This window comes from Diachasma alloeum, unplaced genomic scaffold (assembly GCF_001412515.2).
Source record: "Diachasma alloeum isolate Michigan unplaced genomic scaffold, Dall2.0 Dall_scaffold_00197, whole genome shotgun sequence".
Lineage (NCBI taxonomy): Eukaryota > Metazoa > Arthropoda > Insecta > Hymenoptera > Braconidae > Diachasma > Diachasma alloeum.
Genome location: NW_021680362.1, coordinates 1,686,822 through 1,756,473, shown reverse-complemented (window position 1 = coordinate 1,756,473; position 69,652 = coordinate 1,686,822). Strand labels below are relative to the sequence as shown.

The 69,652-nt window shown below is 34.6% G+C and overlaps 8 protein-coding genes across 19 annotated transcripts in view; 4 read left to right on the top strand and 4 right to left on the bottom strand.

Annotated features, from left to right (window-relative positions):
* LOC107048792 (renin receptor) overlaps nt 1–4,333 on the bottom strand; it is a 6,747-nt gene extending 2,414 nt beyond the window's left edge. For 2 of the 4 annotated variants that reach the window (XM_015272186.1, XM_015272188.1), the window contains exons 1-5: nt 4,182–4,333; nt 3,892–4,019; nt 3,385–3,615; nt 1,665–2,075; nt 598–654 (exon numbers count right to left, since the gene is read on the bottom strand). In XM_015272186.1, the coding sequence (XP_015127672.1) occupies nt 598–654; nt 1,665–2,075; nt 3,385–3,615; nt 3,892–4,019; nt 4,182–4,224 (870 nt within the window). In that variant the 5' untranslated portion in view covers nt 4,225–4,333. The remainder of the gene's footprint in view (nt 1–597; nt 655–1,664; nt 2,076–3,384; nt 3,616–3,891; nt 4,020–4,181) is intronic. The other 2 variants (XM_015272187.1, XM_015272189.1) reach the window with 1 other exon arrangement.
* A 476-nt stretch (nt 4,334–4,809) lies between these two features.
* LOC107048814 (bifunctional peptidase and (3S)-lysyl hydroxylase JMJD7) lies at nt 4,810–10,901 on the bottom strand. Of its 2 annotated transcripts, XM_029126839.1 has the most exons (5): nt 10,709–10,901; nt 10,335–10,611; nt 7,344–7,829; nt 6,381–6,597; nt 4,810–5,234 (listed from the first exon to the last, which is right to left on the bottom strand). In XM_029126839.1, exons 2-5 carry the CDS (start codon nt 10,486–10,488, stop codon nt 5,045–5,047), a joined length of 1,047 nt encoding a protein of 348 aa, XP_028982672.1. In that variant the 5' UTR covers nt 10,489–10,611; nt 10,709–10,901; the 3' UTR covers nt 4,810–5,044. The 2 variants fall into 2 exon arrangements, with proteins under 2 accessions (XP_028982672.1, XP_015127721.2); XM_015272235.2 differs by lacking the exon at nt 10,709–10,901 and having other exon boundaries at nt 10,335–10,621.
* On the top strand, nt 10,306–12,061 carry LOC107048815 (small integral membrane protein 8). Of its 3 annotated transcripts, XM_015272237.1 has the most exons (4): nt 10,306–10,362; nt 10,501–10,547; nt 10,756–10,906; nt 11,799–12,061. In XM_015272237.1, exons 3-4 carry the CDS (start codon nt 10,781–10,783, stop codon nt 11,955–11,957), a joined length of 285 nt encoding a protein of 94 aa, XP_015127723.1. In that variant the 5' UTR covers nt 10,306–10,362; nt 10,501–10,547; nt 10,756–10,780; the 3' UTR covers nt 11,958–12,061. The 3 variants fall into 3 exon arrangements, with proteins under 3 accessions (XP_015127723.1, XP_015127722.1, XP_015127724.1); XM_015272236.2 differs by having other exon boundaries at nt 10,306–10,547; XM_015272238.2 differs by having other exon boundaries at nt 10,306–10,549; nt 10,760–10,906.
* Nucleotides 12,062–13,694: 1,633 nt separating this feature from the next.
* Nucleotides 13,695–18,613, bottom strand: LOC107048813 (aspartate aminotransferase, cytoplasmic). The gene is made up of 7 exons (XM_015272233.2): nt 18,405–18,613; nt 18,044–18,163; nt 16,771–17,061; nt 16,433–16,689; nt 15,715–15,992; nt 14,987–15,129; nt 13,695–14,167 (listed from the first exon to the last, which is right to left on the bottom strand). Exons 2-7 carry the CDS (start codon nt 18,156–18,158, stop codon nt 14,013–14,015), a joined length of 1,239 nt encoding a protein of 412 aa, XP_015127719.1. The 5' UTR covers nt 18,159–18,163; nt 18,405–18,613; the 3' UTR covers nt 13,695–14,012.
* A 15,213-nt stretch (nt 18,614–33,826) lies between these two features.
* On the top strand, nt 33,827–47,957 carry LOC107048771 (thyroid peroxidase). Its single transcript, XM_015272132.1, has 5 exons — nt 33,827–33,899; nt 38,486–38,570; nt 39,737–39,909; nt 42,996–46,666; nt 47,697–47,957. Exons 4-5 carry the CDS (start codon nt 43,328–43,330, stop codon nt 47,955–47,957), a joined length of 3,600 nt encoding a protein of 1,199 aa, XP_015127618.1. The 5' UTR covers nt 33,827–33,899; nt 38,486–38,570; nt 39,737–39,909; nt 42,996–43,327.
* A 2,055-nt stretch (nt 47,958–50,012) lies between these two features.
* LOC107048800 (serine-threonine kinase receptor-associated protein) lies at nt 50,013–64,725 on the bottom strand. Of its 4 annotated transcripts, none has more exons than XM_015272210.2 (6): nt 64,639–64,725; nt 53,583–53,683; nt 52,334–52,632; nt 51,151–51,380; nt 50,939–51,075; nt 50,013–50,460 (listed from the first exon to the last, which is right to left on the bottom strand). In XM_015272210.2, exons 3-6 carry the CDS (start codon nt 52,619–52,621, stop codon nt 50,249–50,251), a joined length of 867 nt encoding a protein of 288 aa, XP_015127696.1. In that variant the 5' UTR covers nt 52,622–52,632; nt 53,583–53,683; nt 64,639–64,725; the 3' UTR covers nt 50,013–50,248. The 4 variants fall into 4 exon arrangements, with proteins under 4 accessions (XP_015127696.1, XP_015127695.1, XP_015127694.1 ...); XM_015272209.2 differs by having other exon boundaries at nt 53,583–53,717; nt 64,639–64,689; XM_015272208.2 differs by lacking the exon at nt 64,639–64,725 and adding an exon at nt 58,119–58,190 and having other exon boundaries at nt 53,583–53,717.
* LOC107048801 lies at nt 56,114–60,148 on the top strand. 2 transcript variants are annotated; one of them, XM_015272212.1, is made up of 5 exons: nt 56,114–56,320; nt 56,369–56,564; nt 56,780–56,850; nt 58,182–58,422; nt 59,262–60,148. In XM_015272212.1, exons 2-5 carry the CDS (start codon nt 56,504–56,506, stop codon nt 59,483–59,485), a joined length of 597 nt encoding a protein of 198 aa, XP_015127698.1. In that variant the 5' UTR covers nt 56,114–56,320; nt 56,369–56,503; the 3' UTR covers nt 59,486–60,148. The 2 variants fall into 2 exon arrangements, with proteins under 2 accessions (XP_015127698.1, XP_015127697.1); XM_015272211.1 differs by having other exon boundaries at nt 56,114–56,564.
* On the top strand, nt 64,716–68,943 carry LOC107048799 (cytosolic endo-beta-N-acetylglucosaminidase). 2 transcript variants are annotated; one of them, XM_015272206.2, is made up of 7 exons: nt 64,716–65,210; nt 65,600–66,052; nt 66,427–66,598; nt 67,058–67,271; nt 67,949–68,162; nt 68,234–68,428; nt 68,557–68,943. In XM_015272206.2, the coding sequence occupies exons 1-7, from the start codon at nt 64,978–64,980 to the stop codon at nt 68,687–68,689; spliced, it is 1,614 nt and encodes a 537-aa protein (XP_015127692.1). In that variant the 5' UTR covers nt 64,716–64,977; the 3' UTR covers nt 68,690–68,943. The 2 variants fall into 2 exon arrangements, with proteins under 2 accessions (XP_015127692.1, XP_015127690.1); XM_015272204.2 differs by having other exon boundaries at nt 64,717–65,210; nt 67,058–67,276; nt 67,852–68,162.
* Nucleotides 68,944–69,652: the final 709 nt, after the last annotated feature.

Below are 69,652 nucleotides of genomic sequence, written 5' to 3'. Positions count from 1 at the left end.
TAAAATGGTTTTTTCGAGGAGTAACGGGGCCGTTTATGTACATGTTTCAACCTCAACAAGGGCGTTACTAGGTAAACTCGGTGCAGTTTAAGCATGCAGCACTTCAACTAGTTCTCTGGATTTTTAGACTAAACACTTTAGGTATGAGAAAATTCAATAGGAAATGTAACGCATTTGCTAAGATATCTTATTGAATTTCTATTGGAATTTTTCTTCAATTTCATCGGCGTTCAATTGTAATTTTATTTTTTTTGTGCATCAAATATTAATTTTTTTACATCAATTATTCGAATTTTTCTTAAATTTCGTCGAAGTTCAATTGTAATTTGATTTTTGCATCAAATGTTGATTTTTCACGTAGATTATCGGGCTGAAATGTTATCGGGCTGTTTTTTAAAAATCCGTTTTAAAAAAATATAAAATTGATGACCAATTAAAGTACTTAACAAATCACGACGCAATTCCGTAATTTCCAATGGAAAGGCAATAGAATTTTCCAGCAAATTCGATGGGTTCTATTTCTCATTATCGATTTACTAGACTTTGAATTGAATTTTTTCATACGCGTTTCTGCGCTACTTTGGTTTATTAGTGTACCTTGTCGATTTTATTCAAAGTATCGGTGAAGTTTTGGGCAGCTGCGTCCAAATTTTCCTATCGATTTGTTCAGGAGTTGAGGGAAGTGCAATTAATTTTAATTATTATTAGTACATCTTACTTCTACTTATTCTTGGGATCATTCCTTGCAAATTATGGGAGATTTCTCACCGATAAATTACCTCGATAAGGAAAGATTCTAGAGGAAAATGTGAAAAAGATCTTTTCTGTAAGAAATTATCACATGGCATTTCCTCCTAAAAAACTTATTAAAAAATCCATTATTCACAATTTCATAAGATAATTTTTTCAATGAGAAAGTACAATATTTTTGTTAATTATGCAATTATCTAACGAGTGATTCCACATTAATATTGAAACCCAAAACATTGAAAAAATAAAATTTCCTGAAAAAAACTCTTTTATAATTTCTCCTGAAACCACTCATTAACAGTTGATCATTAAATAACAAATAACAAATTAACGGGATTGTTTCATCATTCATTCTCATCTTATTTTCGTTAATGATGAAATTAATTAATTACAATTCAATTCCAAAAAGTAGTTTCACAGAATGAAATTTCCGAGAAAAAAGTCCCCTTCACATTTTCTCCGGAAACCACTCATTATTTATTGACAATTGAATAAAAAATAATAAAATAACGAAATAAAGTTCAAGTCCAAAAAGTAATTTCAAAGAATCCAATTTCCTGCAAAAAAAGTCCTTTTCACATTTTCTTCTGAAACCACTCATTAATTATTGAAAATTGAATAAAAAATGGCCAATTTCCGAAATAATTTCGCATTCGCCTCTTATTTTCGTTAATTACGAAATTAATTAATTGAATTTAATTTCAAAGAGTAATTTCAAAAAATGAAATTGCCTACAAAAAAGTCCCTTTCACATTTTCTTCTGAAACCCCTCATTAACTATTGATTATTAAATAAAAAATGACAAATTAACGAGACAATTTCGCATTCTCATCTCCCCCCTGGCCTCCTCGATCATCCGCAATGAATGAAGTAAAAATATATTGTCAAAGCAATAAATAATCCTAAAAACTTACGAGTTCTCCTGCTTTCTCTTCCCTCCGCACACGTGACTCCACAGACCTGGTGTTGCGCAGTTTATTGGCATCATTAGTGAAGACTGCGACGACGACCTGGCCGTTGTAGATGTCGGTGAAGGCGTTGGAGACGTCGTTGACAGCGTCGTTGAGGAGCTTGAGGGCCTCCTTGGTGGCCTCTGAGTCCTTCCCGTGGAGGTCCATCACTGGTCGAAGCCCGGAAACCACGAACCAGTAGACGTCTGGCTTGGAGTTGGCAGTGACGGTCGAGGGAATCTTCTGGGCAATAGCTCGGAGCAGCTGGAGCTCCTCGATGAATTTCTGGTCTTCCTCGTTGCTGAGGCTAAGGTGCTTCAGGGAGGACGCGTCCACCGGGTTTGGCTTGAGTTCCCCGAGGGCGGATTGACCCAACTGTTAGGAAGATTAATCAAAAGGAGATGATTAGAGGAGAGCATTTTTTGTGGAGAATTTTATTCTTTTTTTTCTCTCAGGTTTTCAAGTATTCGGAGAATTAAGTTGTGTAGAATTTTCAAATGAATTGATAAATTTAGTTGGGAGAGGAAGATTTAAATAAACTAATGAAGAACATTGTTTTGAAGAAGAATCTTTGTTTTAGAAGAAACGACTCCTGAACTCCGTCGTGAATGTGTAAACTAGGATAAGGACATTTTTTCGAAAATACGTTTTTTGGGTAAATCACTTTCCACCAATGATTGGGACACGATTTGGCTTTGGGAAAAAATTTCTGCAAAAATTCAGTTATCCTAGTTTAGCTATTCATAACAGAAATGTTTCTGTAGAGCTGATATTTTATTAAATTTGTAGAAAATGATTTGAATAGACGCCTGAGTGGAAGGAGAAGAGTTCAAATTAATTCTGAACTGCTCATGTTAATATCTTCACAAGGAAGAGTTTTAAAAAAATGCTTCAAGTATCATTTGAAATATCAGTCTGTAAATTTCGAAAATTTTTGAAAAACATTCACAAAATCCACTAATAAATACTCACAATCTTTATTTTAAAAGAAACGATTTCTGAAATATTTCTGTAGAGCTAATATTTTACAAAATATTTGGAACATGATTTGAATCGAATCGTGAGTGGACGGAGACGAGTTGAAATTAATTCTGAAATGCTCATGTGAATATCTTTACAAGGAAGAGTTAAAAAAATGCTTCAAGTATAATTTAAAATATCAGTCTGTAAATTTCGAAAAATTTTGAAAAACATTCACAAAATCCACTAATAAATAGGGGAGGATGGGGTAAAATGGACACCTTTGATATTTAAAGAAATATTTATAACTCAGAGACAGATTCATCAATGGAAATCAGTTTAGGCTCAACACAAAGGGAAAGAATCCTTCTTTTTATTGAAAAATAAAAAAAAAACATGTCACCAACAATTCAACCTGTCATTAAAATTTAAAAAAGTCAAAAGTATCCATTTTACCCCATTCTCTCCTACTCACAATCTTTATTATAGAAGAAACGACTTCTGAAATATTTCCGCAGAGCTAATATTTTACTAAATATTTGAAAAATGATTTGAATCGAATCTTAAGTGGAAAAACATGAGTTCAAATTAATTCTGAAATGCTCATGTGAATATCTTTACAAGGAAGAGTTTAAGAGAAACGCTTCAAATATCATTTCAAACAAGTCTGCACTTGTTGAAATTTTTTTAAAAACACCCACAAAATTCATTAATAAATACTCACAGCATCAAGACCATCACCAACGCAGATCCTAACGAGAGTATTATTATTATCTCGTTCCTCCAGACGACGAGAGACAGCCTGCCAAGTGGTTTCCTCCACTTCGTCGACATTCAGAGGGAAATGTTTACCCCTGGGTGACTTCACAGACTCCACTCCCTCAATAGCAATGCTCACGAGTGCCTCTGGTAGGGCGAAAGGATCTCTGATTGTGACTCCATCCCACGGTTGAGTCTGCAGAGAGCAGAAAGATATTAAAGATAATAAACTAATTTTATAAAAGACAGATTAAATAAAAGAGAGGGAAATAAGATGATCTTCAATCGTCAATAGCTCAGGATTGGCAGAGTGGAATTCAATATATTTTTATTTATTTTGAAGGTATTTTTGCAGGCTTCAAAATGAGATGTGACTCTTCCAAATCGAATCTTTGAGTCATGAGATATTGAGGATTTAAGAAGATCCATGTTGTCCACCCTCTCCTAATAATAATTTTCAAGTTTTATTTACTAATTTGGGTGTGTATCCAAGAACAACAGTGAAAACTTCCTTCAGGAAGCTCTGGTTGATGATCTGCGACCCCTCGAATTGAACACTAGCAGGATTATTAAGAATGATGAGCTCTCCATCGGCCAGAACTGTAGATCACCCCAAAAACAATGGACCATAAATATCCATCAATATTTAGACGATAAACTAATTATTATCGCCACACCCACTCATTCAAAAGTGGATGAGCAGATCCTGGAGCACCCAGGGGTTGAATTCGTGGAGAATTGAGGAAACTGTTGGGAACTCACCTGTGCCGATGGCGAAAACCGCGAGGAATATGATCTTTAACATTTTTTCACTACTGTAAAGGCGAATTCACTTGAATAAAGGGTTTTATTTCAGAGCTCTATCCTAACCCAGTGATTTCCGAATTCTGAAACCACCGAACCGATCATATGACGTGAATTAGTACCTGAGACGATGGTAGAGGCGTAGTCACGAGGTTTCGAAGGCGGGAGAAACCTTTATGGCGAACGTTTTTCGAAAAAAAAATTGCCCACGTGTGAACCAATTCGTTTTGATTTTTTTATAGTATTTTGTTAGTTACTATGTTATTATCAGAATTTTCCCATTAGTGTATTATTTTTTAAAGTGTATGGTTTTTGTATTTTTATAATTTTATTCGTTACTAAAAATGTATGAATTATGAAGGAATAAAATATTTTTAAATATTCATGAGGGAAAATACTTTATTATATCTTTTCACAGTCAATTTTACATTGCCATTTTCAATTTATTTTTAATTTAATTCATCACTTGAATTTTGAATTTATGGAGTTGTATGCACAAGACATATCAACTTGTGAACATTTCGTTTTTATTTTTTATATTATTTTTGAAATTACTGTTATTATCAGACGTATCCAATTACTGAATTATTTTTAAAGTGTTCTTAGGATTGTTGTATTTTTATAATTTTACTCGTTACCAAAGATATATGAGTTATGAAGGAATAAAATATTTTTCAACATTCATGATGGAATTAATTTATTACGTGTTTTCCCAGTCAATGCTACATTGCCATTTTCAATTTAATTTGTAAACATCACTCGATAATTTTGTAAAACCAATTCTCTCTCATTTATTCCATGATTACGTAGATAATTCTAAGTCATTGCGTGAGAAATTCCAGACCCTTGAAGTACACATATTTGATGTCATACTCCATATCGTACCAGAAGTTGATGGCTATGCAGGCTTGAGACTGCCGGACGTGGTGGAACCAGAGGGAGGGCAGGTAGAGGATGTCCCCCGCTTGAACTGATACTTTCATTGTAATTGCATTTTTATACTTTGGGTACCTGAAAAATTGTTTAAAATTAACGGGTGTACTATCCTGTGTGTATTATCTTTCGAATGTTATCTGTATTTTTTTTATCTTTCGTAATCGAAAATTGTCAATTGAGTGGTACATCATATAGAAATTGCCAAAAATTATGATAGAATGATAAAAAAAATAAACAAAATTCTGAACTTTTTCAAAGAGCGTTTTTAATTGAGATTCAGAATGAGTTGAAAAAAGTGGAAATTACAAATATCTGATTTGCTGTGGCAAATTATCTGTTAGCTGTCATTTTCCATGGTGGATAACAAAACACTAACTCCTCATGGGAAGTGACAGCTAGGTATCTCAATTTTCAAAACAGTTTTATGTAGTCATCTGCCTTTTTTATGTGATAAAAGTGTGATTAAAAAATTCTCCAAAATATTACAACTTTTTTCACAGAGCCTTTTCCGTAATAAATGTCTCTGTGCAGTTTGGGAAAAGATTTACGAAATCAGTCTTCCTCCTGCATGATATTGGGTGACAGGTCACCATTTGTCACCGTAAATCAGATACATTTTTCAATTTCTTGTTATTCAACTTATTACGAATATAAATTCAGTAGCGAAGCGGTAAACCGGGTTAAGTCGTTTTTTACTATTGCCTAGTTTTTGACGAATATCTCGGAATCTAAAAGAGATAGAACGATTTTTGTCATGACCTTTTTTGTAGAGCCAAGAGAGCGTTATAAAAAAAGTCATGAGAAAAATTTTGCTATCTCTCTTAGATTCCGAGATATTCAGCAAAAACTGGCTAATAGTCAAAATCGACTTAACTCGGTTTACCGCTTCACTACTGAATTAAAAATACTCTTTGAAAAAATTAAGAATTTCTTCTCCTTTTTTTTGATTATTCATTCAGAATTTTCCAAAACTTCTGCATGATGCAGGACTCAATTGACAATTTCAGATGACGAAANTACTCTTTGAAAAAATTAAGAATTTCTTCTCCTTTTTTTTGATTATTCATTCAGAATTTTCCAAAACTTCTGCATGATGCAGGACTCAATTGACAATTTCAGATGACGAAAGATGAAAAAAAACATCGAGATAACGTTCGAAAGATAGTACACCCGGGACTTAATTCATCATTCCAGAGAAATTCCAAACGAATAAAAATTTACTTCGTGTAATCTGGTTTCAGCGGATCAATAGCTATCCAGGGTAACAATTCCCCATCATCACAAAGGGATTCAATTTTCCAAGAGGAGTCCTTCCTTCGATAAATAGCTGAGGGGTACTTTCCGTATGGAATCCAAGGTAAATCTGTCGGCGGATGTAAAATAAACTCTTTCTCTCCGGAAACAACGCAGTAAATATTCTCATATGGATCTTTATGCACTGAAATAAAAATCAAATTTATATAATACAATTTTTGCTTCCGAAGCGAAGCGCTCTATAATTCAAAATACATCGTCATAAAAATTCTATTCTGAAGAATTGGGAAATTCGGTAGCAAATTCTATTGGATTTCTATTGGTGTTTTCATTATATTTTTGTTAATGGAATATATGATATAGAAAAAATCAAAAGAATTTGGTTTTTCTATGAAACTTATTCTGTTTAGATATTCTCTACAAAGAATACTTCGGAGTTTTATTCAATTTTTTAATGAAAAGAGAGGAAAAATAAAGTGGCAAAAAATTAGAAAATTTCTCTCCAGGAATTCCTACAGAAAACAACTCAATAAAAAAGTTCCATTGAAATGTTGAGCAAAAACTTTAATTTCAAAAAATCTTTTTCAAGTATTTACTCGACGTAATGGCTCGTTGATCTCTCATCCAGAAATTTATCGCATCGGGATATATTCCAAAAGCCTCAGCAATCCACTTAGACTCGGAATATATTCTATGGAAAACATCAAAAGAATTTGGTTTTTCTATGAAACTTATTCTGTTTAGATATTCTCTACAAAAAATACCTCGGAGTTTTATTCAATTGTTTAATGAAAAGAGAAGAAAAATAAAGTGGCAAAAAATTAGAAAATTTCTCTCCAGGAATTCCTACAGAAAACATCTCAATAAAAAAGTACCATTGAAATGTTGAGCAAAAACTTTAATTTCTAAAAATCTTTTTCAAGTATTTACTGGACGTAATGGCTCGTTGATCTCCCATCCAGAAATTTATCGCATCGGGATCTTTTCCAAAAGCCTCAGAAATCCACTTCGGCTCCTCGACGTCCCTCCACAGCTCGTGGAACTCCTCTTGAAAATTGGAATTCTGCTTCTGAATGTACAATACTTCGTCGTCCCTCGGAGTCGTCAATCCATCGAGGAACTCCGACATCGTCATTTCCCGCTCCTCAGGCATGACGAAGTATTCTCTGTTGTCTTCTTCATCGGTGGCAATTGCGTCGGCATATCCACTCGGAGTGACCGCCACTGTGATTTTTTTGCCGGGCATTTTCCTCCGGAAGTGATCAATGCTCCACTTGCCCATTGCTGGCCAGTTCGACACTCCGTTCTTTATCAATAGGGGCAGGTTTTTTGATACGTATTTTTGGTGGAATTGCAGGGGAGTTAATGACTCCTGTTTGGCGTCTATGGTGTCGATTTCTTCTTTTAGATAGAGCTCTGGAGAATTTTTTTTTATTTTTTATAAATTCGAGTGGTTTAACCATGTATTACACCTTTCTCACCAAAATTCACGTTTTTTGAATTTTTCTGGTAAATTGTTAATCGGATTAACGTGAAAAAATATACCGTTTTTGCGTTTTATCATTACTTAATGCCACGCACGAAAAAAGTTAATAGAAAAACCAATGGAATTCGTTAGAAAATTCTATTCAATTTTTATTCAACTTTCTATTAGTTTTTGGCTGATTCTATTGACATGCTCAATAGAAAAAGTCAACAGAATTCGATGTTTCTATACAACTTATTTTTTTTATATATTTTCTGTAGAATTTGCTCGACTCAAATTTTCCAAGTTTTTTGCATTCTATTTTTCTTTTCTTCTCATCAAGAAAATCAAACGAAAAAACTTGAGCCGAAGAAATTCTATAGAAAATATCTCAATAGAATAAGTTATACAGAAAAATTGAATTCTATTGACTTTTTCTACTGAATATTTTCTATTGAACATTTTAATAGAATCGGTCAAAAACTAATAGAAATTCAATAGAATTTTCTAACGAATTCGATAGATTTTGCTATTAAATTTTTTCCTCCGTGGGCTCACGAAATTTTATGATCGTGCAATCATTTTCCTGCATTTTTGCTTTTTCTAAAACTTTTCACAAAACTAGAAATTTAGGAAATTCACAAAATTGTAGAAAAAATGCAGGGAAATGATTGTACTACCATGAAACTTCGTGAGTCTCTCAATAATGATAAAACGCAAAAACTGTATATTATTTCGCGTTAATCCGATCAATAATTTGCCAGAAAAATAAAAAACAACGTGAATTTTGGCCGAATGGGTGTAGTACATCCTTAAGGGAGTGTGGCTACACTTTAGTTGAGTCGTTGAGTATCACGAGGAAAAATGAATTCAAAATGCAAAAAAAAATCATTCGTCATTCGTAGTTTTTCCCACGAATTCTAACTTTGATGAGTGTGAGAAATTAATACATCAAATTATTTCGTCAATTAGTTTTTTACGTTTTTTTTAGTTACGCAGAAACACCAATTATTTATTACAAAAGTTTGATACTGATGATAATTTTCGAATTGTGAATAGAATTCAGCAGTGAAGTGGTAAATGGAGATAAGTCGACATCTCCCAGTTGAGTTTTTGGAGAATATTTCCGAATCTAAGGGAGATAGCGAAATTTTCGTAATTACATTTGTTGTAGCACTCAATCGGCCCCCCAAAAAAGGTTATAACAAGAATTTTGCTATTTCCCTTAGATTCCGAGATATTGATTGACAACTCGTCAATAGTCAAAATTGACTTATCTCCTTTTACCACTTCGCTACTGAATTTTTATTTATTTTTTTCTGCTTTTTCGAGGTTTTTCCTAGATTTTAATCGTCTCCCTGACCTCAAGAAGTTCATTTTCTCATAAGACTGTGTTATTTTTGCACTTATAGATTAATCATTATTAATAATAGTAGACTGACGATTAAGCACAACTCAACTTAGCCGATTTTTACTATTGGCCAGTTTTCAATGAATATCTCGGAATGTAAGGAAGATAGAAAAATTGGCCAATACCTTTTTTGTAGCCGTCAATTCGCTCTACAAAAAAGGTTATTACGAAAATTTAGTTATCTCTCTTGTATTCCGAGATATTCCTCAAAAACTCACCTGAGGCCTAAATTCACTTAAACAGTTTCACCGCTTCACTATTGAATTCTGTTTTGAAATATTTATAACTAATAAATATTTCAGTCATCAAATATGAATATATTAAAATTCGTCTACTTCTCATTCGTCTACTTTTTATGTAGCAATTAAATCTAATTTGAAATTCACTAATTCCTAATAAAATTGTATATTTGAAAATAGTCGACGAAAACTTCTCCAAATAAACTTCAGTTCGTATTCATTAAAATACTCGAATAGAAGAATAAAATAAGAATTGATTCCCATTTTACAAACACAAATAAATGAACAGTCTTTACCAATAAAAAAAAATATTGAAAAAATTTAAAATTGCAGGGGAGGTTGGGATGAAATGGACACTTTTAACTTTTTTTAAAATGTTAATGACGGGTTGAGATGTTGATGAAATTTAATCATTTTTTTTTTCAATACAAACAACAATTCTTCCCCTCTGTGATGAGCTTAAACTGATCTTAATTAATAAATTTGTTTCTGAGTTATGAATAATTTTTAAAAAGTCTAAAGTGTCCATTTTACCCCACCCGCCCCTATATTTGAACATCGCGATTCAAGAATATACAATTTTTGAAAATGGTCGCTGAAAATTTCCCAAAAAATAAACTTCAGTTCTTAGTCACTGAAATACTCCAATAGAAAAATAAAATACTAATTAATTTCCATTTTACAAACACGAATAAATGAATGCTCCAATAAAAAAAAACATCAACTTAGAGTGACTATTTCAAATTGTCTTCCACTTGATTCTCATGGAATAGATAGAGCTCCTCTATGTTATTGATATAACGAACCTCTCGCCTCCTGAGATATAACGCTACAGTAATTGTCGATAAGATCCTCGGCCGTTCGCTCCATTTTATAAATCAAATCCCAAATTAACGAATTGAGATAAAAATATCCAACAATCACTGAGCACTCATTAAAAAATCGTTCAACTACTGACATTTGCTTTCGCAGGCACAACCACGTGGCTCCATTGGCGGGATGGACTCCAATTTCTTCCAAGGTATTTATTTATATTATGTATACCTTCGTCAAATAGCTCAACTCACATCATCAAACAATTCTCTGAAATTTCAATTCATCACTCACGATGAACCAAAAAACTACTCCAAAATTATTTTAAAACTCAGAAGAAATTCTCTGACACTTTTTATGCTCTTACCATGAGCACATAACCTCAATGAAAATTAACACATAATAATTTCCCTTTCAGAATTGAATCCGGAAGGGTAGAATGGCTGATAAGACCGACTCCTCGTCCAGCCAGAAAAATTCAAATGGAGCGCCTGGGGATGGCATCCGCTCCCTCAGGAGCACGATGCTCTTCAGAGCTGTCAACTATGAACTCTATGTGAAACCAGTAATATCAATCCACTAAAAATCAACTTCACCCATTAATTTACTGAATTAAAGTTAAGTTCAGTGGCGAAGTGGTAAAACGGGTCAAGTCAACACACATGACAAAATTCAATAGAAAACTTCTGTAGGAATTCTACACGAAATCTACAGGAATTCTATAAGATGTCTATTAGAATTCTATTGAAAACTTCTATTTGTTTCTTGCGCTGATTCTATTGAATATTTAATAAGAAAAAGTCAATAGATTTTGAATTTCTGTTGGAACTTTGCTCTTGAGATTTTTTTTATTAGAATTATTGGGCACAAATTTTCTAAGTTTTTTCCCCTGGATTTTGTTTTATTTTGTACTACAGAATTCAAGTGGAAAAAACTTAGAAAATTGATGCCCAAGCATTCTTATGAAAAAAATCTCAAGAGAAAATTCCAAACAGAAATTCAAAATTTCTTTTTTTTTCATTAGAATTTCAATATAATTCCTATAGAATTCCAACAGAATTTTCTAGCGAATTCGCTGGGTTTTCTATTGAATTTTTTTGTGCGTGAATTTCGGCTATTGGTCAGTTTTCACTGAATTCAAGTTATGTTTCTACTACCTTGAAGTAGTACGAATAAACTCCAGTTGAGCCATTGAGTGTAACGCGGAAAAATAAATTCACAAAGCCCAAAAAAAATCATTAATCATTGACTATTGTTCAGTTTTCAATGAATATCTCGGAATCTAAAGCAAACAGCAAAATTTTTGTCACGACCTTTATTGTAGCTCTCAATTCGATCTATAAAAAAGGTCACTACAAAAATTTCGCCATCTCCTGTAGATTCTGAGATATTCCTCGAAAAATTAGCCATTTCCACTATTGAGAAAGAAAATCGTCAATGTCAATTTTCATTTTCAGAATATAGTTATAATGGCATTGGGTCTGGCTGCAATTGCAGGATGTTCTGGCTACATCCTTTATATGCGATCGAAATATGAGGACATGGGGTTCTACACTGCTCTCGAAACCGATGGCAAAGAGACGTTCAAAAAGAAAGAGTCGAAATGGAATACATGAATTATTAAATCATTCATTATCTTCATGTGTACATACGCCTGATGGAATCACAGATTAATTCTGAGATTTCTGTAATTTATGAGGTATAATAAAATATTAAATAGTTGGAGAGAAATTGATGATGTTTTTTTTCATTAAAATATTCTTTTCCATTATTTTTCACAAAATGCACACAATAAAATACACAACATAAAATAAAATTTTTATTTTCTAGAATTTATAATTATATTATTTTATTGAATTCTTCTTCAGTGAATTTTGGTTCATCTAATTTAACACTCGATCAACTCAAGAAAGAGCAGAAGCTACAGAGGGTGCATATCCCCTGCTGTTTTTCCTATTTTGTCAGTTTATTAAAATAAAATATTCTCAACGTAAAATAATATTTCATTTCAACCCTCAGAACATTCGGCATAAGCTGCCAGGAGGTGCAATAAAAGAATCTCAAGATTAAACGAAATGATTTTATTTCACTATGGTAACATACTCCACCAAAATAATGATGTCAAACATTGAATTCACCTATGAACTAGTTGTACAATCCTAATTGTCATCGACAATTTGTTCATTCTTCTAAATGCAATCTCTAGTATTCACAGATAGGCTAAACAAAATTTCATTACTGGTGACTTGACATTGCCTTCACATGCTACTTTCTTTGGCACACGTATTACAAGGTTTAATTCACATTTATAAAATCATTGGTCATTCTACTGATTTAGTACATCTGCTAACAACGTTTTGTACTCATTATTGTGATACGTTTTCTGGAGAAATTCAGAGAGAATTTTCTGATTGATGATCTCTCTTGGACAGATAGTTATCAATGACACGTGTATTAATTTCCTAAGTTTGACCCTGCGTTTTGCATTTTACCTATTCTTTAGTATTCTAGGTAATCTGTCACGCACGAAAAAATTTAATAGAAAAACTTGAAATGTTCAGTAGAAAATATTGAACAGAAAAGGTCAACAGAATTCGGTTTCTCTATACATAACTTATTTTCGTCAGATATCTTCTATAGAATTTCCTCAACTCAAATTTTCTAATTGTATTTTTTTTTTAATTCTATTGCTTTCGAATGAAAGTATTGTAATTGTTCTATTTTTAGATTTTCTAATTTTACTTGGAATTTATGTAGAATGATTTGAAACGTAAAAATACCAAGTTTGACCACCTTGTGTGTATGTGATAATCTCCGCCTGGTTTTCCTTTTCTTCTCATCAAGAAAATCCAACAAAAAAACTTGGAAAATTTGAGCCGAGGAAATTCTGCAGAAAATATCTCAGTAAAATAAGTTGTATATAAAAATCGAATTAAAAAATTTTTTTTTATAGAAATTTATAGAACATTTGCAATAGAAATGATTTTATAGAAAAAATAATAGAATCTCGACTTTTTCTATTCAGACATTGGGAGCTTGGGATAAAATGGACACTTTTGACTTTTTTAAAAATGTTAATGACAGGTTGAAATGGTGATGAAATTTAATAATTTTTTTTTCAATGCAAAGAACAATTCTTGCCCTTTGTTATGAGCCTAAATTGAGCTCCATTAGTAAATTTGAGAATTTTCTGAGTTATGAGTAATTAAAAAAAAGTCTAAAGTGTCCATTCTACCCCATCCTCCCCTATAGAAATTCCCTGACATGAATTTTCCAAGTTTTTTTCCACTATTTTTCGTCTTTTTTTATTAAAAAAATCAAACAAAACTTCGGAAAATTTGAGCCGAGGAATTTCCAGCGGAAATATCAATAGAATAAATTGCATCGAAAATCGAATTCTACTCATTTTTTTCTATACATTATTTATTCTTTAATTTCCCATAGATTATTCAATCTTCATTGAATATTTCCATTGAAAAAAATGCACAGCCAAAAAAAGTTGAATAGAAATCCAATCGAATTTTAAAGCTGATTGCCCAAATTTTTCTATGAAAAGTTTTCGTACGTGCGAGTCCTCGAGAGCACGGAGATAGCCATATAAAACTACTCAACGTACGTATAAACTTGTCGAATTTCAAACAATATTATTGATTCCTCATGTGAGATTATCATTAATTATTCTCATTGTCTGGTAGTGAGACGATTGTTTCGTGGAATGCATTCGCCACGTACTCCATATTACGATCGTTGAGGCCGCACATGTTTATGCGTCCACTTCGAGCCATGTAAATGTGGTAGTGGTTCCTCAGATGTTCCACTTGGATTTCTGGAAAACGGGAAATAATTAAGTTATTAAATGAGAGTTCATTGAATGAGGAACATGTCAGAAAAAAAATGATAGAAAAACCCGAAGGTTTCTTTGAAAGTTCCAGTAAATTGCTTCTGGAAATTTGTGAGAGCTCTATTAGTTTTTTAGCATTCTATCGAAAATTTCAAGGTGAATGTGACTAGATCGTCCCTGTTTCTATCACCATTCACTTCTCGTCAGATCGCACGTTCTAATCATTCTGACAGTTTCATGAATTCATCAAGAGTAAAATGTCATAGGATTAAGGAACGGTGATTTATTAGAGGAGAAAATAAAAAACACCCATTAATATCAATTGAAAGTAAATCGAATTCTTGAGTTTTTTTTCTGTGGGAATTCGTAAGCGTAGATTTCCCTAATTTAAATTATTTTTTATGCTTTAGTAATTTATCAAGGGTAAAATGCCATTGGATTAATTATTTTAGCTGATTTTAGAATAGAAAAATACCACTGATATCAATTAGTGAGTTAATGGATTAATGAATTCATTAATGAATTAATCAAACCTTAAGCGATAAATTGAGTAATTAAAAATTGAATTATTTCTTTATGATTTTTTTCTATGAATTAAAAAAATGAGGAAATTCGGGCAGAAGAATTTCAACAGAAAAAATGTCAGGGGAATAAGTAATACAGAAAAATCAACATCTATCCATTTTTATCTTTTAAACTATTGAAAAATCCACGACAAAGTCTCGTAATTATCAATGCAATTTCTCAGAGAAAGCGTTGAATTTTTCTGTTAAATTTTTTCAAGATATGAAAGTGGGGGTTTACCTGTCAGCCCAGTGTATGAAAACATTCCGATCTGTTTTGTTATGTGCTCCCATGTTCCTGGAGTTCCAAGCTTGATAAGTCTCTCGTATAATCCTTGTCTCATCTTGATTATTCTGTTAGCCATTATGCGAATATGATCTTTCCTTTAAACCAAAAAGGAATTAATTGATAGCAATCAGTGATATAATACATAAAAATAGAAATCAAATTAGATATGTAAATTCGAAGAGAAAATTAAATTTAAATTAAATAAATTTGTTTAATTTGAAAATTTCATTAATTAATTAATTAATCATTCCTAATTAATAATCAATTGATAATTCGAGGAGAAACTTAATTTTTAGATTTCATATTTCGTACTTTCAACTAGGAATTAACAAATTAACGATTCCTAATTGATAATCGATCTATCATTCAAAATTCTATGAATCGAAATCAGTAGCGAAGCGGTAAACCGGTTTAAGTCGATTTTGACTATTGTCCAGTTTTCGACGAATATCTCGGAATCTAACAGAGATAGAAAAATGTTTATTATGACCTTTTTTGTAGAGCCAATTAAGGGTTATAAAAAAGGTCATGAGAAAAAATTTGCGATCTCTCTTAGATTCCAAGATATCCATCAAATACTGACCAAAAGTCAAAATTGACTTAACCCGGTTTACCGCTTCGCTACTGAAATCATGTCATCCCATTGGATCAATGAAATAAAGTGGAATAAATTTGATTACCATTCTTCATAGAGGTCTGCATTCCCCAGAACAGAAGCCACAATTCGTGCCCCATGATTAGGTGGATTGCTGTACATCCCTCGAACGATAAGAGTCAACTGAGATTTAACTTGAGCTATCTCCTTCGCGTTGTTCATCACCACCGCCAAATTTCCAGCTCGTTCGTTGTAGAGGCCGAAATTCTTGGCGAAACTCTGGGCCCCGAGGAACTCAATACCACGCTCTGCAAAGAGGCGTACTGCGTAGGCATCACGATCCAAATCACCACTTGCAAATCCCTGAGAATACGAAAATTCGATGGACTTTCATTTTACGGAGATTCCCTCGATGAAATGTCAAAGAAAAATGCCAAGATGATACGTCACGATGACATGGACAATTTCTTTTCTTTATATAAAAAACAAGTAGAAAATTTCTCTTGTATTGGATATAGTCGAGTTATTTTTGCCAATAAATTAGCAATATGCTGCCGAACTTGAAAAAAAAAAGATTCAATTACATTCATTAGCGAACAATTAAAGAAAAACTTAAATTTGAACGATTGCAAAGCTAAAAATAGTAAAATAATAAATCCTTTGCCTTCTCCTTTTTACAAACAAAAAACATGAATAAATGAATAATTTTTAGTAATTGTTAAACCATAAATCAGAATTCTCCCAAATAATTGAATAGATTCGATAAAAAAGTGTAATAAGTTGGTAAAATAACCACATCTTACTTGATAAGCACTATCAAAGAACGTGAAAAGTTTCTTCCGCTCAATAACATCAGCTATTTTCTCCCACTGCTCAGCAGTTGGATCACAGCCCGTGGGGTTGTGAGCACAAGCGTGGAGAATGATGACAGAATTCTCGGGAGCATTGCTGAGGTCCTCGAGCATCCCCTCGATGTCCACACTGCGGTTCACTGGATCCCAGTACCTGTACTCACAGCCCTTCTTGAATCCCGCATTCGTGAAGATCAGTTTATGATTCTCTACCAAAAACAAAGGATTCATCACAATCTTTGTTATTGCAGCTGTAGCAATTGCTTGCTGTTGGTGGAAATTTTATTCACCCCAGGTTGGTTTGCTGTAGTAAAACGTGTCATAACGGAGAATTCGGGAGAGGAACTCGGCGCCAACGCGAAGAGCCCCAGTTCCCGACAGCGATTGCACACCGAAGGCTCTTCCCTGGATAATCGCTTGAGAATTCTTCCCCAGGAGCATCTCAACGGCGTTCTGGCTGAGGGCGTCCAGGCCGAGGACAGGAAGATATTCGTGATTCTGGAGTTCATCTTCTGCGAGATTTCTCTCAACTTTCTTCACCACTGGCAGAACCCAGGGCTTTCCCTCGTTCGTACGATATGCTGAATACAAGATAATGCATTTCTGAGTTCTAATCCGTGCGCCACCGAGTTTTTTCATTTGTGAATTGTTAATTCAGTAGTGAAGTGGTCAAACTATTTAAGTCAATTCCAGTCTAGAGCCAGTTTTTAACAAAAATTCCATGATAAAGTTGCATAATCTTTAATAGAATTGACACAAAAACCAATGGCATTAGTCGAATTTTAACAGAACTGCGAGAGAATTCTTCTACATTTTCAATAAAAATTCAATAGAATAAATAATAAATGATAAATTTTTTCGTATTAAAAAAAAATATGCACGAAAGACAATAAATAATAATGCTTTGCGTCCTATCACAAAACAGAAGGATAAAACCTTGGAAAAATTATGAAGAGGAGTTCCAATAGAGAAATCTCAACAGAATAAGTATCACAGAAAAACCGGACTCTTTTAATTTTTTCCTATTGAATATTCTCTGCAAAAAACTACAATAATTTCGTAAAGAATGCACTATCATTTTCTGCTCAATTGTTTTTCTCAGCAAATTCAATAAATAAGACATTTCCATAAAGATTATCTATCCTCAAGAACAGATAAGAGCGATCCGAGTGCAACAGCAATAAAAAAATAGATTCCATATCAAAGACACAATTGCTCGCCAATATAAAATACCACTCTTTCAAATTCAATAGTGAAAACAGGCTGTATCTACAACGGTGTATACAACGCTGGAGATTACTAGCGCACCCCATTGCATCATCAGTCATGTGATTTACATAACACACTCGCGTTATTTTCATCGAGTGTTGAATAAGGTCAATTTCATCGGGAAAAATTAGAGTTATTTTTCAGCTGGGGAAAAATTCAGGCGCAAACTCAACAGACACCCCAATTGCATTCATCTTCATTAATTGGGAAATCTCTCAATTTCTAAATTGACATTTAACATAAAATATGGGAAGATGAATGCAATATTTGTATTTTTTTTAAATAGAAACTTACCACCGATTGTTAAATTGACTTTCTTCTCGAAGTTGTCTTCCAAGAATTTTTTATTCAGGGCGAAAATTTCAATGGGCGGACCCATTTCAATTCCGGAGAATCTTGTAGCCGACATTTTTACTGAAATTAGGAAGTAATTCTAATCATACTTTCATTCAAATTAGAAAATATTCCGGTAAATGTTGTAATAATTTCTGTAATAATTATTCTGCTTGTCCTTTCTTAATATTTACTTCGCCGATATGTTCTCCAAAATCACGAAGAAGACCTCAAAATTATTAGAAAAAAATTGAACTATTCCCGAGTAATATTAATGAGAATTCAGTAATTAGATTTGAATAATGAATTATTGTATCCTTACTTCCTTGGTATTGCCCACAGCGGAGAATGCAACGGTGTTGTAGGTGAAAGTGAGTGCGCTTTTTCCTATTCACACTCTATAGGATTTTTAATAGACCCTTCGACACCCCACGTTCCTGGAACATCGAGTGGAAATAGTTGGAATGGAACAACCTTGTGACAAATGAACGATTATCACAACGCTAGTCAGTTCATCAGCTGTCCAGTCGCCAGATCTCTTCTTTTTTATCTCTTCCTTGCACATGGGCGCTGCCATGACAGGCATTCAAGGGGGATCCACAATCTTCGGTGGTGGACGAGGCGCCAATTGTCATAAATAATTGAAAAAGTTGACAATTTCAATTATTTTTTTATGAATGACGTGGAGGACTCCTTCACAGGCGCTTTCTCTAAGAAATTCTATTGGAGGTGTTTTATAATTGTATTGAAAACTCTGAGTTTTTTTTATATAGAATATTCTGTTGATAGTCTTTCTATAATACTTGGGAATTTTCATCTTTTTTTTCTCTCAAATTTTGCCTTTTTTCTCTCGAAGATCCTGTCCTTAAGAAATTCTATTGGAGTTCTCTTATAATTGTATTGAAAACTCTATGAGTTTTTTTATACAAAATATTCTCTTGATATTCTCTCTATAAAATACTTGGTAATTTTCATCTTTTTTTCTCTCAAATTTTGCCTTTTTTCTCTCGAAGATCCTGTCCTTAAGAAATTCTATTGGAGTTTTCTTATAATTGTATTGAAAACTTTATGAGTTTTTGTTATACAAAATATTCTCTTGATATTCTCTCTATAAAATACTTGGGAATTTTCGACGTTTTTTTCTCTCAAATTTTGCTTTTTTCCTCTCAAATATGTTTTCACTAAGAAATTCTATTGGAGTTCTCTTATAATTGTATTGAAAACTTTATGAGTTTTTGTTATACAAAATATTCTCTTGATACTCTATAAAATACTTGGGAATTTTCAAGGTTTTTTTTTTCTCTTAAATTTTGCAATGCTCGACACAAAAAATTGACTAAAAACTTATGGAATTTATCCTCAGATGCTTTTTTTATAGAAAAAAATACCAATTGAAGAAATTAAATTAAAAAATTGGAATCCATTCATATTTTTTATGAATATTTCCCTAAAAATTGTGCGGAAAAATAGTGATTTATTCTTAGACGTCGAAAAAAAGGAATACAATTTCCAATAGGGGAGAGTGGGGCAAAATGAAACACCCGAAAAACAACCATTTGACGCAATTGAAGCAAAAAAAAATTTCTTATTATAACTTTTGTTTATTAACTTTTTTTATTATTGGGAGTACTGATGAGAGTAATAATTTTCCATTCTCCTGAAGAGAAAATTATCATTCTCATCAGTACTAGGAAGAATAAAAAAAAGTTGATAAACAAAAGGTGATAAACGAAAATATTTAATAAAAACAATTTTGTTTGCTTGAATTGTGTCAAACAGTGTTTTTTCGACTGTTTCATACTGCCCCACTCGCCTCTAGATTTTTAATAGAATTCTAATACAATTTAAAAAGAAATTTTAATCTAATGCTCTAAATTGTTGTCCCCTCAAATTGTTTTGTACGAATAAGAAAAAATCTAGAGAATTTTTTAATTGAAACACAAAATGAAACTCGAATTATTTAAAACTTCACATTTCTTATCAATTTTTTTCGATATAAAAAAATCAATACATTATTATTTTTATCGGGTTCATCCCAATGAGTTTTTTCCTGAATAAATTGGAAAGTAACACCTGAAGTTTTACAATTCCCAACAAAGTAGATTCAGTGGTAACCGCTGTTACTAGTCATTCAAAAATCATATACATCTCCGCTAAATGCTGCCTCGCAACGAGGATACGATGATTACACGTATAATCGTTGGAAGAAGAAGAAAAAATGTGTTAAATCAAACGGCAAATTAGTGCCATCCTCGCGAGAACTCCATGAAACGAAAAACCGGTAGATTTATCGAAATATTCGATCTGCCGATGATTCGGACGTTTACTTTTCCCGCGAATCAGCATAAATCCGAACCCGGAAGTCGCATCGAATACATTCAAACGTGGAAAACAAAAATAAAGCCGTATGATACAGTGACGCAACAATTGCTCACCTGCAAGTCGGTATTTTATTACCGATAAAAAATGGAAATTATTTCGTGGCAAGTTTGTCTGAAACCGAGTCGCTTCATTTAACATCTCCATTTTTTGATAAATAAAACAGTTAAATACGCGAATTTTTTGAAAAATATTGGATGCATTTTTTTTTCAGTCAGAAGTGATGAAAAATTACGAAGATTTGAGAGAAAAAATTTGAGAAATTCTATTGAAATTCTGTTGAAGTTCGCTTGAATAATTCTATTGGTTTTTTGCAGCAATTCTATTGAAATTTATGCAGCTTCATCATATCATTTTTTAATAAGTATTTGGTAGAGAAAAATCTGTACATTTCTATTTTTTTATAGAAATTTTTGGAACTAAATTTTGAAAAATTTATTGCGCTGCGTTTTAATTGTTTTCCAGGATAAAAGTCCAAGAAAAAAAGAAAATTCTCGCGCAAGAACTTTTACGGAAGAAGCCTGAATATAAATTTTTTTAATTAAAAAATTTTGGCTGAAACTTTCGGTACATTTCTCGGAAATTTTCATTGGAATTTTACGGAATTTCACGCTTGAAAATTCAGCATTTTCTGGAAAAACTGATGAAAACTGTAAATTTTATTTCAATTATTCCATAAAAATAAATAAAAGTCATGAGAATTCCAGTAAATGTGTTTTTGAATTTCCAATTCAATTTCCAATTATTTAGAAATTGTTGAATTTTCAGTAGTAATACCACTATTGCTTCAGAATTATCGGATATTTTCCGATAGCTTCGTTGCCTAGGAACGATTGTGTCAAATTTTGCAGGTTTAAAATCTGTTTTTTCTGCAAAATTTGACACACTCGTTCCTAGGCAGGGAAGCTTGAGGAAAATATCCGATTAATTTTGAAGTACGAGTGGTATTTGACGGACTATTTTTTCATTTGGATTTCGGCCAAGCAGAGTGCAGTGAACAGCATCCGGATACATTTACACAGCCATACATTTACAACCCACTTTTTGTTTATCTTTCACACCGAATATGAAAGTGAAATGCGTTGAAAGATGAGAAACATTTGAAAAGCTACTGGTGAATTTCCGTCGGAATTTTTTTAGAAATTTCCGAAATAAAACTGACAGCCTCAAACACTACGCTCTGATTGGCTGAAATCCGAGTAAGAAAAATAATCAGTGAAATCTGAAACTTTAATATTTTTCCAACCTCATGTAACTCCTTTTCAACTTACGAATGCTTCATTATATTTAATAATAATTTAATTCATTTTATATAATAATCTTCATATTCCGCAATAAAAAATCCGATGCAAACCCCCACCGTCTGAACAACCACGTCATCAGATTGAATGACTTCAGTCCGATGACTCGAAAAAGCATATTCCAATTACTGAAATGTCGTCACCCATTATGTTACTGAATGCCAAATGATGCGGGTCAAATTGACGCAAACGTGTAATCATTTTGCGTTAATATCCTTGCACCTGTCGTCATGTGATGTATACTTGTACCCAGTGGTGTTATTGGGTGTAAGACGCATTGAAGACTAGCTCAAGGATAGAACCGAATCCGGCTTCTTACCCTTTTTTTCAACATCTCACCGGTCTCCTCGGGATTCTGGTTTTGGCAAATCCTTGATGGGGATATCACGAGCTGTGACGAAACGATTTTTCTGTCGTCTCTACTAGTATTCAAATGTTACGGGGCATTCGCCAACATTAAGGATGTCCGGGGAGATGAACTCGGAAAGCCTCAACTATTCTCCAAGTTCAGATCAATTGTTCATTCCTCGAGCACATAGATCACTCAATTTGACATTGAACAAATTTTTTCCAGGTAGAACGCCCTTTGACATTAAATATCAATACTATTTTCACTCCTATATCGATTTCTCCCCGAAAATATCGAAAACACCTGGCGAGATTTCCATAATCCCGTTGAATTTATGTGCCTGAGCTAATTTTATCCTCATGTTTCATTTAAAATAACTAACAAATCATCATCTTGTCCTCGATTGTAGACGCCTATAGAATACACCAAGTCCTTGGTAAATCCATCGATGGTAAAAGTTATTGACCGACTCTACTCTTCAACTGCCAATCTAAGAATATCCGTTTTTATTAATACCCCTCTAGTTTTCTTCGTTCAATAATTCTCCACGCTGTTTGAATTTTTTTTAATTTACGTAATAGATGCATTCCAATTTTTCATTTCTCGTGCATTTTGGAAATTCGGTAAAACTCAATTTTATGTTCTCTCCTATTTCTTTTAAGGAAATTGTAACAGTTGATTTCAAGTGATTTTATGTCAACTGGATTTGTTCGCGCGCTCCGCGCGCGAATATCCTACTCCATGGGGCCTAAGCTACATTACATTTATTTATTTTGAATTCTTCGATGGTGTATACACATTGAATTGAATGAGATATTAGAACGTAATTGAATATTACACTATGTTTAACTTTGTAGCTGAGGAAAATTTGATGGATCATTTTGTCAACGTGTTAGCCATCATAATAATATATTCCGTAGAATTATACAATAGCATAAATATGACATAACTTGATTGACATTATTTTCTTACAATACCATTCCTAAAGTATATATTATGTATATATACATATATTCTAATGGCACAATACGCCGAATAGATTGGCTTCAAAAAACGTTACACTGGATTTTTTATTAAAAAGGATAACAATATTGGAAATATTTTAAAATTGACGTAACGGCTGAACTTGAATTTGTTATATTTCGAATTTCAATTCAACATGAGATGAAATCGTTTATGGAATTTCTTATGTATTTTGGAAATTCAGTGAAATTGACTTTCACATATTTCTTACAATTTTTTTTTCTTGCGGGAATGGTAATAGTTGATTCTAAGTGATAAAAATTGTGGTAGAAATTCGGCCTGATGAGGAACGCATTTATTATTCGTGAGGTAGGCGAAATATTGATTTGCGAATTTTATTTAATTGTCATCCTTGTAATTTAGTTTTTGCATACATGACCGCAATGTGCTCAAGAGGAGAGTATTTTTACTGAGTTCTTCATGCCCGAGGATCATTGATATTTCAATAACATCTTGCATACTCATTATGAAAATTGAACATGCCATTCAATTAAATTTCCAATAGTTTGAAGGAATTTTCAATAATTTTCATGGTCACGTAGACCTGAAAATAGCTGTTTCATTGAATACTCCAATAATTAAGTGATTTGTCAATAACAATATAGATGGAAAAATCATGTAAATTAGTCATTAGAAATTTCAAGATCTTTTACTTGACTAAATTTCCATTAGAGTATCCTTCAGGCAATGTAGCCTTTTCAAAAGAGGGAAAGGTCGATCTGTTTTGCCCTAGTGGTTTTCAACAGCTCACGAAAATAAATTTCTCTGAACTTCCATCTGCATTTCAGTTTCATTTTCATGTTATTTCATATCGACCCAACATCACGAGGTCTTAATTACAGGATCAAATCAAAACGTACATAAAGTTTATAAATGAAAACATTAAGACATAAAAATTAACGGAACAGCCAGGGGTTTAAAAAATAACTATGCATTTAAAAAATAACTGGGGCAAAACAAGTACGACTAGAACAGAAAAAAACATTTTCAACTGAAAAATTAAGTTTTCGATTTAAGACTAGAATCAAACTCATTGCGAAAATTGACTACATTGAAAATTCAATTTTCGCGAATTGGAAAATTGAGGAATATTCATAAGAATTTTCTAATAGTGCACTCTCTCCCCAAAAACGGAAAGACGACCTGTTTTGCCCCAATGGTTTTCAACACCTCACGAAAATAAATTTCTCCGAACTTCCATCTACATTTTAAAGACCCACCAGCACAAAGCCAATTACATGATCAAATCAAAACGTACATAAAGTTTATGAATGAAAATATTAATTAATACCTAAAAAATAACGAAACAGTGATGGATTAAAAAAAAACTACGCATTTAAAAAATAACTGGGGCCAAACAGGTACTACTGGAGCAGAAAAAAAGGTTTTCCACTAAAAATAAAGTTTTCAATTCCAGAATTGAAACTGTTAATTTTCAATCTATTGAAAATTCAATTTTCATGAATGAGAAAATTCAGGAAAATTTCCAAGAATTTTATAACAATGCAGCCTCTCCCCAAAAAGGAAAAGACGACCTGTTTTGCCCCAGTGGTTTTCAGCACCTCACGAAAATGAAGTTTTCGATTCAAGAATTGAAAATGTTAATTTTCAATCTATTGAAAATTCAATTTTCATGAATGAGAAAATTCAGGAATATTTGCAACAATTTTATAACAATGCAGTCTCTCCCCAAAAAGGAAAAAACGACCTGTTTTGCCCCAGTGGTTTTCACCACCTCCCGAAAATAAATTTCTCCGAAATTCTAGGAGCGTTAAAAAAATAACTGGAGCAAAACCAGTGCCCCTGTAACAGGAAAAAATAATTCACCTGAAAAATAAAGTTTTCGATCCGGGAATGGATTTTCTCTGTGAATATTCAATATGAATAGGTAATCCATCAAGTACCAAGAAATGATTATAAATGAGCGCACGTCATCTTCGCCGCTTGGAAGTTCCATCGTCTCCGCTCACCGAGCCGCACCGATCCGAAGAAACAAAACTCCAGAACCATCTCCATTTACCTCAAAACTAATTATTTATCTTCTAATATTTCCCTTTGTTTTTCCCTCGTACAATGACGCTATCATAAAAATTAATGGCTTAAAAAAAAATTGTTAATGGCTGCATCACAAGAACCCAAGAGGCTCTCGTAGGTTCGCACAAAGAGGGACGCCGCGACCTTCCTCCGTCTCACTTCGACACTTTCACTGAGTCCCGTGACTCGAATCCTCGTGACTACGAGTCCCGTGACTTCCTCTCAACACAGATGCACACATTGAGACATCATTTCGAACACATGTTTATCGTCGCGTAGGCAGTCAATACTGTAGTACTCCATGACCCAACACAATTGCGGATGAAAGATCAAAATGATAATTAATAGAAGGCTTGATAACATTTTCCGGAAGTCGTTGGGAGGAAAATTCCCTGAGAAAATGGGCGCAATCTCTTTTGTGAGATCGTTATTCCTGGGAATCGATGAAGTTCAGAGTGAAAAATATTTGAATTTGTAATGAGGATGGGATGAAGAGATCAATCTCTATTTTTTAACATTTTTGGAAATTTAAATGTGAAGTTTTAAGGCATTTCATTAAATTTTCAGAGTGAATATCCCTGAGAAAATGTGTGCAATCTCTTTTCTGAGATCGTTATTTCTGGGAATTGATGAAGTTCAGAGTGAAAAATATTTGAATTTGTAATCAGGATATGATGAAGAGATAAATCTATATTTTTTGAAATTTTTGGAAATTTAAATGTGAAGTTTTAAGACATTTTATTCCATTTTAAGATTCAATAGTGTGTGGAATTTCTTATTTATCCTGGGAATTCAATAACATTGAGTTCAATTTATGTTTATGTTCATGTCTAATTCGATAAATTATAATGAGAATAATGAGAAATTTACAGAATAAATAATTATTATAAAATAAAAATTAAAGCCTGAATTTGCACAATTTCCAATAATTTTTATTCTTTTAGGAATCTCGACATAGGGATTTTATTGAATAAACAAATTAATCGAATGCATTAATCGATACCCTATAATCCAGAAATTCCAATGAAGTTGTTATTGAAAATTAAAAATTTTATGGTAAAATCAACGGACGTTGTTAATTCCAGCCCAATTGATTGAAAATTTAACGTAGTTCTGCGCTGAATATTCATGTTCCGATTGAAAATTCAAATCAGTTGGGGAATTCTCATCCTCCTGCTGCCTAAAATCGGTAATTTCATAGATTTTTCATTAAAATCTGAAATACCCAATTTTTTCCCCCTAAATCGAATGCAATCTCTCTTCAACATTATTAGTTAATTGTTCGTGCAATTTCAACTCTTTTTCAACAGTGTCTATGGGAATTTCATCTTCATCAGTCATTCTTTAAAATTAAAAAAACCAAAACATGACTTATACATTATTCTTGAATTCAATTAGTTAATTCTCCTCATTTTCCTCATTTCAATTTCGTTATTTATTCATTTATTCATTTAATTTTTATGCATCAACTCTTCAATTATTTCGTTCATCACGAGGGAACAATTTCAAAAAATTGATGAATGAAAAAGGGAGTAAAATAAAAATGAATATTAATCAATGGAAACAAAATTGAAATTTAATTAATTTGCATTTTCAATTTGTGGTCTTTTGTTAAAGTAGTGTGAATAAACTCCAGTGGCGTCTTTCAGCATAACGAGGAAAAATAAATTCAAAAAGCCTGAAAAAACTATTCATCATCAAAATTATTAATCAAATAATCAATTATTTTTCTAAACAAAGGCCTCTCGTTCGTAAAAACATAAATTATTCAACAAAAAAGCCTGACGCTGACGATAATTTTCATATTGGGTACAGAATTTAAATTAATTTTTTCTGATTCTTCGCGATTTTTTCTAGATTTTGTTCTTCTCCCTGATCTTGAAAAAAATTTCCTCATAAGACTGTTATTTCTTCACTTTCAGATTAATTATTACCAATAATACCAGACTGCCGATTGACCACAAACTGCACCACAATCTTTTCACGAATACGAACTTTCATTCAGAATTTATTTCCGATTTCAATCTTCAAAATTCAAGTTAGTTTATTCAACTTTAACCAAATCGTCACGAATCGCCCCGGAATCGTTGAAGCCCATCCGCGGGGATCGCCACCCCCCTCAACCCCCCTCGAACCAACAAGTAAATAAAAACCCCTCCGAGACTCTCCCCAGCCTCAGATTCGTTCCACTCTCCTAGCGCAACTCCTCACCGAACAAATCCCAAAATTTGCCGAGGTATTTCTCCCCCACGTGATTGAAATTAATGCAAGAATGCTAGTGGGGAGATGAGTCGACATTAAAACAGTGAATTTCGCCCCCGACCAAAAAGTCGCGCTTCAATATTCAGTTTCATCGGTAGTGTACCCCACACTTGCAACGTGCCACTTGTTATTTTTACGCATTAAATTTTTTTTTTTCGTTTTTCGGCGGTGGAGGAGGAGGAAAGGAGCGTGAAAGAGAGTGGCTTTTGGCTCCCCGTACTCACGACTGTACTCCCTCCAGGGTTTGTGGCTTTTAACTTCCCATACCAGCATTATTCGAATATACTTGAGGCCTTTTGCCTCTCCCGTTTGAGTTTACTAGCCGAGTTCACTCCTCTCGCAGGCTCAGTCCGTTCTGTGACGATCGAGGTGCCAGTTTTTTTATTTTTTTATTTCGGGGGATCGAGGGCATATCTGTCGGGATAACTGATCACTCATGTTATCCGTGTGCAGTGGGCACGACAAAGTGTGCTCAATTGAGAAAATATTGTAAACAACGAGGGAAATTGGAGTGGACGAGGAGGAAAAGAGAAAGGAAGGGGTTTAATCATCTTCTTGATTCAAATACTTTCCCTTCTGAGGTGCATTCGGAGGAAATTATCAGCATGAGGACCAGTCACTTACGGTGAATTTTTACTTCAATTTTTTATTCCCTGCGAAATTCAGCAGCGAAGTTGAACGACTGAAGCCGATTTTTTACTATTGGGCAGTTCTGCGTGATTATCTCGGGATGTGAGGGAGATAGCAAAATTTCTGTCATAACCTTTTTTGTAGAGCGAATTGAGAGCTGCAAAAAAGGTCATGACGAAAAGTTCGGTATCTCCCTTGGATTCGGAGATATTCCTCGGAAAAGCGGACATGAGCTGAGTCGAACTGTTTTACCGCTTCGCTACTGAATTCATTTGTTGACTGGGGTTTTTGGGGAATAGAGGGCGGAAGTCACGTGTCACCGGGATTTCGAACGATAATTTTTACATTTTTATCGACCATTGTTCCACAGTAATTTTCAAATCGTTTTGAGTGAAAAATGGAATATTCAATGAAATTGCAATTCGGGAAATTCAGGCAGTTATTGATTTCAATTTTTAATCTATTGAATATTCAAATGTCATGTGCAATTTTCACCATGAGTTCGAGAGTTCAAGTCATCATGGAAATAACAATCAATCGTCTGTCATGAAAAAATATTTTTTGGGGAATTTCCGAGCTGAACAGGAAATTCTGGCTGAATTTTCCGGTGAACTTCTTTGAAATTTTCATCTAGTGACAGTTCCACCGAAATTTCCAGGAATTTTCTGAATTAAACTTCAAAGATTTGTGGGAAAATCAACGGAAACTGTCACTTTCAGTCCAATAATTCCATGAAAATTAAAAGTCATCACGCAAAATTCAATAATTTAATTCTGGAATTTTCCCCAAAAATTGAAATGATCATTTTTTTGTAACACTAACCATTGAAAAACTATTCCTCAAATTTCAAAAAAAGTCTAACAGTGCAATAGTGAATACACGGCGGCAGTAATTTTGTTGGCGCAGGTCAGGGTTCCTTATCCCCAGCATCATTAGCTCACCGCGAATTATGCAATAAGTTTATGATGATAATAGTTGTTTATAGAGTGCTGAATGACAATTAGAACATTCAGAAAATTCCCTCATGACACACGATTTTTTCTCCCCGAGTAATTTTTTCCCACTGCGATCTTGCCAAGTCTTGACATTTCTCCGGGGCAATTACTCAATTTACTTTAATCCGTCCATTATTCAGGGTAAAAAATGGGATTGCGCAGGGATTTAGGGGGGAAATCGTTGGCCCGAGAACGTGTTTTTACGGTGTCAATACTATCAATAGAAAAACCAACAGTTATTTTTCGTCGTGTGCTCCATTAAAACAATTTCGTTTGAAATGTATCACGTGCCATCCCGCTTTCTCATCGCTTAAGTAATACTCCGTTACGAAAAAATAAAAATGGGGGATACCCGAGTCACGCGGAATACCGGGAGAAGGATTGAGTCAAGGATAACCACATTGCAAGACCATTATTCTCGATTCTCCTGGCCATAAGTGCAATTCGATTAGATATAGTTTGTGATCGCTTGCATTCATCCTCATTACGCACTATTGGGTGTGTAATTTTATTGGGGACGAATTCTTTGGGGGGACGACCTTGACGGCGCGATACTGTACCCGGAACTGGTAGCGGATTTTGATTCGTCTAGTCACGTCGTTTGGATTAAAAAAATGTGGAGAACACTTTCACCGGTGTCTGCGCAGAGAGGAATTCATTCCTGAATTGAGATAGGTTTTTGTTGATTCTGGAATGATTATTGAGGCGCAAGCGGGTTGGGGGGTGGGGGGCGGGGGTCATGGGAACCTGTTTTGCCCCAGTTAATTTGAGAATTTTGGGAGGGTTTAATTGTTTAAAGTTTGAGGTCTGCATTTTATTCGTTATTTTGAGCGTCAGACAACGTAAAAATATATTTTTAAAATGTCTTTTTTAAAACAATTTTAAGATAATGTGAAATTTAGAGAGGGTTTTATTATTTAAACTTTGATGTCTATATTTCATTCGTTATTTTGAGCGCTACAAAACATAAATTTTTTTTTTTAAAGACTGTCTGTATTTTGGAGATTTTTGAAGTAATGGGAAATTACAGCGCCTGAGGATTAGGTGTTGATTTGATTTTGATAAATAATTTATAAACGATGAATTTTCAACTTTGAGAAGGGTTTCCTTCAAATTTCTGAGACTTAATAATTAAAAATCTGCAAGGATATCTTTATTGTTCAATTATCCATTTTGAAAATTTTAATTTTGTTGTTCATTTTGAACCTTTAGGACACAGGTTTTTAATCAGGTTTTCTAGAAGAAAATTCAGGAAATAAGGGAATATTTTTCATTAATAATTATTGAAGAGAAAATGAGTTTTCAACTTTGGAAATGATTTTTTCCTTCAAATTTTCGAGACTTGATAATGAAAAATCGGCAAGAGTATTTTTATTGTTTTATTATTCGCTTGAAGGTTTAAATTTTGCTCTTCATTTTGAACCTCTTGGACACATTCTTAGGGCCTCATTCGCTCCTTACAATCAAAAATTTCAGTGCCAAAATTTCATTTTAAAAATCTAAGAAAAATAGAAAGCCTATTTTCTGAGGAACAATTACCACCTTCATCTAATTATAAAGAGGGAAATGATCAGAAAAAAGTACTCTTTTCTCCACACCTGAGTTAATTGATGCGATTATCAACCAATATTATCCCCAATTTTAGATTGATAGCTAGATAGAATGCGTTTTATTATACCCTGCAAACAGAAATTTACATAATTGTCATAATTGTATAAAGAGTTCTCTTGGATACAATTTTATCCAGTCCATTTACTTATTTAATCGGTGTTTAAAGAACTTTATTCACGACCATTTATTTGTTATATTTTGTTAAATTTTTTATTTATCAAGTTATTTGCTCATTATATTTTATTTTGTCGTGTTTTCTCCCTGATTTTAATCAGCAAATGTAAAAGTCGTTAATAAATTTTTTTTTTCATCCATGCATCCATAACTACTGGGGCAAGCAAATCTACGTACGAAAAAATTCAATAGAAAACCTCAGCGAATTCGCAGAAAATTCTATTGGAATTCCCTAGAAATGATATGGGGATTCTATTACAATTCTATTTGTTTTTTGCGCAGATTTTAATAAATATTTGATAGGAAGAAGTCAACAGATTTCGATTTTTCTGTTTGAATTTTTCTCTCGAGATTTTTTCTATTAAAACTGTTGTGCACAAATTTTCCAAGTTTTTTCCGCTATATTTTATTTTGTTTTGCATTGCAGGAACCGAGTGAAAAAACTTAGAAAATTCATGCCCAAGTTTTCTTATAGAAAAAATTCCAAGAGAATATTCATATAGAAAAATCGAAATCTATTAACTTCAGCACAGAAATGAAATAGAATTTCAACGAGAATTCTCTACAATTTTAACAGAGTCCCAATAAAATTTCTAGAGAATTCCAATAGAATTTTCTAGTAAATTCGGTAAGTTTTTCTACGGAATTCATACGTGTCACCTCCTCCTGGCAAAAAAATATTGAACAAGAACTAATGGCCTCAACTCGAATTCTCCGCTGAATTCCTGAATTTATAAACCTCACAATTCCACTCCCCAACGATATTTCGTCGAAAAAATGTAGAAAATAATGGTTAAATAAAAGTAGACCCAATTGAGACGCGTCTCCTGGCGATCGTCGATTTCTCTTTCTGTTTCCGTTGACCCACTGACACCCAAAACCTTCCTAAAATTACCATTTTTCGAAATGAAGAAGCGTTAATTCATCTCCACATCATGAACATGATGGATGTATAACGGTATACATCCATGTTGCCCTGTTGCTCAAAGCCCTGAGCAGGATTTGAGGGACTGTCGCTCGAGTGATTAAAAAAAATGCTTTGAAATGAAGATAAAAGAAAGCAAGCGTCAGTATTTGATCTTGCTCGAGGCGATTTTCGTGTTCTCGAGTGTCCATGCCCCTGTCCCTGGCCGCTGGCGCACAAGGCGCCTTTTCTTTGATCCATACACTGGTTTCCGTACCCCCGGGGCTATCATAGCACGCTCTACTCCTTTACTTTCGACCCACAATTACTCCTTCCTCGTTTCTCATTTCCATTCTCACGTGGATATTTCAATTTTTTCCCCAGAATCACCGGCTTTCCACTAGTTTTGCGATGGTGATAACACGTATGAAAAAATTCAATTAAAATTCTATTTGTTATTGCGCTGATTCTGATATTTGATGGGAAAAGTCAAGAGATTTCGATTTTTCGGTAGGAATATTGCCATGAATTTTCTGTTTTTTCACTCGGATCCTGTAATGCAAAATAAAACAAAATAGAGCGGAAAACACTTGGAAAACTTGGAAAAAACGTGACCAATAGTTTGAATAGAAAAAATGTGAAGAGAAAAATTCAAACAGAAAAATCGAAATCTATTGACTTTTTCCTATCACACGTCTAATAGAATCTGCACAAAAAAATAAATGGAATTTTAAGGAGAATTCCCCAGAACTTTAATAGAATTGTGATGTACCTTTTGAGTATTTTTGGCTCAAAAGTATGTATTATTAATTTTTGTTTTAATTTTCCCTTGTGCTCCGGTGCTTCAGTTGCCAGGGTTCGTTTGATGCAATTAAAAACGCCAGTCCGTCCAATAACTAATTTCCTTACCAAATTATCTCGGTTTTCCAGATTTACCAAATTTCCCAGATTTCTCGATTGTGAGAATCCTCACAGAATCCCCAGAGAATTTCTAGCGAATTTCAATAGAATTTTCTAAAGAATTCGCTAAGGTTTTGTATTCAATTTTGTCATGCGTGAAATTCACGAGTTCTCTGCGACAACCCGTGAACCCCCAGTGATAAGTTTTAACTCGCTGAATTAGCCAATTTAATGATATCCAAGTATTTTCTACAGCTTAGTGCAGTTTACCAAACACACTATAAATTCAACCAATTTCAATTATCACATTTGTCAATTAAATTAGGTGAGAAAATTCCGAAAAAAATCATGAATATTCAGCGTCATTCAAATCACATTTCGCACAGAACTATTATTTTTTTAAATAACATTCGTTGTTCATAAATACATAATTGAAATTGTTTAAAATCTCCGAAAACTTTTTTCAGGCATGAAATCTATTTCTGGTAAATTCTGAATTTGAATGATTTGTTACGATTCCAAACAAATGATTTGTTATGTTGGACAATTGATTGTTTATAAATTATCTATAGAAAATTCTCGTAATTTTCAAAAATTGCAATTTTTAAATTATTTCATCAGTGTTCCTCCAAAAGTAAACTCTCTAATTTTTTTTCATTTCATTTTTCATTTTCATTTTTATTTCATAGAGATCCAAGAGAGCAAGGCCAATTACAGCATCAAACAAATCATACATAATATAAAACAACAATGAAAATTTAACTTGGGTCGAAGACGGAAAGAGATTGTCGAAATGTTTGCTAGCGGTTGAATATGGAGATTTAAATTCCGACCTGCAAAATTTAAATAATAAAATCATTGCAAAATGTCCCGACACTTAGGGTCAAATGGGGCTCAAATGAAGGCTCTAATGTTCGACTGCAAAAATAGAAAACCATTTCACTGGAGAAAAAATGGCCAAAGTACTTAGATATCCTTAACACCTCGTCATGAATTTTTACTTCGTCGTTACGAATTGTTTTATTCTCTTCCGGAATATTCAGCGCTATAACCACTGTAATTGCCGATATATTTCTATGTATTCCAGACTGCTCAACGGCAAAAGGTGAAAGTGAGTGAGGAATGATGAGACTCAACTCATAACGCATATATTTTTCTTTAATTTACAGCGGCAATGCAGTTGTGCTGATTGGACTGCTCATTGTGATCTGCCAGACGTTTGCCAGCACTGTCATTCACAATGTCGATTTGAATGGTACGTAAAAACCGCAGTTTTTTAAATTTCATTTCTGCATAAGCAAAACAAAATTAACTGAAGAAACTGAAAAAATGAATTTTGCAAAATATTAAGCACAAATTACAGAATACTCGGGATTCGCTCAAACATCCTGATAATATGTTCACGTCATGTCAATTAATCGTCACGTCTGTAAAACTATTACGTGCTCCGAGGCACGTCTTATCGTTTACCTCCTGAAACGCACGCCTCCATGCGAATTATGCGTAATCGAAATACCGTGTACCTTTCTCTTACTCATCATACCCATTGTCTACGTAATTTTCTAAAATTCAAATTGTTGATGAACGTCGCGGGTATCTTATTGATTTTATATTGTGGATTAGTCCCCCAATTTTTCAACTTCAAATCTTATTTTTTAGCAATTTTTAAAATTAATTTTATCTTAATTTTTTTTGCTGAAAAGAGTTATTGCTGTTTCGAGTAATTCATATCTTGGTTTTCCCCATTTTTTCTTCATAATCGTCAATCATTAATATCATTATTATCATTGTTATTGTAATTATTATTATCCTGATTGGCGCATGAAAATAATCGTCACGTAGACGCGTACACGAATAGAAATGACGAATTTGAATAAAAACATGTCTTTATTTGACGTTTTGCCGTTCATTGCAACAATATTTTTGTTGGAAATTAATGAAATTGATTAATAAACAATGAATTGTTTATTAATTCCGAATGAATCTTGTTTTGAAATCAAATAAATGGTTCATCTTATTTATTTTTTAGCCATTTTTAAAATTAATTTTGTCTCAATTCTTTTTTTGCTGAAATAGTTATTAATATTTCGAATAATTTATGTTTCGGTTCTCCACATTTTTTATTTATTATTATTACTCTGATTAGCATATGCCAATGATCGTAACGTAGACATGTACACGAATAGAAATTACGTATTTGAGTAAAAAAATGACTTAATTTGAGGTTTTACCGTTCATTTCAACACTATTTTCGGTGAAAATTAATGAAATTGATTAATACAGAATAAATAGTTCATGAATTCCGGATAAATCTTCCACTGGAGCCAGATAAATAATTCATCTTATTAAAATGATGAATTACTGCATATTAATGATTCAATTTCGAGCTATTAATCTTCATTTGGAAAGAGGAAGCATTTTTCTACATTAAAAAGCGATCAATTTGTCAAACCCACTCATCGAATTCAAATAGACCGTTTCTCCGAATGTATCGCTGAAGGTTCATTTCATCATCGTGTTTATCATTCAGCTGATGTATAAAATGTTGAAAATTGTCGTTCTATTTTTCAATGAAATTTAATGATACGTTTCGACACAAGAAAGGAGAGACTGTTTTTCGATTAGTCCAAGCACGCGCTGAGGGCTAGTGCTAGGATTAGAAGAGCTTAAAAATTAGATTGATAATACTAAATCTCCTGAGTTGATATAAAGAAGTACATCAAATCGAATATTTTTCCATCCACATAAGAGGAGAATGAAACAACAGCAAAATTATTCAATGGTTTTAGCTTACAGGGAGACTACTATGAGTTTTAAAAGTCGTGGGTTATTGGAGTGAGAGTTTTTATACATTGAACATCGATTATATAGATCTGAAAACGAATAATTAGTGCAAAAAAAATTTTGTTTTATTGTTCGTTTGCCCGAAAACGCTTAAAATGCTAAAAACAGTCCAGGGCCTCCAATTTTTGAGCTACAAAAGATTTTTTTTCTTCAAAATTTTCGGAAAAATGTGTGGAACAACAATTACGAGCCAGTTTTTTGGAATTCTACTCCTGCACAACTGATTTCGGTTTTTTTCATATAAAACAATTCACTATTTGTGTAAAAAATACAAAAAAGCAAATTTAACCATGTAAGAGGCGACTTAAAAAAAAACTAGCTCGTAATTGTTATTCCACATATTTTTCCAAAAATTTTGAAAAAATAAAATCCTTCGTAGCTTAAAAATTGGAGGCCCTGGACTGTTTTTGGCATTTTAAGCGTTTTCGGGCAAACGAACAATAAAAAAAAAATTTGCACTAATTATTCGTTTTCAGATCTATGTATTCGATCTTCAACGTATGAAAAGTCTCACTCCAATAACCCACGACTTTTAAAACTCGTAGTAGTCTCCCCTTAATTCCCTGAAACCTTCGACGGAAAAGAGACCTAAACCTAGAAATTTATTTATGGAATACGTTCATGGCATAAATGATGAAGGTTCATTTCATCATTGCGTTCGTCATTCAATTGGTGCACAAAATGTTGAAAATTATGGCTCTATTTTGCAAGGAAATTTAATGACACGTTTCGACACAAGAAAGGAGAGACTGTTTTTCGATTAATCTAGGCACGTGCTGAGGGCAAGTGTTACAATTAGAAGAGCTTAAAAAAAAGACTGTTGATACTAAATCTCCTGTGGAATGAATAATATGATCGACAGCATTTCCGTTCATATTTCTTCTCAAAGAAAACTAAATAATTCGGTTGGTTCAGTTGGAAATTTATTATTTACAAAATATGTTTGTGGCATCGACGATGAAGATTCATGTCATCATCATGTTCATCGTCCGATCGATGCAGAAAATGTTGGAAGTTGTTTGATTTTTCAAATGTTACAAGTAGAAGAGCTTAAAAAAATAGACTATTAACATCAAATTTCCTGTGGGTTAATATTAAAGCAATTCCATCTAAATTTCTTTCCAAGAAGTATTAAAAAATATGTTTACATCTACATGATAAAAGAGTAAAACACCAATGAAATTATTCAAGGATTCTAACTTAACTCCCTGATACATTGAACGGAAAACAGAACCTAAACTGCTAAATTTATTTATTTATAGAATACTAGCGAACGAGCGCTTCGCTAGTATTTTAGATTAGTTTGTACTATTCTATTTTATTATATTTTCTTTCTTATAACTTTAGATTAATTAATTCAATTTTAGATTAATTTAACTTTATCCATTCTTATTTTTATTATATATTTTTTCCCGTAATTCACATGTTACAACATTGAATGAAGAGAAATTATATTAAGCATCAATAAAAAGTTTTTTTGTGATCAAAACAAACACATAAAACAACAGTAATTGAAAACCTCATTCGGGGAATATAAAAATTTCTCCATGTATTCTTGAAAATTTTGAACATCCATTTTTTTCGAATAAAAGAATAAAGAAAGAATAAAAGAAAGAATACCCATAGATTGGATTCCTTTCGTTGTCTTTTCATAGAATGAATAGAATAAATGACAGAAATTGAGAATTGGAGATTAAACATTTTATCGGATTATTATTATGTGATAATGTTTATGGCATCGACGATGAAGATTCATTTCATCGTCACGATCGTCATTCAATCGATGAAGAAAATGTTGGAAATTGTTCTATTTTTCAAATGTTACAATTAGGAGAGCTTAAAAAACAGACTATCAACATTAAATTTCCTGTGGGATAAAATGAAAGCAATTTCATCTAGATTTCTTCCCAAGAAGTATATGAAATCAAATATGACAAGACCCCAATGAAATTATTCAAGGGTTCTAACTTAACTCCCCGACATGTTGAACGGAAAACAGAACGTAAACCCGTAAATTTATTTATTTATAGAATATGTTTATGGCATCGACGAGGAAGATTCATTTCATCATCATGATTATCATTCAATCGATGAAGAAAATGTTGGAAGTTGTTCAATTTTTCAAATGTTACAATTAGGAGAGCTTAAAAAATAGACTATTAACATTAAATTTCTTGTGGGATAACATGAAAGCAATTCCATCTAGATTTCTAATGGAATATGGTAAACACCAATTAAATTATTCCGGGGTTCTAACTTCATGCCCTGAACTATTGAACGGAAAACAGAACCTAAACCCGTAAATTTATTTATTTATAGAATATGTTTATGGCATCGACGATGAAGATTCATTTCATCATCATCATGATTATTCAATCGATGCAGAAAATGTTGAAAGTTGTTCTATTTTTCAAATGTTACAATTAGGAGAGCTTAAAAAACAGACTATCAACATTAAATTTCCTGTGGGATAATATTAAAGCAACAAAAAAAAACAAACAGATTTTTTTTTGTTGAATTCCATCTAGATTTCTTCCCAAGAAGTATATAAAATCGAATATGTTAAACACCAATTAAATTATTCAGGGGTTCTAACTTAACTCCCCGACCTGTTGAACGGAAAACAGAACCTAAACCCGTAAATTTATTTATTTATAGAATATGTTTATGGCATCGATGATGAAGATTCATTTCATCATCATCATGATTATTCAATCGATGCAGAAAATGTTGAAAGTTGTTCTATTTTTCAAATGTTACAATTAGGAGAGCTTAAAAAACAGACTATCAACATTAAATTTCCTGTGGGATAATATTAAAGCAACAAAAAAAAACAAACAGATTTTTTTTTGTTGAATTCCATCTAGATTTCTTCCCAAGAAGTATATAAAATCGAATATGTTAAACACCAATTAAATTATTCAGGGGTTCTAACTTAACTCCCCGACCTGTTGAACGGAAAACAGAACCTAAACCCGTAAATTTATTTATTTATAGAATATGTTTATGGCATCGACGATGATCTCCAAGCCCGAGCACGTGCCGCCATCGAGGCCGAACGACATGCCTTTCAAAACAACTGGTAAGTCATTGTCCTTCACATCTAACTACTGGCGGGCTTGAGGACTCTATGTAAATGGCTAAAATGCCAATTTCGGAGATAAAAAATTTAACCAAAATGAAGAAAGGTCAATGATGATGGTATCAGGACGAAGGTGAAACCCAGCGGGGACCCGTTCAATATGAAAAAACATGGGATTGTTGGCATGCCGAGACGTTCATTTCAAATCACCTTTTTGGGAAATTGAACGAAAACAGACGGGATTTACCGGCTAAACGGGAATCTTTGGCCGTGAAAGTGAAACTTGTTGTTTAGGAGGATGACGTAAATGCTGAGGGTGAAGTTGTTGGCAATAGGAGCGGAAAAACCCGGCTGGGGGAATTCATCGATCAATTGGGATTGATGAATTGCGCATTATTAATTGTCACGTTATAGATATTTATATTTTTTCTAATTAAAAAAAATGTTGATATTTCAAAAATTTTCACTGTTAAAAATAGTCGGCAAAACGGATAATTTAATATAGATAACTCACTGAATTTTTGATGAACATGAGATTTTTTTTCTATGAAATTTCAATTTATTTTTGAGGGATGAATATTGGAAGAACATTCAAGTATCCATTTTGCCCCACCCTCCCCCGACACTTTTAGGAAATTTTTATTCCGTCATGATTTCCCTGAAATTTGAGAAGATTTTGTAATTGAAGATTCAAAATGTTATGGAAAATTCAATGGAAACTAAATTTTAGTTCAATTATTCAGGTGAATGAATTTCTGAATTTTCCGAAGATTTATTGGATTTTTCTATTGAAAAAATTCTGCAATAAAAATCAATAGAATTTGATTTTCCAATGCATCTTATTCTATAAATTTCCCAAGCTTTAATTTCATTTTTATAATGAAAATAGAAGAGAAATGAAGTGAGAAAACTTAGGAAATTCATGTCGAGGAATTTCTATGGAGAATGTCAAGAAGAAAAAGTTGCATAGAAGGATGAAATTCTGCTGATTTTCTCTATAAAAATCTTGTACCGGACATTTTCTATTAAAAAAAACACGAAGTAAAGCTATGGAATTCTTCGACAGAATCGGTCAAAACCAAATAGAATTTTAGGTAGAAGTTGAGAAGAATTATTTTTTATTGTGAAATTCCAATTCTTTTCTAACAGTGTTTCTGTTCCTCTAGGAGGCAGAGTGCAGTTAACAAAAACAGCAGTGACTGCATCGACACGAGGGAGAGTCCCTGTCCACCATCCAAGTACAGAACACCGTCCGGAGCTTGCAATAATATCAGACATCCGTCCTGGGGGGCTAGAGGGTCACCTTACCTAAAGTTTATATCTTCGAAGTACTCAGACGGTATTGACTATTTTCTACAGCCGTTTTCTAGAGTTTAATATTTTCGCTTCATAATTTTTTCTTCAATTGATCGCTACTGAATCCATAAAATATAACCATTTTTTCTAAATATAGGTATTATAGAGCTCTATTCGTCGTCATCAAGTCAAATTCAATTCACATATTAAATTTCAGAGTTTTCGATTTTTTTCAAAAAATGGTCGTCCCACAATAACTAAAAAATAATAATAAATCTTCATTGAATAAGTCGTAGACTTGTTACAACATTATCTGGGAGACACGATAGCATGAAAAATATAAAACAATATGTTTCGATACACAAGTATAAAAGTAAAATGCAAGTGGTATCGACGAAAAGCTCATCATTTGCTCATTTGCTATTGAGCTCACTTTCGTGGATCACTAATTATTTTTTCACATCTCACGTATGCAGATCTTTACCATTGGGGAAAACTAAACAATAAAAACAAAAAATAGGCGAAAGGGAATAGCAAAATTTGCATGAACTTGATTTCATTAGCGAAGTGGTAAAACGGTTTAAGTCGACTTAGCTCTTATCTGAGTTTTTGAGGAATATCTCCGAATCTAAGGCAGATAACGATATTTTTGTAATGATCTTTTTTGTGGAGCGAATTGAGTGCTACAGAAGAGGTCTTATCAAAAATTTTCCTATCTCCCTTAGATTCCGAGATATTTATTGAAAACTGGGCAAAAGTCAAAATTGATTTGAATCGTTTTACCACTTCGCTACTGATTTAGTTTTTCAGTCTTCTTATAATTCGTATACTTCATAATTAAATCAGTAGCAAAGTGGTAAAACGATTTAAGTCGACTCATCTCCCAGTTGAGTTTTTGAGAAATTTTTCCGAATCTAAGGGAGATAGCGAAATTTTCGTCATTACATTTGTTGTAGCTCTCAATCGGCTCTACAAAAAAGGTTATAATAAAAATTTTGCTATCTCCCTTGCATTCCGAGATATTCATTGAAAACTGGCCAACAGTCAAAATTGACTTGAACCGTTTTACCACTTCGCTACTGAAACGAATCCGTGCGTTCTCATCAGCATTCAGCACTCACTCGCACTGAGAAATCACTGATCTAGATGTACAAGTCTAAGATTGAATCCACTAAGATTTTTTGTTGCTAAAGCCACCGTGACACGTTTGAGGAACAAAAACCCCTCGAGATTTGTCGGAAAGAGGAAAAATTTAGCCGATGAAAGTCTCAGCTGGAAAAATAGAATGGGGAAGAAAGAAAGTTGGGTCCAAGCGTGTAAATGTGTGTGTGTGGCTCCTTGAGCTCGCGGGCACATACCACTCGTATCGGGTCAAGAATGGAAAGTGAAAATTGGAACGCGCCAACGTATATATTTCGCGTTGGTAGCATTACATCTGCAGAGCTCACCTTCACGCCTCTACTCCTCCTTTTTATACCCACAAATGCCTGTGACCCATGCCTCTCGCTTATATTTTATTCAAATCTAGGCATTTGAACCTCTGCGCATAATTCCCTGATATCTGAGCCCGTACCATTCCACTTTAAAAAAACATCCAGTGTAACGATTTTTGAAGCTTCCATTCCGCTTATCAAGTAATGCAATATGATGTCTATGTATATCTTTTTATGTGCTGTAATCTTTCGTTTACAGTAACTAGAAAAGAGCGCGCGCGTCATATTTGATGGGTGTTAAAATATTAAAATCTTACCGCTTCTCACTTTTATTAATTTTTATCACAAGATTACAGTATAAAAGATATATGTATGGTATATATTATATACCATGTACATATGTATTTTTTTATTACAGTAAGAAATGAATTTCTCTTTTTTTACAATTACGATAAACAAAAGATTACAGTACATAAAAAAATATACATAGACATCATATTACATTACTTGATAAGCGGAATAGAGGCTTCATAAATCGTTACACCGAATTTTTTGAAAGTGGATTGTAAAAAAAGAGAAATTCATTGTTTCTATAATAAAAAAATACATGTATAACATACCGATGGCGGTGGCTGTGTGGTTAGAGTATGGGATTGGCATGCCAAAATTTGTGACACTCTAAATCTCACGGTTTCGTTGTCGAGCGAAAGTCTCGCAAGAGACGACTGTCCCTGGGCAGGTTTTTCCCTCAAAATGAGGTTTTCCCTTGTCCTTCGGCGAATGCGGTACAGGGGGTTGGGGGGTGGCAAGGGAACAAATCGTAAAGACCCGAAAGGGTATACGAGAAGATTAAAATTTTACATGTACAACATGGTATTTATGTATATGATATATAAAATATACTATATATATTCTGTAGTACATACTATGCAGGGTATACATGTTTTACACTGTAATTTTTAAATAAAAATTAATGAAAGTGAGAAACGGTAAGATTTTGCCATTTCGGCACCCATGAAAAATAATACGCGCGCGAAGCGCGCACCCTGTCCTGGTGTGAAGAAAAAAGACGAATTGAAAATCTCGTAACTACTGTTCTGGTTCGTCACGTATGAAAAAATTCAATAGAAAACCTGGAGAATTCACTAGAAAATTCTATTGGAATTCAATAGGCATTCTATGGGGTTTCTATAGGATTTCTATTGGAATTCTACTGAGAAATTCTATTTGTTTTTTGCGCTGATTCTATTGGATATTCGATAAGAAAAAATCGATATATTTCGAATTTCTGTTTGAATTTTTGTCTTGAGATTTTTCGTCAAGAAAATTCGTCAATTTTAGATTTTTTATGTTCAATATTACCCTTAATTATACATTTAATCTCAAGGTACCCATGTTTTTTTGAAAATTCACCTTTTACATGGAACACGGCCCAGAGTTTCGGAATAAAAATTTGATAATCTAACAACTTACGATATTTTTGGCGGATATTTTCATTGATGAGCCTTCTGGACACTTCAAAATCACATGTCAATTTTTTTCAAATTGTTCAGAGGCTTTACTGCAATGTTATTTAAAAAATTGGAAAAAGCGCGGCGCGACGCTCACAGCGCGATCGCCAAAGTATTAAAAAAATAAAGACTAAAGGCGTTAAATTGCTCCGAAAAAATCTGACCAAACCCCTTCAATTTTGCAGGTCTATCCCGCCCGAGATCATCATCGACGCGCCACGTTCTCCCCAGCGCGTCGGAGGTAGTCTCGCGCCTGGAGACGTCGAGCCTCCGCCGAGGTCTCCCCAACGAGGAGCGAAAAGCCCTGACCAGCCTAGCCGGTCTGTGGTCGGAGCTGGTCCTCCGGGACATCTCCTCCCCAGTCTTCCCGGACCTCGACCTGTCCCGCTGCTGTCACCGCGATTCCCCGCACCCAGAATGCTACCCGAGCTCGGAGCCCACAGGCGACTGCAAGCCCTACTACAGGAACGTCCCCTCGCGCACGGCCTACGGCTGCAAGTTCAGCGGCCGTGAGCAGATGAACGGAGTGTCCGGTTATCTGGACGGCTCCGACATCTACGGCAGCACGGACGACCAGCTCCACAAAATCCGGAAGTACGAGTCTGGTCTCGTCGACCTGACGAACTGCGAGGCCTGCAACGACAGCACAAGCAAGCTCGGAAAGCTGTACTCCTTGATGCTGAGCGAGCACAACAGAATCGCCAGACGACTGAGTGAGCTCAACGCTCACTGGGACGACGCGAAGCTCTTCCTAGAGGCGAGGAGAGCAGTGGTCGCGCAGATCCAGAGGATAACCCTCCAGGAGTTCGCTTCCAGCATCCTTGGAGAGTCGGACACCGGTGAGCTCGAGCAAATAAACTCGGGTTCCTACAAAGGCTACTCCTCGAACAACCGAGCTGGCGCCTTCGACGCAGTCGCCCTGGCAGTGCTGCCTGCCCTGACGTCCCTCTCAAAGCGCTCGACATCAGCAGAGCCCTCTCTCGAAGCCGAGATAGAGCACGCCGCGAGCCCGCTGACCCTCAACGTGCTACACTGGACGGGCAACAACTACTGGAACGCGTCAGCTTTGTTGATCCATGCAGCCAGAGACCACGGGATCCCCGGGTACACGGCATTCTTGGACCGCTGCACATCGGGAACGATGAGCAGACACATGAGACCCGAGAACAAAGTCCTCTTGGAGAACATCTACGGCCGGGCGGACGATGTGGACCTCCTGGTCGGTGCAATACTGGAGAATCCTAGTGACGGATCGGCAGTGGGACCGACATTCGGCTGCCTCCTAGCTGGTCAACTAGCGAAGATCAGAAACTCCGACAGATTCTGGTACGAAAACGACCTGCCGCCATCGAGCCTCAGCAGCGAGCAACTGTCAGCAATGAGGAGAACCAGTCTCGCGGGTCTTCTGTGCGCGAATATTCCGATAGGTGTGGTTCAGCCAATGGCTTTCCTACAGAGCGACGCCTACCTCAACGCCAAGATCGATTGCGATAGGCACAATCCGCTCGATTTGTCCGCTTGGAAGGAGGAAACAGGCGATGAAGACGAGAAGGAGCAGACAAACAGGAGCAGTGATGATGTTATTGGCATCGACACTGAGAAGCCTTCATCATCGTGGCTCGAAAGCCCTGAGGAGCCCCTCATCAACGCTGACATGATCGCGGCGGCTCTGGCCAAGGCCCAACAAGACTTGATCGAGAGAAAGCGTTTGGAGTATAACTCCTGGCTTCAGCAGAGATACGCGGATCCCAAGTCACCAGCGGGCACTGCTGCCAGTTTCTCGAAAGCCAACAGAGATGCCCTCTCCCTCGCCAACTCCTCGATCCTCTACGAGCTGGCGACCAACGAGATCGTCAACGGCGCTCAAGGCTTGCGGAGAAGGAAGCGTCAGGCCTTCGACAGCTCTGATAACATTCTGGGATTCCCCGGTAATGACTTCTCAGACGTCCTGCAAAACGTTGATCTGACTAATTTCGTGTCGAACTCAAGACCCGTTGATCCCAGTGAGATAGACTGTCCCGTCGACGACAGCCCCTGCGACCCAACGACTCCTTACAGAACGCACACAGGACACTGCAACAACCTGAGGAATCCCAGGCTGGGAAAATCCCTGACGACATTTGCGAGGCTGTTGCCACCGGTCTACGACGATGGCGTCTCGAAACCCAGGATCACCTCCGTTCGCGGCGGACCCCTGCCGAACCCCAGGACTATATCCACAACCATGCACCCGGACATCTCAAACCTCCACAACAGATACACATTGATGGTGATGCAGTTCGCCCAGTTCGTAGATCACGACCTCACAATGACCCCCATTCACAAAGGCTTCGCCGAGTCAATCCCCTCGTGCAGATCCTGCGACTCAGCTAGGACTGTTCACCCAGAGTGCAATCCCTTCCCGGTACCACCTGGTGACCACTTCTTCCCGACGCACAACGCAACAACTGGTGAGAGACTCTGCATTCCTTCGATGAGATCCCTGCCGGGTCAGCAGAACCTCGGACCGCGTGAGCAAGTCAACCAGAACACAGCGTTCTTAGACGCCTCCGTTGTTTACGGCGAGAATATCTGCATCGGGAATATTCTCCGGGGTTTCAGCGGCCGGATGAACATCACGAATCATCCGAACAGGCTCAAGGACCTTCTGCCGCAATCGGCTACCCACCCGGAGTGCAAGTCACCTTCTGGGTATTGCTTCATTGGGGGCGATGGGAGGGCTTCGGAGCAGCCTGGGTTGACGGTCATGCACACCATGTGGGTTCGCGAGCACAACAGGATTATGGAGGGGCTGAGGAGGGTCAATCCTCATTGGGACGGGGAAAAGCTGTACCAGGAGACGAGGAGAATCCTCGGCGCAATGCTGCAGCACATAACTTACAATGAATTCCTTCCGCGGATTCTTGGGTGGAATGCTGTGAGCTTGTACGGGCTCAAGCTCCTGCCCCAGGGGTACTACAGGGAGTACTCCCCGACCTGTAATCCGAGCATCCTCACCGAGTTTGCGAGTGCAGCTTACAGGATAGGGCACTCCCTCTTGAGACCGCATCTACCTAGGATGGACCAGAACTATAGAGCTGTCGACCCTCCCATCCTCCTTCGCGATGGCTTCTTCAACGTCGACATGCTCTACAGAGTTGACATGGTTGACGAAATGCTCAGGGGGCTGGTCTCCACTCCCATGGAGACGATGGACCAATTCATCACTGGGGAAGTGACGAATCACCTGTTTGAGAACAGGAAGATTCTACATTCTGGGGTGGATCTGATTGCTCTGAACGTTCAGAGAGCTCGCGATCACGGAATCCCCGGTTATAATAACTACCGCGCACTTTGTAACTTGAAGAGGGCAACGACTTTTGAGGATCTCTCCAGGGAGATGGCGCCGGAGGTCATCGCGAGGTTGAAGAGAATCTACGCGAGTGTTGATGATATAGATCTGTTCCCCGGGGGCATGAGCGAACGGCCGCTGCAGGGGGGCCTGGTGGGACCCACCTTCGGGTGCATCATCGCGATACAGATGAGGCAGTTGAGGAAGTGCGACAGGTTCTGGTATGAAACTGACGATCCGAACATCAGGTTCACGGAGCAACAGTTGACGGAGATCAGGAAGAATACGCTGGCTAAAGTGCTTTGCGAGAATATGGACTCTCATGTGGAAATGCAGAGGGCTGCGTTCGATCTGCCGTCGAATTTCCTGAATCCTAGGGTGCCGTGTAGCACTATGGCGCAGATGGACTTCAGCGCGTGGAGGGAGACCAGGAGCACCGGGTGCCTGATTGGGGGGAGGAATCTCGCTGTTGGGGAGAGCGGGTTCCCCTCACCGTGCACCAGCTGTGTCTGCACTAATGAGGGGGTGAGCATCAATTTTTGAGGGGGTTAAGACTTTTTGGTATTGAGCTTTCCCCGAACTTGCAAAAGTGAAAGTTATTTCGGAAAAATATCGTTCACGTCCAGTGCCACAGGGGTTTTCGATGTGAAATATATTATTTAGTGATACCTGCCTGAAAAGTTCACTTTTCGGAACCGTTTAGTGTGCGTAAGTGCTTGTTTTACGCACGGCGTGCGTAAAGTTCAGAGGTCGTGCGTAATAGTATATTATATATTTTCGGCAATTGCAAGCGTTGCGTACATCTGGCGTTGCATTAATTACGGCATAACTCTAAAACTTCACTTTACGCACTCGAAATTCACGTTACGCACGCTCTTGAACTTTGCGCACTCGTGCACGAAAATAACCATTTTACCTCTCACACCGTTACTCACAGTAAACTCGGCAAGTATCACAAGAAAAATGGATGTGTCACATGTGCGTACGGAAACGGGGCACTTTACGCACTAGTAATACAATATACTATTGTGATGCAGCACGAGCAAATGTCAAATAATTTTATAGAAAAATCTTACGAATTCGATAGAAAATTCTATTAGTTTTTGGCTGATTCTATTGAAAAATTCTTTTTTTCTACAGAAAATGGCCAAGAGAATCTATTTTTTATAGAAAAAATCCGTAGAACTTCATGTTCCTATATAATTATTTCTATTGAGTCTTCTTCTATAGGAATGTCTCGATATGATTTTTTAAAGTTTTTTCCACTTTATTTTTCTCCTTTTGTCATTAAAAAAAATCTCACAAAAAATGAGAAAATTGGAGCCGAAAAATTTCTATAGAAAATATCTCAGTAAAATAAGTTGTATAGGAGAATCAAATTCTATTGATTTTTTCTACAGCAAATTTTCTGTTGAATATTTCTATAAAAAACGCAGAGATAAACTGCGGAAATTTTTTATTAGAATCGTCTAAAAGACTAATAAAAAGTATAATATTTAATTTTTAATTTCTCATACGCGTTATTAATTATATTTTCAATTTTTCCAATTCTCAGACACAATGTGCCTCTCTAAGAGTCACCGATTGCGCTCAACTCCTGCGTGAAGCTTCTCGGGAAGCCATTCTACGTGACGATGTCTGCACCGCTCAATGCGGTTTCGCCCTGGCAGCAACCGACTCAACATCGAGACAATCATTCCAAAGCGCATCAGCATCGGCATCAGCATCAGCATTCGCATTCTCAGCTCCTGGACCGAGCAATCCTACCTCTTTCAATGATTTCAAACTCCCCGATCTTTCTCAGTTCGTTGGTTGAAGAAACAGGAGGGATAGCATGGAATAAACGAATCCAATTACGTACTTGCAAATGTAAATATAGATCGCAAAAGTGTGGATGAGTATTTTTATAATTTTTCTACTTTCCATCATTGGGAACATTCGAGAATTTGATGGCTGACTCTTAATGACTGAATGAGTTTTCACATTTTCTCACGTTTCAACATGAATTACAGATACTGCCAGGGACTACTCAGATGTACAATTTTTTTATGAATTATCGTTTTTTATTGCAGGAGATATTGAGTCCACCCCCCCCCCCNTGAGTCCACCCCCCCCCCATTCCCTTTTCCCTCATTCAAATTCATGGGATGGTCTTGTAATGTTCAATTTTATTAATTTTCTATTTAGTGTAAAATATTAAAAAGAATGTTTTGTATACCGTTGATTATGTATTTGTTCCATTAAATATCACGTTTTATTGTTTAAAAAAATTTTGCGTTTTTTTTTCTTCCTAATTCCTGGGTTGAAAATCAGATTTGATTTTCATTGAATGTGTAAAAAATGAATGGCGAACACTTCAGACTGAATTACAAATGTTGCCAGGAACTACTCCGATGTAGTTTTTTACAAAGAATTGTTGTTTTTTATTGCAAGAGATTGAGGCCACCCCCCCTCATTCTTTTTTATTCATTAATATTTATGGGATTGTCTTGTAATTGTTGGAATATTAAAATGAAGGCTTTGTATATCATAGATTATGCATTTGCTCTATTAAAAAACACGTTTTATTGTTGAAAAAAATTTTGCGTTTGTTCTTCTTCCTAATTCCTGGGTTGAAAATCAGATTTGGTTTTCATTGAATGTGTAAAAAATGAATGGCGAACACTTCAGACTGAATTACAAATGTTGCCAGGAACTACTCCGATGTAGTTTTTTACAAAGAATTGTTGTTTTTTATTGCAAGAGATTGAGGCCACCCCCCCTCATTCTTTTTTATTCATTAATATTTATGGGATTGTCTTGTAATTGTTGGAATATTAAAATGAAGGCTTTGTATATCATAGATTATGCATTTGCTCTATTAAAAAACACGTTTTATTGTTGAAAAAAATTTTGCGTTTGTTCTTCTTCCTAATTCCTGGGTTGAAAATCAGATTTGGTTTTCATTGAATGTGTAAAAAATGAATGGCGAACACTTCAGACTGAATTACAAATGTTGCCAGGGACTACTCTGATGTAGTTTTTTAAAAAGAATTGTTGTTTTTTATCGCAAGAGATATTAAGTACACCCCCCTCATTCCTTTTTAATCATTAAAATTCATGGGATTGTCTTGTAATTGTTAGAATATTAAAATGAAAGCTTTGTATATCGTAGATTATGCATTTGCTCTATTAAAAACCACGTTTTATTGTTTAAAAAAGTGTTGCTTTTTTTCTTCTTTCCAAATCCTGGGTTGAAAATCAGATTGAATTTTCATTGAATGTGTAAAAAATGAATGGCGAACACTTCAAACTGAATTACAAATATGTGTACGTCCACGTGAAAAGGGCCCACTTTGTCGCATCTAGTTTCCGAGATATTCACGTTTTTCTCTCCACATCTCCCATTTAAACCAATGTTAAATTGTTTTTTTGATCGTCTATACTGACGTCAGTTTTCATTCTATCGGGTTGATTTTGGGCTCAAAATGTGAGAAATCTGATCAAGATTATCGGAACATACATAACTCCAATACCGTCAGTGGGCCCTTTTCATGTGGACGCCCACATATTCTCAGGGACTACTCTAATGTAGTTTTTTGAAAAGAATTGGAGTTTTTTATCGCAAGGGCTATTGAGTCCATCCCCTCATTCCCTTTTATTCACTAAAATTCATGAAACTATCTTGTAATTGTGGAAATTTAAAAATGCATCTTTTGTATACCGTCGATTATGCAGTTGTCCCATCAAAATTTTTTGCAATGGTTTAAAAAATTATTTGATTTAAAATCAAATTAAATTTTTATTGAACGTAAAAAAACAAAATAATTCATCCTTACTCACAGGAAAAGTCATTCATATTGTTTTGTCGATTAAAAGAATTTCAATTGGGTTGAGCTGCATTAAAAACATCTATTCAATCTAGTATTACATTATTTAATTTCGTAATAAATACATGGACTTACCGTGCATTCCAATGCGAATGCACTCAAGATCGAATGGAAATTTACTTAAAGATCAGAAGCATTGGGAGAGTACTTGATCGATGAGAATTGCACGGATACGTTGAGATCCAATATTTACAGAGAATTTCATTGTTCGAAGATTTGGGGGTGAGTGGAGTTGTATTTAACTGGCGGGTACTTCTTGTTTGTTGTTGATGGCCGACGGATTTTCTTGGATTGTTGGAGTCTGCTCGGTGCAACGCCAGAGACCGTAAGTTTTACCTACTGTTGTTTGCCAGAGTCGAAGTGTGCCATCCTCGGAGCCACTTGCGTACAGTTCACCGTCTGGAGAAAATCTCACACAATGGACTGGGCCAAAGTGTCCTTTGAACGATTCTAGAATTCAATTAAATGGACCAACGTTATTATTTTTTTGTCCATACGTTTGTCTTTTATATTCTAGTCAATGTGGATTATTTTGCCATTGTGGGATTATTTTGCCATTTATTTTCATTATAAAATCTAGAAAATTCCCTCAAAAATTATTGGACTTTTTCTAAGCAACTGATTCTATTGAGATATTTTCGTTAGGAATTTCTCGGCTCAAGTTTTCTAATTTTGTTTGATTTTTTTTGAATAAAGAGAAGAATAAAGATGAAAAAACTTAGAAAATTCACGTCTAGAAATTTCTGCAAAAAATGTCTGAAGTTGTATAGACAAATAAAATTCTAAGGATTTTTTAATAAAATATTTTCTATTGGACACTTTCTATAAAAAACAAGCAGCAAAGCCCCAAATTCTGAAATACAATTGGACAAAAACTAATAGAATTTTCACTAAAATATAAATATTTCATGCATTTTCATCTTCTTACCAATTTCAGCACCAGATGCATAATCAAATTTATACATCTTCAAATCCTCTCCACCACAAACAAACATCGTTCGATCTGGATGGAGACTGACGCTATTAACCTGAGTTGGAATTGTGAACTCTCGAATTTTCGTCAGGCTGTAAAAAACAAGAGGAAATATGAGGGAGAAATATTTAATGAATCAAGAATGAATTAGAATTTCGATAACTCACTCTTGACTGTTCCAAAACGTGACGATATTAGCATGCGTCGTTGTGACGATGGTTCCGTCCTTAGAGACTTCCATAGAGCTAGGTATTGCTGGAAAATCAAGTCTGCGTATCTCTTGACCACTGTTTCTGTCCCAAACACGCAGGGATTTGTCATCAGCACAGCTGACGAGTAATTTATCATTATCGAAGAATGTGACGTGCTTTATGAAGCTCGTGTGCCCTGAAAATTTCTGGATCGAAACGAAGAGTTTACTTTAATTGAAATTTAGTTCAAGCATTATTTATTTATTTATTTATTTAATTATTCTCATTGCTATTCTAGACTGAGAAAAAAACGAACAAGTTCCCAGACAAGTCTTGCTTGGGCCAATAAAATCGCTAGTTGAAAATTACCAAAAAGATATTTTTTATTCGAATTTGAAAGTCCAAATGTGAATAATTGCTCTGATTGCGAAAAACAACAAAATATGTCACTGAAGAGGCCAATCATGTATAAAATAAACTAAATTAAATGCATAACATAACAAATCTCTTACAGAGAGAAGTAGATCAAGGAATATTTTGCCACTAAGTTACAAGATTGCTATCAAATCATCATTATTATTTCATTTAAGGATTCAGTTCTTATTTTTTTTTTTTTTTTTTATGCTTATTTTATATCGCTTCGAGTCTGATGAGACTATATGGCGATTGATCAAGACTTTAAAAATGGTTAGATCTCACCATTCTACCCGGCCAGGAATCGAACCTGGAACCTATCCGTTGTATTCAGTTCTTATCTGCAATTATTGAATAACCGAAGCGAAAAATTAATATCTATTGTGTGGGAATAACTATTATTCTCTAGTGTTATTAACGATATGATATCCATAACCAAACGAACGAAATTTGCTAATAACTTGAATAAAAGAAAAATTTAATAAACTTCCATTATAAGAAATGGATAAAACTAATCGTTTTAATACTGTAATAACTCAAGATGGGCAGAGTGAAATTCAACGATTTTTATTCATTTTGAAGATATTTTTGCAGACTTCGAAATGAGACATGACTCATTGTAATCGTACCGTCTGATCAGAAGATATTGAGGATTGAAGAAAGGTCATTTTCGAACATCAGCGATTCCTAATTATTCCTAACTATTATTTGAAAACCAGAAAAATGCATTGATTCCCTGCAGTACCTGTGGTGCAGCATCGGGCTTATTGAGATCAAAAATCCTCAACAATTTTTCATTGGACCCAGTGCAGAGGTGATTAGAATCCGTGCTGAAGCTCACAGACTTGACAATATGATTATGCTGAAAAGAGTGAATCTCCTCTCCCTTGATGGCATCCCAGACCTTGGCATTGAAGTCGGCGGCCCCAGAGGCAGCCCTGGTGGCCTCTCGATTCAAGGCAACACCCCAAACAGCCCCTTTGTGTCCTTCAAATGTGCCAATCCAGTCGCCAGTGTCGCCTTGGCGCAGCATTGGCTTACCATCTGTCGTAAATAAATCCAACGTCTTCGGCGAAAAAATCTTCTCAAAAAATTAATGGAGATCAGAGCCGGCGACTTATTTACTGGAGTTCTTCGGAGTCGTGGTAAAATTCTATTCAATAATTGTATCGGGTTTTGGCGCTAATTCTGGTGGAGTTTAGGTAATTTTACTATGACATTTTTTAATAAATATTCAATAGAAAAAAAAGTCAACAGATTTAGATTTTTCTGTGGAAATCATGGGCAGTACATTTTTTTCTCATCATTAAATCCAAGAGAGAAAATTTAAAAACTTCACTCGCAACTTGATCAATATCTCCTAGATGTTTTATATAAAAAAATGGGTATTGAGAACTTCTAATATTCAACAAATTTTTCATAAAAGTCCAATAGACTTTTTATAGAGGTCCAATTCAACAGAATTCAACAGAATTGTTTCAGAGAATTCCAGCTTTCTATTGAGACAGTTTCTATAGAGATTTCTCAACATGAATTTTCCAAGTTTTTCTATTCTATTTCTCTCCCCTTTTTATCGATAAAATAAAAAACAAAAATTGAGCCGAAGACTTTCTCTAGAAAAGGCCTCAATAGAACAATTTGTGCAGAAAAATCCAATCCTATCAATTTTGTGTATAGAATATTTTCCATTGAACATACTAAAAAAACAATGGCCAAAACCAATAGAAATCCACGAGAATATTCAACCGAACCCGTAGGATTTTTCCCTGAAATTCTTCCGTCCATGAACCACTGAGTACCCACCACAGGGAAGTCACCGGCCCTGATGCGAACGAAGGTTCGCCCTACAGTAGGGAATAACAATGCTGGACGAGCAGTGACCTCCAATTGGCGGACACACCGAGAGCCTTGGGGACAAGGAACTGGGCCAAGGCAATCAAGTTACTCCAGCGTCACTCGCAAAAATAAATTAATCCAACAATTATCTCACTTACCTTTGCACGCTGATATGAGATAATACCCAGAATCCGTGACATCCGAGAATGCAAGATGAACAACGGGTCTAGTGTGGCCACTGCAGGTCAGCGGTGTTTGTCTGAGGTTCGCCATTGTCAACAGATGAGATCAAACTTGAATAAATTCTAGGTTAAAACGCCCGAAACTCTTTCAAAGTACCACTCAGGGGGATGAAACAATGAAAAATAAATTCACTGAACTGAGGGGGGGGGGGGGAAATAACTGAAATTAATACCGCAGTACTGTTCTAAATGAAAAATTAATTAGATTAAATGAGACTCGAACGTCATCTCATGTGCGTAAGTCACAACCGCTGTCCGAGCATCGCGTTTAATCCCTCGCGCACACGTTTATCTATTCCCTGATTTACGGTAATTATTCAACTGTTGATATGATTTACGCGGATTCTGCCGACAATTAGATGGCTCAACACTTGGCGGATTGAGACAGAATGGCCGGTTAAACCGAGTGGCTAGACAGGAAGCACGAGTTGAAACATGGCGGCCTCGGACACACATCCCCACTATTCAATTTCAAATGGCCTTAAGACGTTTCCCCGTTTTCATATTATAGGAACATTCATTCCACTTTTCGCATGAACTTGAGGGTGCACGGCTGAAAAACTTCCGTGAGGACAATTCCATTAATTTTATTTTTTTTGTTCGGGGACTGTTTGGGGCTCACAGCACGTACGAAAAAATTTCGCACAGATCTTGGCGAATTCGCTTGAGAATTCTAATCGATTTCTATTGAACTTAGTTAGTTGTTTATTTTTGGTTGATTTAGTTGATAAATTCCGCTGTTTATCCATTTGTTTTTGTCTTTTTTTTAATAGGAATGTTGAATGGAAAATATTCCATAGAAAAACTATAGAGTCTGTAGAATTCGCTTTTCTATAGAAATTCCTTGGCTCATAGCCCCTATTTTTTTAATTCAATTATTTTGAAAAAAAAAAAAAAATATACTGGAAAAAACAGAAAATTCATGTCCAGGAATTCCTATAGAAAAAGTTTCAACAGAAAAATTTGTATAGAAAGATGAAATTTTCCTGATTTTTTCAACAGAGTAGTTTCTACTCGACATTTTCTATAAAAACGCGCATTAAAGGTGTGAAATTCTTCGATAGATCGGCCAAAACTTGTGGAATTTTTAATAGAAGTTTAATAGAAATCCAATAGAAATATTTGATGATATATAGAGCTTATTTTATGGAAATGTTTTCTGTAAAAATTCCTAGACTGAAATCCCCGTTGTTTAATTTACATTTTTTGAAGAGAATAAAAAAAAAAGCGAGTGGAAAAATAGAAAATTCATGTCGAGGAATTCCTATAGAACATGTTTCAATAGAAAAATTTTGTACAGAATGATCCAGTAGTTTCTACTGAATTTTTCCATGCGTGAGCTACACGGGTTGCGTGACAACACGCATGAAAAAATTTAATAGACAAACATAACGCACACGAAACCGTTTCGAAAAGTGAACTTTTCAGGCAGCTATCAGAAAAAACGGTAATATCTCGAAAATTTTGTATGAAAGGGTATAGATATTTTGATTGATCTAGATAGAAACCATCGAGACGAGTATTGTAAAAAAGAAAAAATCTAATTTGGGGAATAGTTTGTAAGATATTTCACAAAAAAATATTTATACAAAATGTTGCATGTCTCAGTAAGCGTTTGGCCGATTGCGTTCATCCAAAAATAATGGACAAACCTAGTGTTTTTTTTTTTCGATAAATTCTATTCACTTTCTATTAAAATTCTATTTTCTATCATAATTCGAAAAGTTCTACTAAACTTCTATTCAAGATTCCGCAACTTCAACGTGTCATTTTTTATGGATATTTTTTATAAAAAGTCAATTCATCTTGATTTTTCAACAGAGATCCCTGGGCAGAAATTTTACAAGTTTTTTCTCCTTTTTTTCATTCGTTTTTCCATACTAAAATCAAATTTTAAAAAATGGGAAAATTCATCGCCAAGAATTCTAATAGAATAAGTTTTTTACCGAAAAATAAAAATGTGTCAACACAATTAATTAAAAAATCCAGCCCTTTTCTAACAAATTCCATTCAATTTTTATTGTAACTCATACAAATGCTACTGAAATTCCCTAAAAATTCTCTTGAAAAATTCCATCGATTTTCTGCGCCAATTCTTAATAAAGATTTTGCAGAAAAAGTCAACAGATCTTGATTTCTCTGTAGAAAATTTCTCGGCATAAACTCTCCAATTTTTTTCCCTTTTATTTTTATTCATTCCTCATAATAAATCCAAGAGAAAAAAGCTTGAAAAATCTACGACCACGAAATCTTACAGAAAAATACACATCACATTTTTTTCCCGACATTCACTCGAACTTGGAATTTGTTATCGGAAAACAGTCTGAGGGCTGAAATTCGGCGATTGCGCAGGTCTGGGGAGTGATTGTTGGGGGTGCGTGCGCCGGTTTAGAGGAAATATTTCGTCCCTTCTTTATTTCGGAGCTTCAGTGCTTTGACCTGACGCAGACAAGCACGAACGGTTCGCCTATCTCGCGTAATATCAGCGGCTTCGAATTGAAAAAATTCTAGTTTTCGCTAATTTTCGTTAATTAAACAAAGAATTAATGTTTTGAGAAAATAAAATCAGAAAACAAAATAAATGATACAAAATCGAGGAAATTTTTGAGTTTTAAGGATCGAAAACTACTCATGTTTACTCGTAATTAATTGAGGTATTTTAGTTTTTTTTTCGGAATTTGTTGGAAATTGCGAGTAATCAGAGAAATAATTTTGAGTTGCGGGGGAGCGCATACGGGGTCAAGGGCCACTCCACGCTCAAGTGGACCTCTCACAGCCACCGGCATCGGGGGTGACGGTAATAAAGAAGGAAAATAGGAGTTCACGGCCTCTTCAATATGCAATGCTTGTTGCTCTTGACACAAGTTTTCGGGCTGTACTTCAATTCTGCGGATGCCGGTGAGTAATGAGGTTTTTAGGAGGGGGCGCAGGGGGGAGGGGAGGAGATGTTATGGAGATGAGATTAATTAAGTTTGAATTGAATATATTCTGGGGGTGGTTATTTGCATTTTGTGGGGGAGGGGTGCTCCAATTCCACGCGTTTTAGTGTAATTAATTGATATGGGGGAGATTAATTGAGGGATGTGGCTTTTAATTTGTGAGTTTTCATGCAGGACCCGCAAAGGAGGTGATTGTTGTTAAAAAATGCGCTGTCAATGGGACTACGTACTCTCACGGACAAACGGTAATTAATTATTTCCCTTTTTAGGGTTTGTTTTGAGAGCCTGCGAGGAGTTAATAATGAATGAGCTGGTGGAAAATCCTGCACCGAGGAAAAGTGATTATTTGCATTAAATAAAGGGTTTTTTTTGCCTTTTTAATGGAGAGCTCAACGAGATTTTTTTTGCGTTTTTATTCATGTCATTTTGAAAATGTGGATTTCGTAATTCTGGTTCTGATTTTTTTGCGAGTTGACGCACGAAAGGAACAGGGAAGGGAAATTGAGTTGAATTTCTATTGAATTTTTATTAGAAGTTCTATTAGCTTGTGACTGATTCTATTGAAGAATTTCGCAGCTCGACGGTGCGTTTTTTTAAATAGAAAGAGCGTAATTGAAACGATTTCGTTAAAAAAATAAATAGAATTTCATTTTTCTATAGGACTTTTTGTATTAGAACATTTTCTACAGGAATTCCTCGACATGAATTTCCTTAATTTTTTTGAATCTATTTTTCGGCCTTTTTTATAAAAAAAGAAAATCCAACTATAGAAATTTTTTATTCTATTTTTCTATAGAATATTTTTCATTGAAGATTTCTATTTTTTAAAAATCGCAGATAAGTTGTGGAATTTTTCAGGCAATTCGCGAGGTTGTTCGTTTCCTAATGAGGCATTATCTATAGGAATTCCTCGACATGAACTTTCCGATTTTTTCCACTCAATTTTTTTTCTCTTGTCATTAAAAAAATCAAATTGAAGAACTGAAAAAAATTGAGCCGAGGAATTTCTATAGAAAATATCTCAATAGAATAAATTTTACAGAAAAATCGAATTCCACTGATTTTTTCTGTAGAATATTTTTCATTGAATATTTCTATTTAAAAAAAAATCGCAGATAAGTTGCGGAATTTCTCAATCGCTTCAGCCAAAATGTAAATGTAATAAAAAGTTACAATAGACACCCAATAGAATTTTCTAGGGAACTCGCGAGTTTTTTCGTTTTCTAATGAGGCAATATCTATAGAAATCCCTCCACACGAGCTTTCCAATTTTTTTTCACTCATTTTTCTTCTCTTGTCATTAAAAAAATCAAACTAAAGCACTGAAAAAAATTGAGTCGAGGAATTTCTCTGGGAAATATCTCAATAGAATAAGTTCCATTGAAAAATCGCATTGAATATTTCTATTAAAAAAAATCGCTGATAAGCTGCGGAATTTTTCATCCGAATAAGCCAAAATCTAATATAAACTTGAATAGAAACTTTTATAGCTCTCAATAAACTTTCTCCGTACGAGTTAAACGTCAGATTCGATCTGAAATACGCTCCCGATACTTCATCCGCACCATTTGCACAGGTATCATCAAGAGACCCAAACTGCCACTGTCTGTGTGTGGCTGGTGATGTTTATTGCTGGTGGGAAAACTACAAAGCGCGGATGATTTCGTCAGATGGATCGACGATTGTACCCGGTGAAATTGAGTTGAGTCAGCCGGTGTTTGTCGATCGTGTTGAGGTCAAGGGGAACGCAAATTCAATCATCAAGGGAGTGGATGGAAATGATACATTCTCACGGCATGTCAGTTGTTTCATCATGGGTAAAAGATGTTTCTATTTCTGAATTAGAGGACGAACATGATTGAAATGAATGAACATGAATTTACATAAGCAACTTTTGCAACTATTGCAACTTTAGTAATTGAAAATATAAAAAGTCATTGGATTTCGATATTTTGATATTAATGATTCTCTTGAAATTTCTTCCGTAGAAATTTTTTAGTTTTCTCCGCTCTATGTTTTTGTTAAATCTCATTACAAAATCCTAGAAATAAAATTTGAAAAATTCAGGCTGAAGAATTCTTGTGGAAAAATAAATATCTATTGATTTTTATAAAATTATAAACTGAATTTCAATCGAAATTTTTTATTCATTTCAACAATTTTTTTTTATTAATGCTTTCATACAAGTGGTGAAATGTTTTAATCAAAGAAATTCTGTTCAATTTATATTGAATTCCTCGTCATAAATGTTCCACGTTTTTTTCACTTTTCACTTTTCTTTTTTTCCATAAAAAAAAATTAAACAAAGTAAATTTGGACAATTTGAGGCGAGGAATTCTATTGTCTTTTTTTATAAAATATTTTCCATTCAACATTTCTATTAAACATTCTAACAACATTCTAAAAAACGGGCACATGGGCTGCGAAATTCTTCAGTAGAATCATTCAAACATTAATGGAGAGTTCAATGGAAATTCAGTAGAATTTTCTAGACAATTGACCAGGTTTTTCTATGAAATTTTTATTTGAACATTTGTTTATATTAAAAAATTATCCATTTGATGTGAATAAAATCTCAATGAAAGTTCGTTCAATTCAAAGAATAAATAAATTGCATTCTCCATTTATTTACACATTTACTTGTATTCAATTTCAGGAAAAGAATACCAAGTAGGCGAAGTTCTTCCCCATTCAACCGGAAATTGTGTGGAGTGCAGCTGCGGTAGGGAAGGTCGTGTCGAATGTTCGCCGCGTGATTGCATTGCCTTGAGACCACTAGACATATCAGTAGTTTCACCTAATCTCGATCACGATACCCCCGAGAATCAAATCGAGCTCTTCGGTATATCCCGTGAGCGGGGAATTGATGAGAATTTCTAATGGATCGACCAATTCGAAAGAATAGAACCAAAAAACAAATAACGGAGAACCATCGTATATCCGACAGAAAACACGTGCCTTAGTTCTTTTATTTTCATTAGACAGACAGGGGTCGAGGGAGTCGACTGAGTCTCGATTAGACGTACATTGATTTTTCATCCGAATTTTTATCCCGCGTTCGGTTTTCGGAGAGGGTCAGTCCTTTATACATTTAGAGGTGAGAGTAGATTTCGAATCTGCGTACTCTAAATTCGGGGAATTTAGTTTGAGGAGATGCGAATCGCTCATTCATTTGGTGTAAAAACGGATAGGATTTTTCCTTTCAATTTTGCACGTATGAAAAAATTTAATTAGGGAGGGCGGGGCAAAATGGACACTCGACTTTTTCCTCAGTGCTCATAAACTGGGAGTAAATTTGTTAATTGAGGTCAGCATAGGGTCGTCACGAACGGGAAGAAATGTACTTTTCATTGAAAAAAAATAAAAATATTTCATTTCATCGAAAATCCAGTGAGTGATTGAGATTAGAAAAAAAGCCATTTGTCCATTTTCCCTCGTCACCTCTCATGAAATTCCATGGAAATTCTATTGAAGATATATGATAATTCTACTTGACAATTCGATTTGTTTTTTGCAAGGATTTCTGTTGAAAAAAACGCAACTGTGCTGTGCATTTTTCAATCGAAATTTTTTTATGAAAAATTCAGTGGACGTTGATTCTTTTACATAACTTATTCTTTTAGGATTTTTTAAATAAGAATTCTTGAGCATGAGGTTGTTAATTGATTTTGCAATGAGAAACAAAAAAATATAGTGGAAAAAATTTGGAAATTTTATACTCAAGAATTTCTATGGAAAAAATTTGAAGTGAATAATTCAGATAGAAAAAAAAATCTGTTGACTTTTTTTCTACCAAACATCTATTAAAAAATCACCTTGTTAAGTTGCTTAATAATTTATTCTTTTAGGATTTCTGTTATAAAAATTCTTAAGCATCAGGTTTTTTAATTGATTTTGAAATGAGAAACGAAAAAAATTTTGTGGAAAAAATTTGGAAAATTCATGCTGAACAAATTCTACTGAAGAAATCTGAAGAGAAAAATTCGCACAGAAAAATCTATCGACTTTTTTTTCTCCCAAATATCTATTAAAAATCGCTCGGTTAAATCACTCAATAACTTGGGCATGAGGTTTCTAATTAATTTTGCAATGAGAAACGAAAAAAAAAATCTAGTGGCAAAAATTTGGAAATGTTATACTCAACAATTTCTACGGAAAAAATTTAACGAGAATGATTCAGATAGAAAAAAAAGAAATCTTTTGACGTTTTCTTCCTAAATATCTATTAAAAAATCGCTCGGTTCAGTTGCTTAATTCTCCAAATAATCAGTGCAAATATCGAATAAATTTTTTAGTAGAATACTAATATAACTCCAATTAAATTCTTAGTGTTCCAATAGGATTTCTCAAAGAAATAGTAGGTGCAATTCGATTTTTTCATACGTCTGTCTGTTAGAGTTGAGATTATTTTTTCGAAGTAACAATTTTTGGAAAATAATATTCAGCATCTATTGTTGGAGGAGTAAATCACGCACGTGCTGTACTTGCAAAGGGTTTCGGTCCATCGGACGCATTGAAAAAGCGAACGAGAATGGAGCAAGGATGATCAATGGAATATGAACGAAAACAGAAAGCATTCAATCTACGTGTAAAAGGGAATTTCGTTCTTCCAAATTGTTTTCAATTCAGCTCTAAACCGTAGTAAAATATCAAAGAAAAACAGGAATTATCGATATTTCAGTGGGAATAAAGGAGACTCTTTTTGAGAGTTAACAAGTGGAACAAAAATACGTGTAAATATTACAATCAAAAATTTCCTCGAGGTCCGGACGTGACGAAGAAGAAATTCAACGTCTGTTTCTCAATTCGACTCGACCAGGGAATAATGATATATCGTAATTTATAGAGAGAGAGAGGACAATGATTCAACGAATTGTCAACATATCGTCGCGATCGTAATATGCGTCGAATAAAATTCTAAGGAATTCTGCCTGAATTTTATTGGTTTTCAACGATTCCTATTGCCGATTCCGCAGATTGAAAATTCAGTACAGAAACATTCGTCTGAAATTCAATAAAAAAATATTGTAGGGGAGGATGGGGAAAAAGAAGGACACTTTTGACCTTTTTTAAAATATTCATGACTCAGAAACAGATTTATCAATTGAGTTCAGTGTACGCTCATCACAAAGAGGAATCATTGTTCTTTCTATTGAAAAATAAAATTATTCCATTTCATGAACAATTCAACACATCATGAATATTTCAAAAAAAGTCAAAAGTGTCCATTTTACCCCACCCTCCGCTATTGAGAAACAAAAACTTGTGTTAAATTTATTTCGTTGAGTTTTCCCCGAGTTTTGAAAATGTTTTCGTCCATTTTTGCCTGAGAATTCAATTTATAGATCCAGTTTTATAGAGAATGAAATAATTTATAACGAAAATTAAAAATCCATTCATTTTTCCCGTTGAAATTTTCAACAGAAAAATCGGACAATGATAGGATTTCTGTAGAATTCCGTGGGCTGCACGTACAAAAAGCATTCATAAAAAAATTGAGTGAATTCGCTAGAAAATTCTATTGGTTTTCTATTGAATTTTCTATTAGTTTTTGGCAGATTCTATGAAAAAAAATCCGGAGCTTATCTGTGCATTTTTCAACAGAAATGTTCAATGAAAAATATTGTATAAAAAAATCAATAGAATCCGATTTTTCTATACAAATTATTTTACAGAGATATTTTCTATAGAAATTCATCGGCTCAAATTTACGCCTCAAGTTGTTTCGTTTGATTGTTTTAGTGAAAAAGAGAAGAAAAACGAAGTGAACAAAACTTGGAAAATTCATATCGAGGAATGCCTATAGAAAACGGGTCAATAGAAAAAGTTGTATAGAAAGATGAATTTCTACCGATTTTTTTCTATAAAATACTTTCTATTGGAAATTTTACATTAGAAACTCGCAGTAAAGCTGTGGTAAAATTTTTTAACAGAATCGGCCAAAAGCTAATGGAATTTTCAATAGAAGTTCAACAGAATTTTCTATCGAATTCGCTAAGTTTTTTTTAATGCAATTTTTCCGTGCGACTGACGCGACGCGCGCATTTGGATACATGCACAACCATTACTAATGGAATAAACAAGTATTTACAGATGACCACATATATTGAAATGTAATCATGAATAAATCAAGCTCGTAAATATGCATATAGCAACACTATAAATATCAGAATTTAGAGATTGAGTGGAAACATTCGCTTTCCAGCATGAGAACCTCTCCATTTTCTATCTCATAGGGAATTGAATATCCCACACCAGTAGGTGCAATTAAAATGAAACTTGAATATTTCAATTTCGATTTTCGGAAAAATATATTGTTGCATGCAAAAGTGATATACCAAGCATAATCATATTGTAACTGTTGGTTATAAAATGTGATATAATAATAATTATTGTGAATAAAGGAATTAGTGGCGTATTATGATGAAATTATTCATATTATCCAGTATTGTTTCAAAGTTATGTATTATTCATCCGGGCGTAATCTTTCAAGCTCAAAAACTTTTTTATTCTCATATTTCTTTACATGAGTAAAACTAAAATACGGAAGTCACAACACGGGATGAAAAAATTTAATTAAAAAATATAAGACGATTCTATGGAATTTAAAATACTTCTATTGATGTTTGCAAAGACATTTTTGAAAATTAGTTTTTTTTTTTCTGCTGTATATTCATTCGGTTTTCTGAATAAAATTCAAGGAAAAAAAAATTGAAAATTCATACACTGGAGTTGTTATAGAAAAAATCCAATCGACTTCTATAGAAGTCCATTCTATAGAATCGATAATGTTCTTCTTATTTTTTCTGTGAGAAAATATCTATTGAAAAACGCACAGTAAATTTGCAAAGTTCTCAACAGAAAATTGTCGCAAAAAAACAAATTAATTTTTCAAATAGAATTCTATAATAGAATTCCACAGAATTTTTGTGGAATTCCAACAGAAATTCAATACAATTTCTTAGAGAAAGATAGATTTTTCTACTAATGTCTTTCATCCCTGAACAAAATAAGTTTTCTCGGAAAATCAGGATCTACTGATGATTCTGTCCTAAATATTTCTGTTGAAAATTCTATTTCTCATAAAATTTTCAATAAAATCGCCTAGAATTTTTCAATTTTTGAAAATTGACAATTTTTTTCGGCTGTATTTTCATTTATTATTCTGAAAAAAATCTAGAAAAAAAACCTTGAAAATTCATACGCTGAAGTTCCTATAGAAAAATCCAGTTTTCTATAGACTTTTTTCTATCAAAAAATATCTAGTGACAAACGCACAGTAAAATTGCACAGTTATCAATAGAAAATTGTCGCAAAAAAACTAAATTCATTTTTCAAATATACCTATAGCAGAATTACATAAAATTTTTGTGCAATTTCAATAGAAATTCAGTACAATTCCTCACAGAAAGCTGTATCTTTCCACTAATTTCTTTCATCCCTGAACAGGGCAAGTTTTCTCGGAAAATCAAGCTCAACTGATATTTCTGTACTAAATATTTGTATTAAAAATTCTATTTCTCATAAAATTGCAATAAAATCGCCTAGAATTTGTCAATTTTAAAATGTTTGGAAATTGGTGTTCTTTTTCTTCGGCTGTATTTTTATTGATTTTTCTGAATAAAATTCGAGACAAAAAGCCTTGAACATTCATGCACTGGAGTTCCTATAGAAAAAAATCTAGATTTCTACAGACTTTTCTATCATAAAATACCTAGCGAAAAGCGCACAGTAAAATTGCACAGTTATCAATAGAAAATTGTCGCAAAAAAAAATGAATTTTTTTTTGCAGAATTCCAATAGAAATTCAATACAATTCCATACAGAAAGCTAGATTTTTCCACTAATTTCTTTCACCCCTGAACAGGACAAGTTTTCTCTCGGAAACTCAAGCTCAACTGATATTTCTGTACTAAATATTTCTATTAAAAATTCTATTCCTCATAAAATTGCACTAAAGTCACCCAGAATTCATCAATTGAAATATCGTCAGACGTGTGCCTGCGAAAACGTCTTTATTTCCAAGGTCATACCTTGAAAATTCTCCGAATTCACCTGACTCCCCAGCCGCACGGTATCAATGTTGTCGACTACAATGCAATTGTTATCATTGTTATGACTGTCACTGTCCCTAACCTCAATAAAAAAGGGAAACCCATGTTATCAGCATGGACGAGCATCCCTCCAAACTGTGGCATTTGATAATGCAAACTATGACAAACGCGTAGTTCCGTTTGATACTGTCCATGATTAAAATTCCATCGGCTCATTTATCTCAATGGGTATAAAACCGTCATACATCACTCATTACATCTCAGTTGTGCTTCACACTTCTTGATGACAGGCCACTGTCAGCTTGTTAGGAAGATACAATGGAGGAGAGTTCTGGAGTGGTGAAGCCCTTCAGCACTTTGGATGATTTGTACAGGAATTTGGATAAATTGAAGCCCTGGCCGAGGATAGAACCACTCAGACAATCCGCGGGGTATGTTTATCCTGGGAGTGAAATTGAGAAGGCTTCGGGAATTTTAACGAGATTGAATCGTGATGAACAGCCTAGGACCATTGTCTGTCATGATATGAAGGGAGGATATTTGGAGGACAGGTAAACTTTAATGTTTTTTGAATTTTTAAAATATTTCTTTAATCACTAGTATCACCGCTTTGCCATAGTGGAATTTAAAAAACGACTCGAAATTCGAGCCAAGGAAATTCTATAGAAAATATCAGAATAGATTAAGTTGTATCGAAAAATTCGATAAAATTAAATTTTTCTGTACAACTTCTTCTATTCAGAAAAATTGAATTTTATCGAATTTTTCCAAAGAACATTTTTTATTGAACATTTTAATAGAATCGCTTGCTGTTTCTATTAATTTTTTTTGTGCGTTGTTTAAATAAAAAATAATAAACTAAATAAAAAATTCTCACTGAATATTGAACTTCCCAAGCAGATCGTTCACAAAAAATATTCTTTTGACCTCTCATTTGTAGATTTATCAATGGCTCCTCAGACCCCACCTGCTACACCTTCTACCACTGGAGCATAATCGACATCTTCATCTACTTCAGTCATCACATGGTGACAATTCCCCCATTCGGGTGGATAAATGCAGCGCATAAGCATGGCGTCAAAGTCCTGGGAACTGTCATAACCGAGCATAAGGATGGGGAGGAAATTTGGAGCGAGCTTCTGTCATCCTTGGAGAAGACTAGAAAGTTCGCCGATGCCCTCATCACTCTGGCCAAGTTCTATGGATTCGAGGGGTGGCTTTTGAATGTCGAGAACAAAATCAAGCCAGAGGATATCGAGAGATTGCAGTTCTTCGTCAGATATCTGACTAATGGGTTGCGTAAGGATGTTGAGTATTCCGAGGTCATCTGGTATGACAGCATCATTCATGATGGAAGTCTCAATTGGCAGAATCAACTTAATGAGAAGAATCAGTAAGATTTTCTTTTATTCGAAAATCAATTTTTTTCTTCTTTAAGAGGACAAACGGTTCAAGTTGATTTTCAGTATTGGTCGGTTTTCAATGAATATCTCAGAATCTAAGAGCGATAGCAGAATTTTTGTCATGACCTTTTTTGTAGCCCTCAATTCGCTCTACAAAAAAGCTTATTACGAAAATTTCGTTATCTCCCTTAGATTCGAAGATATTCCTCAAGAAGATGTTTCCTTCAAGAAGTTCTCTTCGAGTTCTATTGAAATTAAATCTCTATTTTTCGTTTTATTATTTCAATTCTTGTCTATTCTTATCTTACTCGGAATGTATTGATTGAATAATTGACGCAGATGATTATGTCTTTTGGTCTTCCAGACTTTTCTTTGATTGTTGCGATGGCATCTTCTTGAATTACAATTGGAGTGACGAGAGTTTGGGAAGCACTCGAGAAATAGCTGCTAGGAATGGGAGGTTGAGAGATATTTACGTGGGCTTGGATGTCTGGGGGAGAGGATGTCCTGGAGGCGGTGGATTCAACTCCCTCCACGTTAGTTGACCAATTCGATGGGATTAATTGCCTTTCAAATGTTGAATGTTGAATGAATGATTGAGAAAAATTGTGAAGCAAATGGTTTGCACATGAGAATGATCTCTCTATGAATGCATTACTGGCAGTTATTTATATTTTATGATCTCCTCTTTTCGCTTACTAATCATACCTCCGATATCGAAAAGCGCAGATCAGTAACTAAATGGGAAAACGGTTCAAGTCGATTTGGACTATTTGTCAGTTTTCAGTGAATATCTCGGAATCTAAGGCAGATAGCAAAATTTTTGTTACGACCTTTTTTGTAGAGTGAGTTGAGAGCTACGAAAGAGGTCATTACAAAAATTCCGGTATATCCCTTAGATTCGGAGATATTCGTCGAAAACTCTGCTAAAAACATATCTGAGATGATCTAATGGTTTTTAATGCGTTTCTTCTGATGTAGTTAATTATTTTTAGGCTTTGGAACGAATAAGAAAATTCAATTTATCAGTTGCCATATTCGCCCCGGGCTGGACCCACGAGAATTTCGGTCCTTCGACATTCGAGAAGATTGAAAATATTTTTTGGGCGCAATTGACTCCTCTTTTGTACATCCACGTGCCCATTTATTATAATGAAAGCTTTGAGACTTCGTTTTGCCGAGGGTATGGGAGGAGTTTGTATCAATCTGGTGAGGTACGTAGAATACTTATTGTGTTATTTATTCTCAACGAAATTCCTTGCAAATTCATGTAAAAACTCGCAGCTGGTCATCCATAGGCCCGAGGGCCTACAGCCAAATATTTACACTTTACATGCGCAATAACTGTTAGGAACAGGGGAGAAGTGAAGTTAAATTTTTAAACTGACAGAATGCAAAATTTAAACTTATAAGACTGCATATTGAAGAAATTATGAAGTTTCATAATACTCGGACGAATGTAAAAAACACAATGAGAAAAATTCATTTTGATATGAAGCAATGAATGTTGGCATTTAGATGTAATAAATTTAACTCAAATGGAAAGAAATGTCAGAGAAAGTACAAATCATTTTCGTCTACAATTAATTCAGTAAAACATAAATGTTTAATTATTAAATTATGAAATAATATGATACTTTAAATGAATTTCACGTGATTAATTTTTTCAATTCCATTTCATTCTCTTCAAATTGGATAACTAGTTGTAATGGTTGGAAAGATTTTCTCAGACGAATAATAATTGTACAAAAACCATGAGATCTGCTTTATGATGTTTTCTTCTCCACAGTCTAATGAGAGTGGATCATTCTTCAACCTCAACTTACAAAAACTGCAAATCTCAGTGCCATCATTGCACCTGAAATTCACGTACAAAAACATTCCAGAACCTCCTCCCAAGAGTACTTCGAGTAAACAACAAGCACCAGAATGCACATTCGAAACCCCCTTCGAAGTTATAAAAGTTCAGGGTCGAAAAATAACATTTCTCCCGAAGAATTTGAGCGTCTCCGTCAATCGTACTGACTTCTGCAACGATTTTTCTTACGGCGGAGGTGGCTGTCTCCAGGTGACAACAATCCATCCCCAGAATTATCACAGGTACTTGACAACACAGAAGAAAAATCAAAGTTATTCGATTTTTGATTTTTTTTTACCTCATTTCCATTCAGGCTCTTTCTGACACATCTCGAGTTCTCAGAAGACGTAAAAGCAACTTTAATATACAGAGAAAGTGAGGAGGTACTCAATAATAACGAAAATAGAACGAGAGCGCCGACACTCGTATTGATAAATAACAGTAACAATACGTCAAACTTTCTTCAGGCGAATGAGACGTTTCAATTGGACACAAGGTGGAGAAAAAGGTAATTGAACAATGAAATCAGTTGGCAATTGAGCGAAAGCAATTGAGGGAACACTTCAGTGGTAAAATATAGTGAATTCCCTGGAGAAATTATCGGTCTTGATAAAAAGAAACTCAACGTTTTTTCAGCTATTACACTCCCAATCTTCGAACAATCAACGAGATTGCAGTGGCATTTTCATATCAAGGTCGCCATTATCTCGGGGAATTGAAAATAGAACCGGTGCGACATTTCTTCAACCCAGTTCTACGATTAACATAACATTTATCTCTTGAATTGCTAGAAAAATTGATCCAAGGAAAATATTTTTGTTCATCTCTGGAATTGTTAGAAAAATTGATACAATTAATATTTTTATTATGGAAATAATGGTTATTGTTACTATTGACGGTGTGAAAATTTATATACTCGTGAATATTTGTCTTCTGTTTTGTCAATTTCTGTGCTTTGTATTCTTGGGAAAGTAGATATGTATATTAAAATGTTGAATAAAACGGTTTATGACTTTGTTTCAATCTCTGGATCTCTAATTCATATATGCAGATGGATTCCATGATTTAATTGTTTTTTTTTTATAAAATAAAAATAAAGTAAAAATAGAATTATCTAAAAATTATTTAAAATTATTTTTCATTTGATTTTCATTTCATTAAATAAAATATAATCTAATTAAATACAGTACAAAGTTCATGTACTTTAAACAATTGAATAATTAAAAAATTTTGGAGAACGAAAAACGTACAAAAATTGCAAAAAAAATATGAACGAAAATAGAAAATTTTCATTGAATACTAGTTCATAAAATAATTTACTCAATGCATAATGGAATAATAGAGCAAGTAAAGAATGAATTTTGTAATGTAAAACGAAAAAAACTTCAAGACTATAATTCATATAAAAAAATAAAAATCTATTGGCTTTTTTTCTGCAAAATATCTGTTAATAAATTCAATATTCAATTGTCTATTTTAAACGCAATGAAGCGATCGATGAACATTTAAAAAATGTCAAATGGATGAAATTCTGAATAAAAATAAAAATTACCCATTGAACACTTGTTTATATAATGGCCGTGACTATTCGCACCATTGCGTGAATCACTCCCGTACACTCCATACACTCCACGCATGCGTGAAGTTTGTGTGTTTCACGCAGTTGAAGTTTCATACTACTGTGTGTTTCACGCAGTTGCATTTTGATACGCCTGTGTGTTTCACGCAGTTG

Bases quoted from the DNA above. Each gene is read 5' to 3' on its own strand.
- LOC107048799 (XM_015272204.2), top strand. From the start codon at position 64,978: ATGGAGGAGAGTTCTGGAGTGGTGAAGCCCTTCAGCACTTTGGATGAT. The intron at 65,211-65,599 runs GTAAACTTTAAT...TCTCATTTGTAG, and splicing joins GGAGGATATTTGGAGGACAG to ATTTATCAATGGCTCCTCAG. The intron at 66,599-67,057 runs GTTAGTTGACCA...AATTATTTTTAG, and splicing joins GTGGATTCAACTCCCTCCAC to GCTTTGGAACGAATAAGAAA.
- LOC107048801 (XM_015272212.1), top strand. From the start codon at position 56,504: ATGCAATGCTTGTTGCTCTTGACACAAGTTTTCGGGCTGTACTTCAAT. The intron at 56,565-56,779 runs GTGAGTAATGAG...GTTTTCATGCAG, and splicing joins CTTCAATTCTGCGGATGCCG to GACCCGCAAAGGAGGTGATT. The intron at 58,423-59,261 runs GTAAAAGATGTT...ATTCAATTTCAG, and splicing joins TGTCAGTTGTTTCATCATGG to GAAAAGAATACCAAGTAGGC.
- LOC107048814 (XM_029126839.1), bottom strand. From the start codon at position 10,488: ATGTCAGTAGTTGAACGATTTTTTAATGAGTGCTCAGTGATTGTTGGA. The intron at 7,830-10,334 runs GTTCGTTATATC...AAAATTCTCCAG, and splicing joins TATATCTCAGGAGGCGAGAG to AGCTCTATCTAAAAGAAGAA. The intron at 6,598-7,343 runs GTAAATACTTGA...TTTTTATTTCAG, and splicing joins TCAACGAGCCATTACGTCCA to TGCATAAAGATCCATATGAG.
- LOC107048813 (XM_015272233.2), bottom strand. From the start codon at position 18,158: ATGTCGGCTACAAGATTCTCCGGAATTGAAATGGGTCCGCCCATTGAA. The intron at 17,062-18,043 runs GTAAGTTTCTAT...TCTTGTATTCAG, and splicing joins AGTCAATTTAACAATCGGTG to CATATCGTACGAACGAGGGA. The intron at 15,130-15,714 runs GTAATCAAATTT...TTTGGTTTAAAG, and splicing joins GCAGACCTCTATGAAGAATG to GAAAGATCATATTCGCATAA.
- LOC107048800 (XM_015272209.2), bottom strand. From the start codon at position 53,697: ATGGCGAACCTCAGACAAACACCGCTGACCTGCAGTGGCCACACTAGA. The intron at 51,381-52,333 runs GTACTGCAGGGA...GTTTCGATCCAG, and splicing joins AGCCCGATGCTGCACCACAG to AAATTTTCAGGGCACACGAG. The intron at 51,076-51,150 runs GTGAGTTATCGA...TGTTTTTTACAG, and splicing joins ACGTTTTGGAACAGTCAAGA to CCTGACGAAAATTCGAGAGT.
- LOC107048771 (XM_015272132.1), top strand. From the start codon at position 43,328: ATGAACGGAGTGTCCGGTTATCTGGACGGCTCCGACATCTACGGCAGC. The intron at 46,667-47,696 runs GTGAGCATCAAT...TCCAATTCTCAG, and splicing joins GTGTCTGCACTAATGAGGGG to ACACAATGTGCCTCTCTAAG.
- LOC107048815 (XM_015272237.1), top strand. From the start codon at position 10,781: ATGGCTGATAAGACCGACTCCTCGTCCAGCCAGAAAAATTCAAATGGA. The intron at 10,907-11,798 runs GTAATATCAATC...TTTCATTTTCAG, and splicing joins ATGAACTCTATGTGAAACCA to AATATAGTTATAATGGCATT.